General features: G+C 39.3%; 4 protein-coding genes across 4 annotated transcripts in view; 3 read left to right on the top strand and 1 right to left on the bottom strand.

Annotated features, from left to right (window-relative positions):
* The window catches only part of LOC141794243 (uncharacterized), a 6,136-nt gene extending 3,161 nt beyond the window's left edge, over window positions 1–2,975 (top strand). The window contains exons 3-6 of the mRNA XM_074674963.1: window positions 92–1,071; window positions 1,260–1,421; window positions 1,510–1,599; window positions 2,058–2,975. Coding sequence (XP_074531064.1) covers window positions 112–1,071; window positions 1,260–1,421; window positions 1,510–1,527 — 1,140 coding nt within the window. The 5' untranslated portion in view covers window positions 92–111 and the 3' untranslated portion in view covers window positions 1,528–1,599; window positions 2,058–2,975. The remainder of the gene's footprint in view (window positions 1–91; window positions 1,072–1,259; window positions 1,422–1,509; window positions 1,600–2,057) is intronic.
* Window positions 2,976–23,938: 20,963 nt separating this feature from the next.
* mitfa (melanocyte inducing transcription factor a) lies at window positions 23,939–28,917 on the top strand. Its single transcript, XM_074671021.1, has 9 exons — window positions 23,939–23,971; window positions 24,837–25,049; window positions 25,151–25,246; window positions 25,329–25,437; window positions 25,823–25,915; window positions 26,232–26,288; window positions 26,723–26,798; window positions 27,008–27,155; window positions 28,522–28,917. The coding sequence occupies exons 1-9, from the start codon at window positions 23,939–23,941 to the stop codon at window positions 28,915–28,917; spliced, it is 1,221 nt and encodes a 406-aa protein (XP_074527122.1).
* Window positions 28,918–31,409: 2,492 nt separating this feature from the next.
* Window positions 31,410–36,114, bottom strand: eevs (2-epi-5-epi-valiolone synthase). Its single transcript, XM_074668681.1, has 5 exons — window positions 35,972–36,114; window positions 33,157–33,790; window positions 32,742–32,981; window positions 32,161–32,413; window positions 31,410–31,504 (listed from the first exon to the last, which is right to left on the bottom strand). The coding sequence occupies exons 1-5, from the start codon at window positions 36,112–36,114 to the stop codon at window positions 31,410–31,412; spliced, it is 1,365 nt and encodes a 454-aa protein (XP_074524782.1).
* A 7,896-nt stretch (window positions 36,115–44,010) lies between these two features.
* On the top strand, window positions 44,011–60,835 carry LOC141798457 (uncharacterized). The gene is made up of 11 exons (XM_074680456.1): window positions 44,011–44,133; window positions 44,997–45,186; window positions 45,278–45,369; window positions 45,459–45,691; window positions 45,953–46,189; window positions 46,272–46,346; window positions 46,480–46,696; window positions 52,141–52,349; window positions 53,316–53,388; window positions 55,592–55,709; window positions 57,193–60,835. Exons 1-11 carry the CDS (start codon window positions 44,118–44,120, stop codon window positions 57,386–57,388), a joined length of 1,656 nt encoding a protein of 551 aa, XP_074536557.1. The 5' UTR covers window positions 44,011–44,117; the 3' UTR covers window positions 57,389–60,835.
* Window positions 60,836–72,089: the final 11,254 nt, after the last annotated feature.

The following is a 72,089-nucleotide window of genomic DNA, read 5'->3' as shown; positions in this document are numbered from 1 at the left end:
CTACTGTTACAATTTTTGTCTCCAAATTCCTTTGGATTAAGTGTTTCTACTTTTTTTGAATTGTTTTTCTTGTTTGTGCTCTGTGTTGCAGTTACTGGTGACACATCAGCGATGCTTCTCCGAGTCATTGTGTCACCTCAGGAAATAAGGCGTGTTACCCTACAGGATGTCCCCTTATCTGTAGATGAGCTATGTTCAGTACTTCGCAACACTCTGGGCCTCCGAGGGAACTTCCTTTTGCAGTTTGAAGATCCAGACTTTGGGAATGAGCTCTGCAATTTAACAGACATCAAGGACCTACCAACCGAACGAGCTACACTGAAAGTTCTGTTCACATTCTCTGAACCACTCTCTGATTCGACATTAGATACTGCAAGCCTTAGTTCCCAGAGTCCACGCAGCAGTACTACTGCTAATCCCAGTCCAGGCAGTAGTGGTGATTCAACAGATTGGCCAGATCCATTTGTTATTCCAGGATTCTCCCATGATGTTGAGTTTCAGCTGAGAGCAGCAAATGATGCCTATGCCAATGATGGCACTGTTATGGTTATCTCAAAGAGTGTGAAGAGTGAAATACTAGACAGACTGGCTGATTGCATAACCAAAATCACTCCCTATCCAACTAAAGTCAACCTGGAAAGTGTAGCCAAAGCTCTTGTTGTCAAGCACCCTTGCCTCCGGGAGCCAGGGTCGGGTCAAGGATGGTATTCCTGGAAATTCAGCTTGGTATTCAAGATGGGCAATTATCGCCAGAGGATGATGGCAGCTGGATTTCCTGAAGTTCTTGTAAATAAAAGAAAAAGAGGGCAAGGAAATGCCAAGCCAGTCAAGAAGTCAAAAAAGGGAGAGATCCATTACTTACCACAGCCACCTGAGGGACAAACTGCAGTTAAAACAGAGAAGGATTGCGAGACCATGCTTCTAGAGGTGCAGAAGAGAGATCCAGATCTACAGGTCTTGGATGAATTAATGACTGCAACATTCTCAAAGAGAAGACAAGAGATAATTGGGGATGAACCGCTCATCTCTGCTGTCATGGACAGATGGCCTGCCTTGTTTACTGAGCGACAGGTAACTCTTCACTGAGTACAGCATAGTATTCCTATATTTTATTTGAGAACTGATGAAGTGATAAAGCATGTACTCTTTGTACAAATATTTATTTCTTTGTGTTTCTGTTCATAATGCACTATAGTGCTCTTATTTTTCCCTAACTCGTGCCCTCTTCTCTGTATACTTTTGTTTTCCATTTGCTTCAGGTAATTGCAGAGTTTCGCAGAATAGTGGCCAAAGACCTGCTGGAGTCCTTTCTGGGTGGCCTTGATGCCTTTGTGCCCAGTCTTTTACAACTGTACAGATCAGCTGCTGCATCGGGGAGGAAGCTGGCCCTGAGCAGCATTCTGGATAGCCTTCAAAAAGAGGTAGGTACTGTAAAGATAAATATTTTCAAAGAATACTATGACTAGGATTCTTATGTATTGCATTCATCTTCTTATCCTGGTTTTGTAGGACACAAACCAAAACTAACGAAAAGCTGCCCTACTTGGCCTCCCGTACTACATTTCAGATGATCCCTCCGATGTCATCAGAATGTGTGATGTAAGAGACTGCATTTACATAATACACTCTTGAGATATAGTTTGAATTGCGAGTAAGGCAACATTCTTCATGGTCATGAGAAGAAAAAAACTGACAAAAACAAACATTATCAAATTCTTAAAACATGAACAACACTGTCAGGCAGTATTATGCTTTTGGAAATTTATTGTTGGATCATACAGGTATTGTCAGGACATTTTATCACATTATTGGGTTTATTATTTTTTACTCACTCTTACTACATGTCTCTTACTACAATCTCTTTTATTACATGTTTCATTACATTTGGGGGATTTTTTATAAGGCTCTGGTATCATTGATTGATACCACAACCTTCAGTCCCATTATTTGCTCACTCTGTTCAAAGACATTTATAGTTTTTATCAGAATGACAGTAATGTTTTGAACTGGTTAACTTGACACGTCAGTTAACATGTGCATGTCTTTATATGTCTTAGGTTCATGGGGAAACCCTCGATGTGTTAATGGCAGGGATGGAAGTTGGATTGCTGATCGGACATGAAGGCCCCCTGCAGGATGCATTTCCTTTGGAAGTCTTTAATGTGGCTGTGGTAGTAGAAGAGAAGATCATCCTACACAACATCAGAGATGTGCCCACTGGCTTTGCAATGCTACTGGGCATCATCTACTGCCTTAATCTTGAGTACGCGCGAAATATGAAGTACACCTTTGAGTTCCTTCAGAGGGTCATCATGAGCATTCAACCAGAGCAATGCTCAGCAAAAGTCCATGGACTAAGAAATAAACTGCTTAGGTATCGCAAGTAAAGAAAAAACAGATCTGAAAGTGTTCACTTAACTCAAACTTTTTTTTTTTTGGTGTTCACACTGTAGACTTTTCTCAGTATTGAGGTTTTGATGAGCCTGTTATCCTAGAGTCAGTTTGTATAATGAAGCTCTTTCTCTCTGCATTTTGCCCAACCCATTGTGTGTGCAGTTAACAGTGTTTTTGGGTACACAATATTTAGCATTTTTCTTCATATTCAGGTTTTGATGAACCAGTTATCTGAGTGTCATTGTATAACATCCTCTCTCTCTCTCTCACACTCACTCTCTCTCTCTCACACTCTCTCACTCTCTGCATACTGACCCGTTGTGTGTTCAGTTAACACACGTTATTTTTGGTGTTCATACGTTTGATGAGCCTGTTACCTTCAGTCAGTGTAGAAGATGAAGCTCTTTCTCTCTGCATTTTGCGCCACCCACTGTGTGTGCAGTTAACAGTGTTTTTGGATAGACAATATTTAGCTCTCTCTTATATTTGTTATATTTGTGTTATTGTTTGAGACCCCCCCTTTCTCCTTAACAGCTAGTTGTGCTGCATGTTAATGTACAAGAACCCAATGTTTGAGCTCCAGACACTTATTCAAGTAAATGTGGATTTTGGACAAGTGAGAATTCTGTGTTTTATTTCACTTACTATTAGTCAAGGCAGATTTTAAATCTAAGTCCTTTTAACTTGAAATAGTAAGGTGTCTTAACTCAAAACAGTGAGTTACAATAATGCTGAAATATGTGTTCTTTCAACTAGTTAAGAAAAGTAGTTGTACTGGTGATATTTAATATTTATTTGTTTTAACTTGCCTTTTTAAGTTGAAACAACAAGTAATTAACCGTTTTCTTATATTGATAATGTGTAAAGACTTTTTGATTGAACTCAAAGTTTTAAGTTGAAACAGCAAGCCACAAAAAGTTAAATCAACTTTGCCAACTTCAAAACCACAGTTGGGTCAACTATAACAATGTAGTACAATCAACCTTTCAAACTTTAATTTCTGAGTTTAAACAAAGACAAAACTCTTGTTGGGTTAAATTGCATTTTTAAGGCAGCAGGTGAACTTTCATTTGCAAGTTTAAGTGACTTGAAATGTTTTAGAGTGTGGGGCATAGCTGGGGTGCTTGTTCCACACAGCAGCTTTCATATTGCTTATTTTTATTTCTGAGGTCCCCTGCTGTGCACTCAGAAACACCACATATTCACCCTGTTCAAGATATTTAGCCATCATGATTGACTTGCTGATAACAGTTGTTTGTTCCTTCTATATTCTTACCATAAAATGTCCATTTCTCCCGCTAAATCTTTTTTTCTTGATCTTCTCTCGATCTTTGTTTATGACTAGAAGGCATATGCAATGAAAATCTGTTAGATAGGGATTTCTAAATTATGATGTCCTGCTCGTGCCTTGCTTTCATGGTGCAATAAGTTAATTGCCTGATTATTTGTGCAGCTCACACCACAGCCAAATGGGCCGTTCTATAATGGTCCTATCCCATTTGACTGGACTGTACATACAGGCCCATAACAGCAGACACTGAACTGAGTGTTTTAAACACTTTTTTTCTGACATCTATTCAGTGCACTATTTTTCAGTTTTAATTGCATATATATTTTTTATTTTACTCTGTAAAAAGTTCTTGATTTAAATTTGTAATTATTATTATTTTTCCTCCTAAATGAGCTCAACTTTTTTTTTTTTTTTTTAATATTTAGTGTTTCTCTTAGTGTCTTTCTATTCACAACAATTGTACCGAGAGAGTGCAGTTTAAACTAGAGTCAAACTCCTTGTTTTCTTGAAAATACTTGGCGAATAAGGTGATACTAACTCTGATTCTGATACTGAAGTCAATCCATTGAATGTGTTTCCTTCAAATCAAAAATTTCCAATACGGTCTGTCCAGGTTTACACAGCCAGTAATCTGGAGTCTAACAGTAGCATTACTTATGCTGAACTCAATCTTGGCAATACCCATAACATTCATATTTAATATTTCAAAATATTTTAATATTTTATATTCTTAAAGTTAGATACTTAAAGTCCCACTGGGTGAGTTTCTTGTATCCTGCCTCCAGAGGGTTAGTCTGAATATTCCTTCTGTAGCATTTATTACCCCAGGCTCACACTGAATCTGGTGCGGGTCCAGTGCGGCTTCCGTATGTAATCCGTATCATTAAAATCACTGTTGTAGGCTCACATTAGCCCCACACGGTGCGAGTCTGGTTGCGGGAGCTGTACGGCACTACGGAAAGAATCCGCAAGAAGTCTTTCTTTTCTGGACGCCGGAGAGGGTCTGATTCAAGCTGAATGAAATATGATGAGCTATACATGAAATGGATTGCCGGGTGGCGTGAAGATCCGTTGTTTTTTTATAAATAAAATCATTGTACAAACAAATGTAACTTCACTCTTCTTTGACAGCACAGTCGGGCTAGTAGTAAATGTAAACATTACATCACACCCGGCGACACGAAGTCGCATTTTGAGAACAAGGGACGACGAGAGACTCATCCTTGAAGTGGAAAGTCATCCCATTTTATATGACACATCCCATACTATTATAAGAATAATTAAAGAAAAGAAAAAAGAAACGTTATTAAAAATAATAAACATTAGAGGAATAAAGCTCTCGCAAAAGTCCAGACAAGAACGTGAACCCACGTGAGCTCCTCGTCTCGCGAGTGCCCTTTCAGTACCTGGCACCGGAGCCAGCCGCAACCTCTATCTGGAGCTGATGTGAGTGGCAGCTTGCGGAAAATCCGCACGGTATCTTGACTGTAACCGTACCGGAGCCAATGTGAGCAAGGCGTTAGTAGACTTTGATCAAATCATCTAAGTGAGCCATATTCTTTGAGTTACCTGTTTTTGATACAGTTTCCCCATTGAAACACAATCAGTATAAGTGATCATGTTATAAAGTGATAATTCAGTACACTCCCATAGAATTGCCATTAGGAAAACAGAATAGGTTTTTGTTTAAAAAATGTGATTTTCTGCACCCTTTTATTTTCAATTTACTGTGGGAATAAGAGAAAAAAAGCATTCATGATTTGTGTGTCAACTACCGCGAAAACATTTCTAGAGATGACTTCAAAACAGTAAATCTCACTCTGTATTGAAATTATTGGCCTTAGGCATTATAAGAGCACATAAAACAGCTGTATCACACTTTTTCCCACAGTCTTTGTGTTTATACAGAATTTAGTGAAGATGTCTTTTAACAGAAGAGCAAGGATAACTGAGTTTCCCAGCAATACTATTTATGAAGTTAGAGCTGAAGACTGGAGCAAAATTAGATGTGCACGTCTAATGAGTATGATTAGACGTGCACGTCTAATTTTGCTGAGAGAATTTGAAATGGTTTCATCAAAAGGATCATTTGTTCAGGGAACGCTTCATCCTGACAGCAAATGCACCACCAGATCCATTCGGGTTTGGGATGTGCATGCACTGTCTACTCAGCTACTACTGATGTGAAAGAATCAGTTTATGGATGAGAGAAGTGTAGTGGAAGCACCACCCTGAGCCTTTCTTCTTTGGCTCATTGTGCATGAGAAAAGCCATGAAATGTTTGCTGGGCTGTTGTGTTTTGCAATAGGCACGGTCAGTGCTTCAAGTCTGAGATGAGGCCAGTTGTAGGCACACCCAACATCATACCATGAGCTGGCAGAGACAGTGGATCAAATTAAGGCTCTTACAACCTAATACAATTGATCTGGCAGCAGCTGTTGGGCAAGTTAAGAGATGACTGTTAATATAGTGTCTGAATTCAACTTGGGCTTTGTCTTTTGTTCCTTAAAGAGAATCAGTTTTTTTGAACCATAGAGCTGCTGTAATCGATATCTTTTGTCATTAACTGTGGTTGGGCTTTGATATGCATGTGTGAGTTGACACAGTGATGTCAATTGATCTATGTGGTGAAGTAAGGAGGTTAATATCGTAAACATTTAGATTTTCTGAACTGGATTACACATCCTGCGTGTCTTGGAATCACAAACTCAACATGATCAAGGACTTAGGCTGTAGAAATTCCTACATCTTCGTCAGCTGCTGAGACTCAGTGCAAATCCTGATGGAGGATTATCTCTTGACAGATTTCCATTTCCTGGGAATTTGGCACATAACAAGTTTTACCATATTTGCTTTAGGATATGGGCACATTTTCATACATTTCATAACTGGTTAGATCAAACTGACCCCAAAAAATCGAAAATAGACTTCCGCCTTTTTTTTCTAATGAGAAGGTATGCTGCATTTTTCCAGAAGTAACTAGCTTCACAATATTTGAATATTAATCTGCATAAAGTAAAGGCAGTTTCTAAGAGACCCATTTATTTTAGCCGTTTTTTTGTTCTTGGAAATACCACCCTAAGTGGAAGTGTCCCCAGGGTGTTCTGTTCATAGTGCTTCTTTACTTTGTCTGATCCAGCTACTTTCAGAGTAAACAGTCCAGACGAACTTCCCCAATTCTTTCCAGAAAGCCTTTTTAAGTTTGGAAGCCTTTTCGTCAAGCCCCCATTAGGGTCTAACAGGCCTGAAAAATTAGCTACAAAACACAAGACAGCCCTGCAGAACATACATGTGAAGATATAGAGCATATGAGGTAATCAGAAAATCTGAAGGAAGGCCGTTCTTTAGTCAGGGTACCTCCAAACCACTCAGAAACAAGTTCAAGGAGAAATCCAAATACCGTCAGTGTTTCTTTAAACGTCTGCTTCAACTTAGCAATAATGCTCATCTGAGGTAGACTTTGAGCTCATAAAATTATAATAACAACAGCTTTTTAAAAGAGCTAAAAGAGTAAATGGTCAACTTGAAAATTCCCTGCAGACCATCAACCTCAGTTCAGTTTGGTTTTTCTCTGTATGGCATGCATTTTGTAGTGTTTCAACTGACTAATCCTGGGACAGAATTCACAAATAACTGCGACCTAATGTCCCACTTTCTGGGACCCCTCTGTTGGGGTGCCAGACTAAACTCATCCAATCCCACAAGGTGGAGCTACAACACTGCTGACTGTTGATTGGTTGAAAGAATTGTCACTTACCGTGCCCTGTATTTCTCCTGGTGGCACACAGTTTTCTCTGGAAGAAAAAAAAAAAAAGCTTGATTGTGCTTTGTAACAAAGAGCCACATGAAAAAACAAAAAAAACAAAACATAAATTGCTGGATTTCTTCCATTGTTGCTCTTTTTTTTACGGTGTCGCATTTTTCGTCTTCGTCAGATTTATTAGCAGGGTAGATGGCGCCACACTATATAACTGTCACAGCTATTAGTGCCTTCCATATATATCCAAACTGGGAAGTGGGGAGTGGGAGTGGGATTGACAATGATGTCATCTCTGAGTTAAAAGTGTTTCAGTTGCCAAGTTGGAAAAACGTGCCATAACAGCAATATTTCTGTTAACATTGAACAATACTACCTATACGGTGATTATACGAGTGAGACAAATACTGATCAGAAATTATCAAATAAACAGAATATTACAGAGAGAAATATTACAGGAGCTTAAATATTACAGGAGCTTAATTACTTGCCATCTTTGAATGTAAACTCTGTGGTGGTGTGGGTCTACTGACTTATCTGTATGAAATTCAAACCTCGGGGCAGCTCCAGTTGAAATTTCCCACTTGGAACTCATAAATCCTGACTTCTGAGTACAAGTAGAATGCACCATATCTGCATCCAGCTTACACACAACCTACCAAGGAGGGGCATGGTGGGCTGTGGAAACGCCAACAGAATCAGGCTTTACTGGTCCGACCCGTACCAAACCGTACTGATCTAAACCAGACTTCTTGGTTGAAATGGGGCTTCATAGTTACGGCCAAGGCTGACGACCATCCCCAACATCAGAAACTCCCCCAAGGCAAACTATGTGCCTCAGGATCATTTACAGGTTGATCATGCTGATACTCAGGGGCTGTTTACATGACAACGGTTTTAAGGTGAAATGCAAAAGTTTTGTTGCATTTCAGCCTCCCATTTACATGGAAATGGCGTTTCAGCCGACCCAAAATGAAAACTTTTGAAAACAGCCTCCAGAATGGAATTTTTCTGAAACGCTGCCGACACCGTTACAATGTAAGTGGGTACGGCATTTTCAGTGGAAACGCTGACTTCATGCTGTGCTTCGCGTGAGCACATACAACAGTACAACAGTACCACTGTTAGGATTGTCCTGGACTAGCATGTTGTACTTGTGCTGTTGTGTCTGCTGAATGTCTACATATAAAATGTGCATCTGTTGCTCCACTTCTGCACTTAACATTCCCCAATACACCAGATGATCTGCTTAACTCTACTTCTGTGGAAATCTACCAAAAGCGGCTTCTGGACAAGATAGTTATAGCACCACTTACATGCCTTGCATGCTTACTACAGTGTTTTCAGTCCCTCAGCGTTCCTGTAAAAACAGATTTTGTGCACTGTTTTTTCACTGCAGTTTAGCGTTTTCAGATGAAACGTTGTGTAAACGTAGCCTTGGACTAAGAGGACGTTGCTCCTTTTAAGAAGCTTAATAATTGATGTGTTTGGTGTTTTTTGTACACCAAAGCATCATTTTAAATGCCGTCTATGAAAAAATATGTACTGGTGGGCTCATATAGCTTCATTAGCCTCTATCTGCCACAGCAGATTGAGATTTGTTGCTTTTGGAACTAGATCAAACTGGGCCTGCATCAGCATCAAACAGGCCCTGAAATATTTGTACTGGACAAAACAAAGTGAGAGCACAATAATCAAAGCCTGTTGTGCAAAGGGAAAGTATTTCTTACCTGCAGGTGGCGCCTGAGGAAAAAGAAAATGCAATATTTGTTTGTAAATTTCTAACGAAGGGAACATAAACAAACATGACCAGTTTGGGCCCCTTAAGTTTGAATCACACCAAACTCACTATGAAAGAGATTTCAAAGTCATAGACAGATCAACTAAAGTTTGAACACACTTATGAGAGTTTTGCTAATGCTTGGGCATGCTTCCTCCAATGCTTGAAATGGTTTGGAGTGTTTAATAGGCATCAAACTCCTTCAGGGTGATAAAATCAAACATATAAAATGAGTCATAAAAGTTTGAATATTTATGGTGAGACACTGCTGACAAAAACAAAATTTGCCACACCCCACGGTCCTTACTAGAAAAAAAACTCACAGGACCTGATTTTTTCTACACCTAGCTCATCTCAGACTTATGGGCTGCATTAGGCCTGAGGTCGAGTCAATCATCAACATTAGTCGTCCACACAGTAGACTCTGATGGCTTACAGTTAAATAGTTCATTTATAATACCAAGTCAGCTCTGTGAGACCATCCCTCTGCTGTGTTTTTTATCCCCAAATACTAAAGTTAGAGGCAAGTTGCTTCACCATGTGTAAAATATACATTATTCTAAAGATGGTGGTCATCTACAATGTGTGCACTCAGCTGTGCTCTAGCTGGAAAACACTGAGTCTGACAAACACATTTGAGCTGTAACTTTGAGAAGAACCTTGATTGTGAGACTAACGTGTTATTTCCCAAGCTGGTCTGTGTCTGGCTGGCAGTAAGGGTGAATTTATAGATATTAAGATGGAGGTCGCGCTGCTCCTGGAAAATCTAAAGACCTTAGGCTTCACTTAGTTTTTCACACTTTAAATTTTCCTCACAGGGCTTAAGATTTCGGGGAACATAAATATATAATTGTTATACAGTATGACAGCTCCAGAGAGTGTGAAAGTCTCTCTGCACTGACTCTCTATCAGTCTGTTTGTTTTTCAAAAATGTTTAAAGTTTCATTAAAAAGTTAAAACAATCTTCAACACAGTCTTCTCAAACATTCCAGTTTTATTTTCTTCCATTTAATTTACTCTGCCCTGAGAAAAATACTTACATATTTCACAAAAAAACAAAACTACCGGGGTCAAAATCAGTAGCCCCCTGAAGAATCAATCTTTTTATTGAGCCAAAGCTCAAACATCACTGTGTTCTAATCATATGTCTTAAATTTGTAACACTTACAGCTTGTATTCATCAATCAATCAATCAATCAATCAATCAATCAATCAATCAATCAATCAATCAATCAATCAATCAATCAATCAATCAATCAATCAATCAATCAATCAATCAATGCAGTTCTCACTGAGGCTTGTCCTACACTTCACACACCGTATAAAAACCTAATCTCAGGCTTTTTGAGCTGTCAGTTGAAAAAAATTGTGCCAAAATGGAAAAAAATCAGTTTAGACTCCAGAAAAAGAATTGTTGATGCTCACAAAGCAGGAGAAGGCTATAAAATGTCATTGCAGTGTGTCCAAGTGTCAAAAAGTGGAGCAAGACATCATCATCATCAAGAAAGTCGAAGAGCAAGAGCAGAACAAGTCTGGCAAAGAGAGGAAGTCAAAGGTTTTAAACTGGACTCTGGAAAGATAACCAGTGAGAGATGTTGAGCCTCGAACGACTACCATGCTACATGAGGTAATGACTCAGCCCAGTCAGGAACAGTCAAATTGTCACCAGAGCCTTGATGTCATAGAAATGGACCGCTGTGGAGGATGCAAGCCAAGAAAAACTCCTCTACTATAGAAGGGAGAACGAGACACCTTCAAGCTGGACTGAAGTATGCTAAGATGGATTCTGCAAGACTGGAAGCAGCATGTCCTTTGGTCAGATGAGACCAAACTAGAGCTCTTAAGAGAATCATGTCACGTTTTCACCAAGCAGTCCAGTTCGGTTTGTCTCGGTACGGCACACACTTTGTGGCGTTTCTACCGTAGACTGTATAGAACATGGACGTAGTCTCCCAACGTCACCCATCTGTTTCTGAAATTGAAAATGAAGCACATCAGCTCTAGCGGCCATATTGGTAGTGGCAAGGGCTTCGCGTACAGCTATAGAGTGTCTGTCGTACATGTGAACCTGAGCTGTGCCTCTGATTGGGTGAGCTGGCGATCTTAATTTCCTCAGAACGGCCTAGTTAGGAAACACCCCCCCCAGAGTGTGTGAATAGTAAAAATTAGCAACTCAGACAGGAGACATTTTTGGAACCAGGCTGTAAATTGGTTAATTTCTGCTTTGAAAACTGCTTTTTTTGGCTTGGTGTGTATGTGACTTCCAGTTCTTCCAGAGCCAGCCTCAAGCAAACACTTGAGAAACAGAAGATTTTGGCACATCTGCACTGCCACGTATTCTTAGACCGGAGGTGGCCGCTTGGTTTCCACTGACTTATCCTGGGACAGATCCCCAAATAACTGAGACGAGCCGTCCCACTTTTTGGGACCCTTTCATATGAGTGCAAGACTGAACTGATTTGCTCTCAGAAGGTGGAGCTACAACACTGCAGACCGTTGGTTGGCAGGTACAATTGCCACTTACCGTGCGACAGCGGCTGCCTTTTTCCTGGAGGCACATAGTCTCCTCTGAAACAAAGTGTTTCTTCTTCGTTGGATTTATTGGTGGGGTACACTGTGTCACGTTGCTATGGTGTCACACTACATGCGGCTGTTGGCATCTAGCTTATACGCAACTTACCACAAGGGGGGCATGGTTGGTTGTGGAAACACAAGCGAGACCAAGCTTAACCGTGCCAACCCATTCCAAACCATACTGATCTGAACTGGACTACTTGGTGAAAACGGGGCTAAAGAGACAATGCTCATGTTTTGAGAAGAGAGCGTCGTATAACCCAAAGAACGCCATTCCCACAATGAAACAAAGTGGTGGGTCCAGTCTTGAACTTTGTCTCTGATTTTTTTTCAAGGATGAAGCAAAAATGAGGAAAAAGGGATATGTGTAAAATATGAAAGAAAACCTCAAGCAGTCAGCAGAAAAACTGCATATGAGTCATCGTTTTGTCTTCCAACATGACAATGAGTGAAACCATACATGGCTCCTGTTGAAAAACAAGCTCCTGAAAACAAAAGTGAACGCTATTTAATAAAGAGGAAGTGAGGAAAGCACAGTGGGGCCAGCAGGAATGATATCCAGTACAATCTTCCCATCTCTGGAGACCTGAGTGGAGGCATGATGCTGTCAAACAGGGCCCCAACCCTGGCCTCCCAAGGTGGAGACAAAATGTTGAATGACCCCTAACACTTCTTTGCCCTAACCATTGTCAGAGCCCTGGTCAAACATGTAGCTTTTCCATCTAAACAAATGTATTTCAAGCATGCTTGCTTTGTGCTACACATGGCACATTGTTGCATTTCTTTTAGACTCATGCATAATGTCTTTGAGTTTGAGTAGCTGCAGCCCTCCTTTCCTTAAGACGAATCCTCTTCCAATGCAGCCTGCTCATTTTGACCCTAGTAAATCCATTAGTTATGCAGGAAAGTACATGTCCAGTGAAATCAGTGGTTGAGGCCCCGTTTACATGACGCCAAAAACAGTCGATACCGCAAACATTTCGTTGCGTTTTGGCCTTCTGTTTAGACGAGACCACGTTGCGTTTTCAGTGAAAACGCAAACTTTTGAAAACGCTCCCCAGAGTGGAAAGATCTGAATCCGCTCCTCCATCCAGCTTCGTGTAAACACAGAGCGGAGCGTCTCAGGGTGAAACGCTGACGTCACCGCATGTGCACTCGCAGTTTCAGGTGAAGGCTCCGCGCTCAGCCACATTTCCAGTTGAGCCAGTAGGTGGCGGTAATGCGCGTTATGGTTGGATTACCGACCGTCTCACACAACAAAACAGCAGAAAAAGAAAGAACAGAAGAAGTGACTTGTCCTTCTGGAGTCATATGAACGCGGGTCGTTTTCACGCCGTCCTCATGTAAACGCGGGTGGCTTTTGAAAACGCAAAGGAAGAATCGTTGCGGGAGTCTCCGTGTAAACGGGGCCTTAGTGTTGAATAACTGTGAGGAAGTCTCCCCGTCACCAGCTGAGCACTCCTAAAAAAAATCTATTCCCTAAATCAGCCACGGTATAAAATAAAATCAGTCTTAAATGAAGCTTTGAATTATTTAAACAATAGGATCAAAGACATACTTCTGTGAAAGTTCACAAGCGCTTTGACTTTTAAAAATCATCGGATTCATCTCCACGTGCAGACATTTGTGGTTAGCTCTGACCTTTTCTTCCAACTGCAGGCGCATTAAGCTGAATAATGCTACATCTTTGTGCTCGCTGATTTTCAGGGCATACTCTGAGGTCTCAAAGTCAGTGGAGGCCAAGCTAAGAGGGCCTTTTGTTCACTGAACACATAAGAGTACACCTAGAGGTCTGTTCTCTTTTCTTGTTGTGAGTAGATTTTTCTGGATAACAATTTTAAAGGACAAGTTTGTACTAGTACCAGACTACATCAAGACTTGTTGGCATCCGGTTATTTTTTCTTTCTTAGTTTTTGATTTGAGTTAGAGTGTGACTACTTTTGAACTAATGGCATAAAACTCTACCACCACTCTGCAGTAGCTTGCCAAAACTCCACACTAACAATGCAAACTGGTTTTGTGTGTCACAGCTAAATTAAGATTCTTGTTTGTCAGTTCAGAAAATGCTTTTTTCTCTCTTCCTGCAGAAACTTGACAGGGTGTCTTATTCTTGGAAGAGGATGGTAAATTCTTGCTAATATTACCCTCTATAGCCAATGGGTACAGCAAAGAAAAGACATCCCTTTGTCCCATGTTCCTCCTCTTGAAGAAACGGCCTGTCTCTGTTGTTACTGCTATTTGTAATACAGAGCTGTTACTTGGAGCTTGGGGCAAGGAAAATTTACTTCCTGGATAGTCATCAAACATCCGATATAATCACATACCCTTTGGCACGTGTGGGCAACCGTCTCATGGATCAGCCTCCTAACTCCTCATCCCTTTAATTCTCCACCCTTCATCTGTTTTGGGGTTCATAAACATAATTAAAGTTCTGATGAACACAAACTGACACAAGAGTCAATTTAGCACTTATTTAGATAGTTTTGCATTTTCTTGGTTTCCTTATTTATAACCCAGATTCAGTGAGTGTTTGAACAACTGGACAGTGGATTCTTCAACTGTGATTTAAAGGAAATATTGGATATTCATTTCTCAATTCTATGAAAGTAAAAGTAAAAAAAAAAAATCAGCGAAATTTTAATTCAACAAAACACACCTTCTTTATTCTGATTGAATGTTACCGGCCCTTTGAGTGTAGCTTCATAGCTAAAATCATCAGGATTCTTTACAAAAATTCCAAGAACTAAAAAAAAAATCCCCCAAGGATATTTCAGGTCTGACCTCTTCCTGTTATGTTGGATGGTGAAACAGTGAAACATGTGAAACCTGAAAGAGAAGTCTGCCTCTTTATGTGAAAGATCATTTTACAGTTTTTTGGCATGTTCTCTGAAAGGTAATTACAGGACAGAAAAAAATCAACAATAAGCATGTCTCCTATTCAAGTTAACAGCAGAGGTATTTCTCATTATCCTTCAAGTTTAAGCCTATGCACAGTATAGACTACAATAAAGCATCTCTGTACACTATCAACAGTGGGATACACTCAATATTCAGTTGAAATCAAGGGCGTAGGTTTGCATAGGGACGGTAGGGACATAACACTACCAACTTTTCAGGAGGCACAAATTGTCCCCACCAATTTTTAAGCAACTTTTTGCATAATATAATGAGTTCAGTTGTATAGGGAATTTAGATTATCTTCCCATATGTTGTAAGGATAGAATTGACCCTACCGTTATTAAGTGAACTATTTTCATAATGTTCAGACTTAAATTTACCCCTTTTCACTCGCTGAATGAGCTGGTCCATTTTTTTTTCCTCAAACGCACGTTAGATTGGCTAATGACTCCCCCCATCGACACACACACACGCACACACACACTCACTCAGCCCCGACAGAAATACGTGTCGACAACATGCCGCCTCCTTCGCAGAGGAGGGATATTAAAAGTTTTTTTCGGCCAGCAGCAGCCACTGTAAGTAATGTAAAAAGACGTCAATGTTGTGGAGGTGGGGAACACACCACTAAATTTGATACTGAAAGTCCGACCTGCATCAGTTAGCAAACTGCGCATGCGCAGTACTCTCTAGAGAGCTGATTGCTTTCTTTGCGGGGCAAGCATAAACAAAGTCTTCGTCAGTTCAGAGGTCATTACAGCCACACAGCGCTGTCTGGAGTGACACAGACTTCAGCAGATCATCGATATCTAACCCGGAGCGGACTATGATGGAATGTTGGTGAAAAACACGAGTTTTTGAACGAGTAATGCAGTTCTAGGAGCGGTGCTGTCTATGAGTTTGGCTGTGCTTGTGGACAAAAGCAGTAGTGTTTTACCTGAAGGAAGGCTCCATTTTTATCTATTTTTGTTATTCTCTAAGACGTTTTTTCAGTTATATTTAATTTATTTATAGGACAGACAATGTTGAGTGGTCTTAAGACAAATGTTATTTTTTGCATTCAGTTAAGAGATTATTAACAAGTTTGTACTGTGTATGTTAATATAATTTAACATTGTGTTCAAATATTGCAATTTAGATTCAATTAATTAGGTACATATTTGTGAGAAATGTAGCCCTGACCCCCGTTCACCCAATCTGTTTGGTCTTATTGATGTCCCTTCCCCAGCAAAAAGTGTACATGCAGGTTATGCTGTTATATTGTCCCTACCAATGTTGAGACCAAACCTACGCCCTTGGTTGAGATACTATTCCTAGACCTCCATCAAACTAAGTAGGTTTAATAAAATCCAATTCATCCCAGTAAGATTGTCCTGATACAATGTGATTCTCCAATGTGAAGAAATGATGCTACCTGTTATGAAGTCTTGTTTAAGTTTTCACTGTTTGTCTCAAATTTACCAGGGGATGGATTATCAACCCTGAAAGTCAGAGATATGACAGAATCTCAGGTGGGGGATAGATCTGTAAAGCAAATTAATCCCTCCAAAAATACCTCCCTCCCTGATTTGAGAATAAATTGAAATAGGATTGTCAGGAATCCACAGGAAAAACAAGGAGGAAGAGGACCCAGTTGCAGAAAACAAAATATTAGTAAACCAAAAATCCAAAAACTCAAAAAACTCTACAAAAGATAAAACTGAAAAAGTCACCGAAAACCAAGAATCTTGAGGAAGCACAAGGACACGAGGGGGGACAGCAAAAACAGACAATGAACCGACAAAGGAACTCAAGAAACAGAGAGACACTAGCTGTGTCCTGATTCAGGGTCTGCAGCCCACAAAGGCTGCAGTCTTCGGAGGACCTGGCCTTTGCAGCCTGTGTAGACCACAAGGGTTGGACTGAAGGGACTGAATTGAGCCGGTCTTCCTGTTTGTCACTCTCATCATCATGCAGCGCCACCCTCACCTGTCGGGCTTCAAACAGTAATGTCACATCATCTTGATATGGCAAACTTTTCAAAAAAGTAAAATTACATTTAAGAAAGGATGGGTTATTACTATTACTTTTATTTTTACTGTTTTACTTTGTAAAATAATGTTTTTTGATGTTTTTGAAAGAGTACAGAACCACAATCATGTCATAAAACAGAGTAAAGCAAAACCGTACATTTTTAAAATTTAAACAAGAGTCATGGGCTTTGTTAGATCAATTACAAAAAACTATATAAGAGCCAGCTGTTTTAGTTTAACATCTTCTATTTTTTCAAAGTACTGAATTTATTAAATGTATTGTTTGAATTCCCTCTTCAAAAAATAAAAATAAAATATTTAAAAAAAAAATATCTATCAATCAAACGAGTTTTATTTCCAGAGAATTTATATTTATGAACAGAATTTTGCCATAATAGGAAAATTTGTAAAGAAAGTGTTTCTCCTTTGTAAATTACTTAAAAGGAACCCAAACAACACATTTTTTCCACAGTAAAATAAGATCTTTGTCAATGCTTTCAGAAATAAAATCATAGTTGTTGCCAGAAATCCTTTACAACTGGATGTCTACAGATTCAGCCTTCATAGGCTGCAGCCCCTGGATTGGGACACAGCTCATATAGGCCTTGTCCACACATAGCCGGGTATTTTCAAAAATGAATACCCCTCCCTTGTTCATTTTTTAAAAATACTTTCATCCACACGCAATGAGCAAATCCACCAAACCCATAATGGGCAAACCCCTGCCATTCAATCAAAATGAGCCCCCATCATTCAGCTGTAACGTTTGAGAGCCAAAAACTCAGTTTACCGGTGTATACACAAAATCATGAAACTGGAGTTTTCCAAAATCTTCACTTTAGTCAGAGTTTTAAAAAAAACATTGTTTTAGGTAACGTAAAGCTGTGGTTTTGTGTGGATGACAGGCCTAAACGTATCAAATATAAACGGTTTCCCAAATACCCGGCTATGTGTGGACATGGCCATAAAGCAGTGTTACCCAATCCTGGTCCTGGGGACCCCCTGCCCTGCATGTTTTTTATGTTCCTGACTCCAACACACCTGATTCAAATGATCATTTCGTTATCAAGCTCTGCTCGAGCCTGATAACGAGCCATTCATTTGAATCAGGTGTGCTGGAGTGGGGTAACATCTAAAACATGCAGGGCAGGGAGTCCCCATGACCAGGATTGGGAAACACTGCCATAGAGGGAGGGGTAATCAAACACAGGTGTGATATGAGTCACAGGTGAAACACATGAGGGGCAATCAGACAGGAGGGAAACACAAGAAGAACTAAACCAAACACAAGGAGCAACAAAGGGACTAGAAAACTCAAGGAATAACTAAGATCTGTGCAGGAAACACAGAAAAACCAGATAAGAATCACTAAGAATAAACATAAAGGAACTTAAGATACACATGAACACAGATGAGAAAAGAAACCCCAAAATACACAAACACACACCAAAAACACAAACCATGACAAGGATCTATTTTAAAACACTGCTTTTCTTTGTTCAAGACAACTTTTTTGGGATACAATGCAACAAGGTATTTTATTTATTAACAGTGCTGTTGTTTGAAAGTGACAACAAGCAAACTTTAGTAGTATATCTTTATATAGTTTATAAATTCTTCATTTTATTGATAGACTCTCAAGTCTGAACGAACCACTGCAGAATAACTGCTGACTGTGGGTTGGAATAAACTTTGTCACAAATAGCTTAGTCCTTGTTTTAGCCTTTAGCTTGTGTTTCCTCTCAATTATTCTCCTGTTTGGCTTCCTCCTGCTCTTCTGTCTTTTCTTTTTGCCCATTCAGCTCCACTAACCACCATTAATACAAAATCAAACCAAAACCTTTTTATTTTTTTTGCAGAAAAAAAGCTCTCTCTTCTTGCTACTGACCTTTGTCAGCCGACGTGGTGTTGTCATAGAGACTTTGACGTGCCCTAAATCAATCCTGTCCTGGGCCCTGTTCTACGAAGCAGGATTACTGCCTAGCGAGGTAGCTTTGAGGATAGGTTTCAGATTCCCTGTTCTATGACACGGGATCACTCCTCAGCGAGGCGAGTCTCCATGGCAACGTACGCTGAACTGCTAACCTGCTCCGGGGCAGGTTAAGTTCTAGATTGAACCCGCGGACTATTAAAACCCCACCCACTGACCAATGAGCTGTCACGAAAAAATGGCTTGTGCGTTCTTAGAGGATCCCGTGGATATCGGAGCTCGACCCACTCTCTTTTTCGGATGACCACCTTTATAAAAGGTACAGGTTTTCCAGGGAGGGGTTGGTAGTATATGACACTTTCTACGGGTAGTTAAAGGGAATGAAGAACTCTCATTGCCATAATAAGATCTTCAATGCCAACACTTCTGTTCCATGACAATATTTTATTGCCCGTATTAAATTTGTGACAGGAATTCATGTAGGGCTCATGTGGGCTACATGTCTCACAAAAAATGTAAACACGATAGGAATGAACAAATGAATAAATTCATCTAAGAAGTATGTTGCATGTTACAGTAAAAGTGCATGGTAACAGTAACAGTGCTATTTCAGGATGACAATGGCACAAAAAACTTTTTTTTTGCACTACACCACTACACTTGCGCATTTGTCAGCAATTTTCTGCCAGCACTCCTTCCGTGCTTTAGCAGCGGCGACTGTGTTGCTTTTATCATTAATTACATGTTTCACCTCTTCATGCTTCCTCATGATCACCTCCTGCTCCTCCTGTGTGAAGTATGCGGTCCTTCTCTCTCCAGCCTGCTCTAACGCTCCAGACTGCTCCATGTTCGTGATTGGTCAGATGCAGCGGGCTCCGCCTTACATTTGTGCACGCGCTCATTGCCTAGCTGGATCCACTTATGAGGTTGATAACCAGGGTCGTAAAACCGTGTAGCGAGACCGCCAGCTACCGCACTCAGTTCAGCGAGGTAGCTCCAAGACTGAACTCGCTTCGTAGAACAGGGCCCTGTCAGACCCAGTAGGGAATTTAGGAAATAGCATTTAGATTTATCCTATTTAGGTGATGATAACCTCATATTAAATTGTGGGTTATGATCAGGCTTATACATATAGAGAAGTGAGACTTTTTCAAGGTTCCTTAGAGAGCCCACATAGTCCCTTTAGATATTAACATTAAGTTGAAGTTCCTGCTAATAGTTCTGTTTTTATTTATGTGGTTGTTGTTTCAACTGTTGCTGTTTGCCTCTCTCCTGTTAATTTAAGGAGACATCTGTCCAACATGAGTCAAGCTCTGCCTCTGGTTTTTGTCTGCTGAAAGGAAGTTATTTATCGTCACTGTAACTTGGTTAATGTTCCAAAGTCTTTTGTTCACGGTGAATTAAGATGAGATAAGAATGAGTCTTGCCTGTAGTATGAGACTGGATCTTATCTTGTCTTGATGTTGGGTTTTTTTTTTATAATATAATATACAGAATGTGCTACTTATCCTACATCCATCCACTGAACTGCTATTGACGTGATTCCCGGGCTCAACCTTCTTCCTGAATTCTAGTGCACATTAGGTCTTCAGCCTCTTCGTTTGACAAAATGCCTCCAACTGTGGCTGACTGCCAATGATGCACAACACAGAAAAGAACTGGTTGAGACATGAATGGATCTGTTTCATTTCAAGGGTCAAGGAGTGACGAGTTTCTCTCTAAATGTTACTGGTCCTGAAGGCATATGTACAACATAGACCCATGTGCTCCCCTTGAGAAGGTAATAAACCTCTGTCTCCCAAAGTGTCTCTAAATGAACTGGTTGGCTAGCAGTGCGGATAAATGAAAAACATCCTTTGTTAAAAGTTCCTTCTCCCAACCCAGCCCAACCCAAAAGTTTGGTTTAAGGAAAAAGGGCATACTGCGGAGGGGAGACAAATGAATGCTCCACTATAAACCTACAAAGAATGCTTTCTCTTATTTATTGTACAGGAGCCTGTCCAGCCAGGGGGCCTTCCCCTGTGTTTGTGTTCTCCTCTCCAGCTCTTGGAAAGTTGTTCTTACTCTGTGTTCAAGCAGCATTACAGCCATGACTGTAGTAGGTATTGAGTAAAGACACTGCACCAGTTGCAGGGTCCCTCTTGACAATAATCTACTTTTAATATAATGACAAAAAAAAGCTTTCAATGCAGTGAACCCTGGTTGTGCTGTTTGCCTTTATAAAAAGAGAAAAGTTTGTGGTTCTTGATTTTTACTGAATTGACAGAAAAGTTAGGCTGTAAAATATACAAAGTACTGCCTGGGTATAGAGGGTTGGGAAGACCTTTTTCACACCTGACAGCTTTTGTGTGATATCTACCGTGGTTGATGGGTGTCTGCCAATTTGCAAAAGCAACAACACAAATGCAAATGCAACAACTCGAATGCAAACACCTCAACATGAATGCAAAAGTGACAACTCAATGAAAGTACAGTCACAACAGAAGTCACGAGGACAGTTTTCCCAACGGACACAGAAAACTTCTGAAGGTAAGTTAATGATTGTTTTTTTTATAACATAAATATAGCTTTAATTCTAATGTAAATAAAATAATATATTTAGTATGAAGGATATCACAGGGTGACACCCCCTATGAAGCTTTATTTATCATAGCTGAAGTTAATCATTTAATTACTTTTGCATCCATGTTTTTGCACTTGGATTCGTGTTGGCAACCAGCCACTGTAGATATCAAAGTCATGTCAAACGAAACAAACTTTATCATCATTAGCTGTACAAACAATGGCAGTACAATCACGTGTTAAATGGACTGACAGTATGTAAGGTAGTGGAGTGCAAGGTTGTAATAGTTAACTAAAACGAAACTAAAAACGAAACTAAAATTTAAAACAATATTAACAGCCTTTAGGATTTAAATTAATCCGACACATTTTCCCGACCAATTTTAGACAGTTTTCGGCAGTTGTTAGTGCCACACGGCACCATCAAAGCGGCGTATAGGGACGAGCTTGTTTACTGCACTGACTGGCTGTGTGCTGTGCTGAGACGAAACGTAGTGGAGCAATGAATCAGAGCATCTGTAATAGTTTAATTGTTACAGAGTCCAAGTTTTTATTGTATTTGAGTCTGCCTTTATTGTTACAGAGTCCAAGTTTTTATTTATTGAAGCTCATATTATATATATATTTTTTTTAAATTTATGTTAATAATATTTTTATGTAATTTATGTCAACATTATTTCATATAATTGATGCTTATATTTTTATATACTAAGTTTTTATTATTTTCATGTGTTTAAGGCAGCAGCCAACATTTCAGTATCAGCATTGACTGAGCAGTGAGCACTATGTTGGACTGGAAAATAAACAGTATGACAAAAATATTTACTCTTACCTTTTTGAATCCTGCACCTGGTTAATAAGGTATGAAAAACTAAACTAAAACTAAGCCTTGTTGCAAAAATCCAAACTAAATAAAAACTACAATGCCTGCTCTAAAACTAAATAAAACTAAACTGTAATGGAAAATAAAATGTCAAAACTAACTAAAACTAAACTATAATGACAAATCCAAAACTATTAGAACCTTGGTGGAGTGTATCTCATACTTTTGCATGTTTCCTGCAATAACAGGGACATTTGGAGGATCTAATGCATACATAGAGATGGGGTCCGGAGCTTGGACATCCGGGAGAGGCTTGGAGTAGAGCCACTGCTCCTCCACATTGAGAGGAACCAGATGAGGTGGTTTGGGCATTTGGTGAGGATGACTCCTGTGGAGGGTATATCTCTTGACTGACCTGAGAACTCCTTGATATCTCCTCAGAGGAGCTGGTGGAAATGGCCGGGGACAGGGGCCACTGGTCTTAGGCCCCGTTTACATGACGCCGAAAACGGTCGATTCCGCAAACATTTCGTTGCGTTTTGGCCTTCCGTTTAGTCGAGACCACGTTGCATTTTCAGTGAAAACGCAATCTTTTGAAAACGCTCCACAGAGTGGAAAGATCTGCTCCTCCATCCAGCTTCCTGTAAACACAGAGCAAAGCGTCTCAGGGTGAAACGCTGACGTTACCGCATGCGCACTCGCAGTTTCAGGTGAAGGCTCCGCGCTCAGCCACATTTCCAGTTGAGCCAGTAGGTGGCGGTAATGTGCGTTATGGTTGGATTGCCAACTGTCTCACACAACAAAACGGCAGAAAAAGAAAGAACAGAAGAAGTGACTTCTCCTCCTGGAGTCGGATGAACGCGGATCGTTTTCACGCCGTCCTCATATAAACGCGGGTGGCTTTTGAAAACGCAAAGGAAGAATCGTTGCGGGAGTCTCCGTGTAAACGGGGCCTTAGCTGATGGCACTGCTGCCCCTGCCAACCAGGACCTGGACCTGGATAAGCGGTGGAAGATGACATGACATGGCATAATGCATACAGCATTTAACTGAATTTTTGAACAAACAGCCTGTGTTACCCTGACATTTTTTTAAACACACATTCCAATGAGTTGTTTACATCTTGAAGGACTGGTGTCTGCTGAGGTTAGGGCCACAACAACTGGTTTACAAAAAAATCCTTCCAAGAGAAACTTTTACCGCTTCTATCAATAACATAATTATTTAATGACTTTCTTGCCTTGCCACAAATAGAGCAGATCAAGGGTGGACAAAAGGCTTTCCTAATAGTCCTTTAAGGGTCCCTGCAACCCTGAAACTCTATTTTTCTGGATAATTATCAATCAGGTTACCCTCTTTGCCCTCTAAATTTTAATGCACAAAAATTGACATTTAGATGTAATTAACCTCTAAATACCCCACCCCCACCCTGAAAAGAAAAAAAAAAATCTTTGAGTTGATAAGTTGATAAACACCATATATTCAGGTTTTCTTATGGCTAGTTTTTAACAAAACAGTGGTTTATTGTGTTCCCTGAGCTCAGAACAAATAATGTTTTATGCTAGATGAGCAGAACTAAAGATTAAACGATGGTTGGCCTTAAGCAAGCTTCAGTTCGCAGACTTTTGGTCAACAAATAAAAAGACTTCTTTGTGAGCCAGAGGTGGTGACGTCAATGGGGATCCATAAAGAAATAAATTCATAGTTGAGCTGGTACAAGACAACAGTAGAAGGATGAGTCTCAGAGTCCTCCTCCATTTCTTAACTTGCATAACTAATGAGCTTTGAGCCCCAGATACATTTTGTGAGACTAGTAACTTCCCTTTAGATGTACTCACTGGCTGCAGCAAACGCTATCGAGATAAAGGGATTATGAACAGTTTGTAGGTACTTCTAAAAAGTAATTACTTACATAACATGTTGGAGATGCTTGAATACAGCCACTACCAGGTAAGATGGATTTTTATGTCTTTAATCAAATAAGACAGACACAGAGTTGAAATGGAGTAGGATAAGGTCGATATGTTATTAACTTCTAATTGAAATATGTTTTTTTTTTAAAACACTATAAGCCTATTGCATGTCAGAACTATGTCAATGCATTTAATGGTTTATAATGATTTAACTCAAAGCTGCAGATGTAGAATCTGAGTTAAATACTATATAGAAGCTAAAAGGAAACAATTTTATCTGCTATGGTGTTGATTTTGGTGTTGGATGAAACAGACTGAACCAAACTTCTTGGTTGTTTCTGTGGAGGTCTTATGTCTCAAGTTAACAGAACGGGCCTATGAAAGTTTCCATTGTGCTGGAAAATAGTCCACTCTGAGCAACTGCGATCATGTTTGCCTTCCCATTTTTCTCCTCTTCTAATATCAATAAATGATAGTTTTGATCAAATGGAAAAGTTTTGTACTAAATGAAATTGAACAACTTGCATAATGACGGAGGGGTTGCAATGCAAGATCAGCTGCTCAGCTTCTCGAGCTACACTTTTTACTTAAACTATTATAACACATCGTCTACTTTTATTTATTTTTGCAAAGTTTCTCGCTTGAATTAAAAACAGGAGCAAAAAAGATGCTATTTTTTCTCAAATATTTTTAGATCTAAATGTTTATTTTAGGATTTTGTTCTCATTAGAACACACAAAGCCTTCCTTTGATTTAAAACTAGCTGTTTTTCTCTAGGCCTTTCTAGTACCATTAACTGGGTTTTGTGGTCAGTGGTGCTTTTCTACTGTACACAAAATACAAACTAGACTTGGACGAAGAATGGATCTTTGTAATATTTAGAAAGATTTGTACTCACATAGGTGCAGTCCCACCTAGATAATCCCACAAAGTACCACATCCAGCAGGCTCAGAGGCAGCAGATGAGGCACTATCTGACCACCACGCTGGGTGGGAAAGCTGGCAGCCAGTGCCCCAGCCAGCCCCCTGAGCACGGCATGCCACCGGGGCCTGACAGCAGCGCCCCAAACAGCCCCATGGCCCTGCTCACTCTCAGCTCCAACTGTGAGAAAGAGGTTTGTCTGATCATTACCACTTCCCTTTTTTAAACTTTCATTGCATTCAAAAACACAAATAAACAGTCATTTTTTAACCAACATGTCATGCTGTTGCACAGATGGATGATGTAATTGATGATATTATCAGCTTGGAGTCAAGTTATAATGAAGATGTTCTTGGACTTATGGACCCAGGAATTCAGATGAACAACCCGGTAATCCAATAAAGCTGTAGAGCACAATTTGTTAATATAACAAAGAAAAGTGGTTCTTATTTTCATGATATTTATTCCTCAGATCCCTGTGCCTGGTCACCTCCTTGATGTGTACAGCAACCAAGGACTCCCACTCCAGGGCCTCGGCATTAGTAACTCCTGCCCACCCAACATCAAGAGAGAATACACAGGTAAACGTCCAGTAACATCTTCCCAAACTTATCTTAGGCTAAAGCTGATTTATTCTGTGCATTTCTTGTCTATTTTGATGCTCTTGTGTATATGATTTGTTACGGGAGCCGTGGACATTTCTGAACAAAATGAATATGAAATGAGGGTGATGCCATTTCACTGTTGAATCTGTTAACTTTTCTGTGACTGTGATGCTTTTCTTGGCTCTTGATAATGATGGTATGACTGGAATAAAGTTAGTCAGGTACATTTACTTCAGATCAGTGATTATTGTGATAGAATCCCATCTTATTATGGTTGAAATGGGAAAACCATGCAAATGTCAATATTGTGTGCAATTTGGGAATGCACAAGATACTATTAAGCCAAATATTTGCCAAACAATTACTCCAGCTCCAGGCATGAAGCAAGTACTGGACAAGACTGGATCCTGTGGCCAATATGAAAACTTTCACAGGCCAGAGGGCATTCCAGTAGGTAAGCAAAAACAAACAATGATGTTTTTGAAGTTATTTTCAGTTTGAGCTCACCAGAAATTATAAATGACACATTTTGTGTATTACTAAATTTGCACACAATGAATCATTCATTACCGCAGAAACTGAGAATGACATATTTTAATGTTCACCCGTGTCCACAAACCAACCCATGAAATATTTGCTTTATTTGCTGTGTGAATTAAACATTAAAGGTCAAATTGAAAGATTCCCCATGTACTATGAAAAACAGAGAGTAGATGTATTTATCACTTTTTAAAGCTAAAAAATATTCTGGCGTGTTTTTTGCTTTGCAGAAGCTGAGGTACGTGCTCTTGCCAAAGAGAGACAGAAGAAAGACAACCACAACTTAAGTGAGTGAAATGTTTTCAAGTATTCCACAAAATCTTGTGCAATTTACACATAGTTTTACCTGTTTTTTGAATGTGTTACTCCTCATGTAGTTCAGTGTCACCTCACATTTTAGCAGACTTAAGAGGTTTTACAAGAAATACAAAAACAACCTAAATTTTATATCAATTAAAAAAAATGTTACAAGTCAATTTTAAGATCACTTTCTCGATATTTTTAGCTTTCACATTGTCATTGTACTGTTACATGAATAAGGTAGCACAGGTCACTTAAAGATTAAATTTGAATTGTTTAAGTGTTTCTTTTTTTCTGGTTTATTGAAGTAATAAATGTCTGTAAATAAATAAATAAATAAATAAATGTCTTGATATTCATAATTTAGGCTCTGCAAATGCTGATTATCACTCTAAATATATATATATATTTCTTAATTTAGTTGAAAGAAGACGGAGATTCAACATCAATGACCGCATCAAAGAACTAGGAACCCTGATACCCAAGTCAAATGATCCGTAAGGTTTCTTTTATTTGTTTGGTAAAAAACTTTGGTTCCTCATCTACACTTTTTTGACTCTAATTCTAACATCTTCCTCATTTTTTGGCCTTTCATTGTCCTTAAAATGAAATGGTATACTGGTTTAGTGGGGTTGTAAAGACTGTGTTTTCCTGGTCAGCTGGTCAGCTGACTCTGACTGCACCCTTTGTCTACTGTATACCCCAGAGACATGCGCTGGAATAAGGGCACCATTCTAAAGGCCTCGGTGGACTATATCAGGAGGCTTCAGCGGGACCAGCAGAGGGCCAAGGAGCTGGAGTGCCGGCAGCGGAAGCTGGAGCATGCTAACCGCCATCTCATGCTTCGTATACAGGTAGGTTATTGTCTCTGTTTCTTTTTTTTTTTTTTTTTTTACTTTTTTTCCCAAGTCAAATGTCAGGGCTGTTGAATGGAAAGCTTTTCAACACAATGCAACATAACATTCTCCTGCCTCCATCAACCCAGAACAGCCTACACAATTCTTAAACCCACAAGAAAACTAAATTACATGTGGAAAGCAAAAAAAGAAAAAACATACAACACAGATTTACTTGACTATAATATAAATAAAATCCTAGGTTAAGAAATCCTTTCTTTGTTTTCAAAATCAGAGAGCAAATCCTGGCTCCTGATGACCACTCTGACAAGGCTGAGATGTCTGCAAAAACCATCTACTTATTGACGGACTATTTCAAAATGCTATCAATCATCCGGGTAAATCAACCTGACTAGTCTTTTGCTGCTCTGCTAAGTGATACAGAAGGTCAGAGGTGCCGGTCATCGTATTGTGCACAGTGTGTGTACACATTTAAACTATACAAATGTCATTAAAAACACAGAACAATTCACTGTTTATTGTTACCTCGGTCAATGAGGTTATGTTTTTGGGAGAGTTTGTCTGTGAACAACATAACTTAAAAAGTAACAACCGGATCTTGATGAAATTTTCAGGAAATGTTCAAAATGGGATAAGAAAGAAGTGATTAAATTTTGGAGGTGATCCGAATCACCTCCTGGATCCAGGACTTATTTAAAAGATTCTCTATCATTGTGAGATAGGGCTGTTTTCACCATTTGTGTATATAACTCCACGATAAATGGTCGGATTGCTTTGCAAAACAATACAAGACAAGGTCACCATAACTTCTGACAGATGTAAAAGTACGATCCAGATCCTGGCAATATTCTGGATACTAAGATCCTGATTATGAAATATGCACTGGGTCGTCATAATGTCCAACACTGTCAGGTAACAAATTATTGCACAAACCTGCAACTAACACCAAACTGTAGCAGACAGTCTGCTGAAAGGGAGTATAACATTAAAGTAGGACTAAAGTGTTGAATGACAATTACAAAATGCCTGGTGGAGGTCTGTGATCTCCTAGTACTTTTCTAGTTGTATTTTTGTTTCGCTTGCTCATTTGTTACTTTTCCTTTTAATTTGAAAATCTGGACCCCTGAGCGCATTAATGTCCCTGACTTACATCTACCACCCAAATCGTCAGCGGCATTATGACTTTTTATTGCTATCAAGTATAAGACTTTTTTATACTTATGATACCAATTAGGTGATATGTTTTTGGGGCATGTGGATTGGCTCAGTATGGCTGACTTGAGTATCAACTGTATACATTACATTTCATTTCCTTGTCTCTTGTTACCAATCTTTATCTCTTCTTTTCTGTATACTCATTAAGGAGTTAGAAATCCAGGCCCGAGCCCATGGACTCACAGTGGTGTCTTCCCAGTCTGTTTGCACATCAGATTTAATGGCCAGAGCCATTAAACAGGAGCCTCTCCTTGGTGACTGCCCCTCAGATCTCTACCAGCACAACACCGCCCCTGACATGTCTCCACCGACAACACTTGACCTGAACAATGGAACAATCACATTCGACCAGATTCCCACGGATACTGGGGACCCTGGCTCTTATGGAAATTCTAGGACCTGCAAAATGAAGGAACTGGTACGGGAAAACACCCTGTCACCAATTTCTCCAAGTGATCCTCTGCTGTCTGCGATGTCCCCTGGTGGCAACAGCAGTCAGCATAGTTCCAGCTCTGGTGTGGATGAGCGGGAGCAATGCTGTTAGCATCTTTTAAAGGGATAGTCTGGTATTTTTGAAGTGGGGTAGTGTGAGTTTGTTGTCAATAATATAAGCTCTGCCCCCTTATTATTGAGAAACTGGCCAGAATACCGACAATGAAGGTAGGTGAACAGCTGCTTCAGGGGTCAGCTGTACCATGGAGCCATGCCAATGTCACAAAGTCCAACCCACCACTGTATCAATGTGAGTGTGAGGTGGGAGTCTCAAAAAGAAAAAAAGTCAAACACGAGTGGCAAATACAAATCATTAATTACTCAAATTACTATCAAAACACACTTAAGTCGATGTTCTCTGATTCAGTCCTGAAATACTAATGTTAGCATGTCCCTTGCAAACAATATTAGCTGTGTGAGTTTATGGACAGCACTGGGTTCCTGGTGAGGTTACGTGAATCACATTCTTCTGTGCCCTGCCTTATGAGGGGTCTATAAATAAGACACAAAAAGCAATTTAAATTTTTTTAAACATATATAAAAAACAGTGTTTGACACTGACTTCTTTAATGAAAAAGAAAACATTCAAAGTTGGTGGTACAGTTGACATATTGGTTTACAGACCTGTCTCTCAATAAAGGGGATAATGTACCCACATTTTCCAGACATGGTAACTTTGGGTACTGGGTAATTCTTTTAATCTTATTTGTATTCCACATTTTGTTTCTAACTATATCCCTTTTTTGTAAAGAAAAATGTTGATGTGCCGTTTATTTCTTCTCCTTTGTTATTTCAAGGTGTGTACATTGTTCAATTTAGAATTTCATATCTGATATACATGAGTATGTAAGGTTAATTTTATATCGAGACATGAGTTGAATAAGCAGCGTACATTTTCTCCATGGGCCAGGAAGGATTCCAGCAAGAGACTCAGACCAGGGAGCTGAGTCTGACTCAAGTCATTATTTTGAGGACTTGTGAATTGACTGAAGCACTGATGACACTGGCTTGTGCACTGAATCCACCTATATACAAGCTATCGGATCAAACCAACACACTTTAAAAATGGGTGCAGAATAGATTAATATTAATACATTAATAGCACCTATATGAAACTTTAAAAACTTGCACCAACATTTTTTTTAATACTAGAAATTTGTTTTCAACACGTCCATGAGGTCCCACATGGTCATTTCACTCAGTTAGTAGTTTTTAGTTACATCTGCCCTCATTGTAATCAAACAAGAACTATGGGAACTGAACCTGGAGTCAGATTCAGAGCACAGGGACTCAAATTGGATTCTCCAATGGACTATCAAGAGACTGGGCTTGGCCTGCAACATTGGCTCGATGTAGGGTAACTGAAATTGACAGTTTCTTTCATCAATTATATAATTATCATGATGATAGCAAAAAAAACTTAGAAAATATTAAAATTGCCTCCAAAAGTTCAAGAAGACATCCTCAGATGTCTCTTCTTGTAGTAATAACAATCTGAATCCTTAAAATCTCATAAAAAAACTTTAATAAATGACAAAGGAAAGCAACAAATCATTTCAATTAGTTACAACCACTGAACATCTGAAGTTTTCCTGAGAAATTGTTTTTGGCTAGACTGAAAGATTGATCAACTCATCTTTGTTGTGGTTCTATGTGCCCCTTTTTCACTTTAACCACCTGCATAGGCCTGTGCTCCAGTGAGGATTGATGGACAGGCAGTGGGAACTTAGCAAGAGTACAAGCACTTTGGCACCAACAACGTAAAAAAAAAGAAGAAAAAAAGATTTTCACAGTGTGCCAACTGCTGATAGCCTTTAACCAGCCGTGATTTTTATTCATGATGTTTGTGTTGCCCGTTCAATGTGGTGTGTTGTTATCCTTTTCTATTGACTGTGAGATGGTTGTACTTCTGCTTCTGAAACAAATGTATATAGCAATATTTATGAATAAACATGAGACAAAAGGTGATTTAGAACAAGTGAAAGTGTAAGCTGCACTAACAACATATTGCTCAAATCCCTGCAACAGGATGTGACAGTGATTTCTATCAAATGATGCTCCAAGCTTGGGATTGAAAATAGAAAATCTTTATTGTCCACAAAGGGCAATTTACAACAGAAGTCCCTCCAAGAATCTCGTACAACACACAATAAACATCACAACAGATTCAATTAAACACACAATACAAACACAGAGCTCCCATCAATCATTTTTGTGCAGTCAATTTAAAGAGTTTATCTAAAAAATTTAACAGCTGATGGAAGAAATGATCCCAAATATTTGAGCCAATTTTCACATGCAGCGTCGGCGGTTAACACTACTGATGAAGAAGAGATTGCAAGAATATATGCTGGGCTGAAGCTTGCAGAAACTTGCTATGGCTTTGCCAACAACAGTCTACATCAGCATAAAGCAACAATACAGTATGTGAATGCATTCAACTTTAATTCTAAAAATTATACAATGAAGATTTGTGGTACAATTCATTTATTTTCTTTCTTTCACCTTTGAAAAATAGGTAGCTGTAGCATTAGTATTAGCATGTCAATCGTCTTGGTTGTCAGATGAGACCCCCAAGTCATGGCACCATTTTTCATAAGCCCTGTGCAGGACCTCACTTGTTGTGTTGTTGAAAATCTCTGCATTGAAAAACAAAAGCAAAGACACCATGCTTTAGTTATGCGGCACATTTGTTAAATAATTGTTAAATACATGTAGATATTTTCATGTAAATGCTCTCACACCGTCCTTGATTGCAAAAACTGAAATCCAAGCAAGTTTTTCTTGTGATTTTAGAAAAAAATGTACATTACACTTAGTATAAGCCTCATTTGCCTGACGAGTCAAAAATTATGTCTTCTTTGAAGGTGTTACAAAACAAAAATGATGTCTAATTAGCTTCTGAAGAATAAAAACATCTGTCAACGGGGTCTGGAAAAGTTTCTCAAAATACTTTTTTTTAAATTCTCATTTGCGGATCTTTTTACCTCAACCAATTCAGGCATCACTTTTGTCTTTTAATGTTCTTGAAATAAGACATTTCTCTGGACTTGGTGAATGTAAATCATATCAAGACGAGTAAGACTTTTTTTTGCAAAGAACATGCTGGAAACACTTGCTTAGATTTTATTTTGCTGTTTCCTCATCCAAAAAGCTATTAAATATTATATATATGTATAAATATTGAAACAAAGTAGCAGTATTATTATGTATTTAGATATATATTTATACTTTTTAAAATTTGTCTGGGTTTTTTTTTTTTTTGTGATGAAAGTTTTACTGTAATGATTCTTACCGGCTTTTCCGAGACCAACAGGCAATGGCATTCTGACCAGACCTCCAGAGTGTTTCAGCCTGTCCTGCAGGGACTTCTGTATGAGCTCCATGGTACAGGCCTCGTGCCAGACGGGCAGCTCCAGGTCCACCATGCATCTAATGATCCTCTGCTTTTCTTCTTCTGACAGTAGACCACTCTCTTTGGACACATAAACCATGTACGACATATCAATGTTCACTGCCTCTCCATGCAGCAGAGATGGGAGAACTTTCTGTACGAAAAAAAAGAAAAAAAAAAGAAACATTTTTAAACTTAGGGAAGTGAGATAAAAAAATTACAATCTACGCAAAATCCTTAATTTTGAAAAGATATTGACAAAAACAGAAAAAAATCAACAACATTATGATATTGCCTGCTAGTTGAGAAAAGTTAACCAGGTACAGCCAGTGCTAAAAACACAATCAATCTCTTTTTAAAGATCTCATTCCAAATATACAACTCAAGAACCATTTGATGTTATTTGCAGAAAGTTTCATTAAAAAAAATATTATATTTGATCCACTTTAACCACTTAACCCATGTGATCAGGGAGCAATTACCATCTCTAATGCAGGGCTGATTAAATGACCAAAGTCCACCAGTCTGTTGAGATCATCCTCCCAAAGGTTTGGAGCAAGTTCCTCCAACATGACGGTGATGGCTATATATGTTGCTTGCGATGCAGCCTGTAAGCCGTTGTGTCCACATACACTGCTATCAGCTTGGAATTTAGTATCCAACAGCATACGGCCTTGTTTCTCCAGGAGCTCAAAGAGGCCTCTGTGTTTCATCAAGGCCATCTAAAAAGAAACACATGGGAAAAACTCTGATGAGTAAGTTTCTTTTGATATAATCTGACTTTTGAACTTTTATTTCTGTAATGCTTAAAGTCATGCCGGTGAAGCTTAAGATCATGAGGCTTTTATTATCATATAACAGCCTCAACTAGATATTCCCAAACCTGACCTAAAGTACCTTCAGCATCTCTGCCAGACCATTAGAGATGTGTCGTCGAGGGTTCGTTTGTATGAAGGTCAGGTCGAGAAAGGCAGCAACAGGTGGAATGTAGGCACCCAGCTTGTTCTTGCACTGTGCAAAATTAACCCCAGTCTTCGCCCCCAGACTTGCATCGATGTAGGACAGCAGAGTGGTGGGGACCCTGATGTAAGGGGTACGTCTCCTGTAAAGTGAGGCAGCCAGGCCAACTATGTCCAGGCATACCCCTCCACCAATAGCAATGATTGGCTCTGTGCGACGGTCAAGAGAGAAGTCGTTTACCTCTTCAAGTATTTTCAAAACCATTTCCATGGATTTGTTTTCCTCAGTGGTGGGCAGTGCTAACAGCTTGTACTGGACATTGTTGGCTTTTAGGTATTCAGTCAGCTTGGGACCGTAGATTTGGTAGACGTCTTGGTCAACAACCACAAAGCGTTTAATTGGTTTGAGGGATTTTTTAAATTCCTCTAAATGCTGCGGGTCAGTGATGTGGCCAAGTAGGAGTGTGTCGTTGCTCGGGTCCAACAGGCTTTGACTTTCAGTTACTGTGTATGTAAACACAATGGGGCTCTGGACTGTCCAAGTTGTCCCATTTGCGGTGTTTCTCTCAAATCTGCCAAAAACAACAACAAAAGAAAACAAAATAAAAAGAATAAAGAGTTGTTGTAATGAAATGAGAAGCAATCATTTTAAAAACATGTTTCAGGCTGTAAAAGAAACAAGAACTGTGTCAACATTATGTCACGTATAACTTGTTAAAACTGAGTCATTAACCATGTATGCATGGACCCAAATGTTCCACTTCCATTCTGTTTAATTGCTCAAACAGAAAGAATTTAACCTTTGTATACACCTCATTCCAAAAAAAAAGTGCCAATCCTAATAGATATTTAATCGGTTTCACAGGGGTGGAATATTCCTTTCCCCAAAGCGATTGAGGTATCGTGAATGCACTCAAATGGAAAGTTCTCAGGGTGCATTCTTTCAGGGCATGCTCAGATATGAATTAGATGCAACTAGAGACATACCTTAGTTTGTTTACGTTTGTTTCCGCATGCCCAATTAACTATTCTGTTTAAATACAGCGGCGCATGTAGACCAAAGATTGGAATATTCCTTTCCATGTATACTACTGTTTTCAGAAAAGTCATTCAGAAAGATTCTATTGGGAAGACGAAAAACGGTGGCTACTGAGATGAATCAGGGGCGTAGATTCTTCTGAACTGGCTGAGCAGTGACACGTGTGCTAGTCTTCGAGTTTTTTTTTTGTCTGTTGTTATCATGTGCTTCATGCTGAGGTGTTTTTTTTTCCTGATCTCAAACTACGGCCCCTCTGGGACATAGTCTGGAATTGACTTTTTTTTTTTTTTTCCCTCTTAGCTCCCAATGTTGTCATTTCTTATCTGTTGCAATGGGGTGCTGGGTACCTGGCAGCTCGTAGGTACATCTCATTTCTGTATTTTACCCACGTTTGTTTTCTTATATGTCTTGAAAGGGATGTAACTGAAATGAAATTTCCCCCTCAGGATTCAATAAAGGTATTCTGATTCTGATTCTGAACAAGTGGATCTTATTTGTTTTAAAATTTGATCATTCAGATTCAATTTGAGAACAATTCACGAAAGAACTTTTGACTTGATTTTTGCTTCAATATAGAATTATCACCAATATAGAATTTTTCATAATATATTTTTTTCATACATATATATATATATATATATATATATATATATATATATATATATATATATATATATATATATATATATATACATATATATATATATATACATATATATATATATATATATATATATATATATATATATATATATATATATATATATATATATATATACACACACATATATATATATATATATATATATATATATATATATATATATATAAAGTTCATCCTCTGTGACTGAGCATCATGTAGTATACAAATCATCAGGCATTAGTGGGATACAAATTAATTTCAGCTGCATCAAGACCTGATGGGGTTTGTCACATATTTGCAGCAACAGGCATCAGTGGGTTGAATAGTAGACTGGAACAAACAATATAAGACAAAGCTACTTTTTTTATACATTAGGTTAGCAATGCTTTTGTTGGTATTAAAATGATAAAAACAGCTCAGTTTAGTCTTGAGCAGATGCACCTACTGTACTATACTGTACAGTATGCCCTAGAAAGCGCACAGGCAGGCATGCTTTTGCTGAATCCCCTGAGGAAACCCTACTTCTCACTTAAGCATTTTTTTCCTCCCTGAGATTGGCACATGATTCATACACGTGACAACTTTCCTTAAGTGCTGCTACTTGCGGTTTGATTTATCGTCCTTTTGAGTGTCTCTTTGTTACATGTGTGTGTCTTTACTTTATTTGTAAGTTTATCTCTGATTGTACTCAATTATATCATTAAGGTTGAAAAAACTGTCAAAAATTATTTTCTGTCTATGTAAGCAATGAAATAATTTATTTTAGCTAAAACATTGTTATGTAAACACTCATTACATCCTTTCTGATTCCTTCCGTCATGAATTTCTTTAATCAAAAAATTTTTCATACTGTGTTTGAACAGGAATAATTGTCACATCTAATGTCCATGGGTTGAGGTGCTGTAAGATACAGGTCCTTGACAAATTAGTCAATCTTTTTTTTTTCTTTTTCCAGCCCAAAGTATTAAAAGAAATCATTCATCTATTTTTTTTTAACATGCACCATCCTTTTTAAAAATACAACTTAATACAGAACTTAAATCTCTTTAACCAAATAACATTTTTACTTACATTTTTGCAGGAGAGACACAGTCAACTGCATCCCTTTTGATCTTTGTCCCTTGTTTGCACTTCCATGTATCTTTTACACGCACCAAACTAAACTCTCTTTTCTTTTTTTTTAAATCTTTGTCCTGCAGATGAACCTTTCCCATTCTTGCAGCGATAAGGTTAAGAAAGGGAAGTCAAAGCAGCTTACCCAAGTCAGACTATAGAAACCTCCCTCCAGTAGTGTTTATATAGTAATTGCCTTCAAGGCGAGGAGGAGCATCTCTTTCCAGTATTCTTTTCATGTAGAGACATGCCAAGCTCTCTCGTGATATAAGTTTTTGTGTAACTTGTGAGGTAACACAAGATTTGACAGCTTTGTCAGTTTGATTACTCACATAGTTTCAGGGCTCTGATATGACAGGCTGACAGCTTGTTACACCAAAGATTTATCTATAAGCTTGACACACATGTACAAAAGTGATTTCAACTGATGGGTTTATTTCATTTCAAACATGAAAACTAAGATGTAATAAAAAAAATGGCAATGAGAAATGTATAAATATATGTTGTTTAACAATAATGTGATCCTGTCAGCGGGGTCTGGGGCCGCTGCCAAGTTGTCAATGGGTACACCCTATGCCAGCCTATTGCAGGGCTGACATGTGGAGACAGAAAATTCATCCACACCCACACTCAGGCACACAAGCAATCTAATGTCATCAAACAACCTGAAGAGCATCCTTTTTTTTTTGACCAGATGGCTTTTTAGCCAGGGATTTGAGCCAACCAGGAACCTCCTGGCAGCCAGGCAACAGCTCTAACCCCTGTACCTCCTTGCAGCCTTGAAGAGGCTGACATCAATTTCATAATCATTATATTATTTTTAGCTTTATATTCTTTAGGTGCACATACACTCACCTGCCACTTTATTAGGTACACCTGTCCAACTTGCAAATTTCTAATCGACCAATCACATGGCAGCAACTCAATGCATTTAGGCATGTAGGCATAGTCAAGTAGATCTGTTGCAGTTCAAAGCGAGCATCAGAATGGGAAAGAAAGGTGATTTAAGAGACTTTGAACGTGGCATGGTTGTTGGTGCCAGACGGGCTGGTCTGAGTATTTCACAAACTGCTGATCTACTGGGATTTTAACCAACAACCATCTCTAGGGTTTACAGAGAATGGTCCCAAAAAGAGAAAATATCCAGTGAGCAGCAGTTCTGTGGGTGAAAATGCCTTGTTGATGCCAGAGGTCAGAGGAGAATGGACAGACTGGTTGGAGCTGGTAGAAAGGCAACAGTAACTCAAATGACCACTGGTTACAACCGAGGTCTGCAGAAGAGCATCTCTGAACGCACAACACGTCCAACCTTGAGGCAGATGGGCTACAGCAGCAGAAGACCACCAGAATTTTGCGTCAACATCATGAAAGCATGGATCCATCCTGCCTTGTATCAACGGTTCAGGCTGCTGCTGGTGGTGTAATGGTGTGGGGGATATTTTCTTGGCTCACTTTGGACCCCTTAGTACCAACTGAGTATGGTTTAAAGTCCACAGCCTACCTGAGTATTGTTGCTGACCATGTCCATCCCTTTATGAGCACAGTGTACCCATCTTCTGATGGCTACTTCCAGCAGGATAACGCTCCATGTCATAAAGCTGGATTCATCTCAGACTGGTTTCTTGAACATGACAATAAGTTCACTGTACTCAAATGTCCTCCACAGTCCCCAGATCTCAATCCAATAGAGCAGTGTTCTCAACCCTGGTCCTGGGGACCCCCTGCCCTGCATGTTTCTTATGTTCCCGACTCCAACACATCTGATTCAAATGATCAGCTCGTCATCAAGCTCTGCTCAAACCTGATAACGAGCCATTCATTTGAATCAGGTGTGCTGGAGTGGGGTAACATCTAAAACATGCAGGGCAGGGGGTCCCCAAGACCAGGACTGAGAAACACTGCAATAGAGCACCTTTGGGATGTGGTGGAACAGGAGATTCTCATCATGGATGTTCAGCCGACAAATCTGCAGCAACTGTGTGATGCTACCATGTCAATATGGACCAAACTCTCTGAGGAATGTTTCCAGTACCTTGTTGAATCTATGCCACGAAGGATTGAGGCAGTTCTGAAGGCAAAAGGGGGTCTACCTAATAAAGTGGCCGGTGAGTGTAGTCAGGACAACTGTGTGACCTCAGTTAGCCTTGACTTACGAATAAAGTAAACATTAAATGTCACAGTTTTCATATTTTTATGTGGATGTTTTTGTCCAAAGCAATATATGGAGGGTAAAAAAGCCAGGAGACAGCTGATTCTTTTTCTTTTTTCTTATCTCTTTGTCATCATCAACATGAGCATCAACACTTCCACAATCATGGATTTCATTTTCAAAAAAGGCAATTCATTCACTTATGTATTTATTTTACATTTATGGTAACTGAAGAAAAAGTCTGTCTTTGCTTTGAGAGTATGTCTTAGTTTACATTCAGTTGTCCTCAGGTGCTCTGCTGTGAAAGACACTCCCTCAAGAGTACAGTTCATTTGAGGTGTTGTGTTTATGTAGCACCTTCATGGTGTTATAAGTCGTTATTAAAACTGTTACAAAGGTCAACTAAAACAGATCCAAGGAAAGCATTTAAAAACTCATGTTAATAACACAACAAGGTTCAAGAAAGAAACAAAGTAGCATGAACGGAAGATTAAAATACAGTTAGACGGACTTAAAAATAGAATCATAACAGTGAGTTGTATGAGGAAAAGAACACAACTTGCAAATAAAAGTGGAAAAAAATTGCATTAAAACATTCAAATGAATACAGCTATAAAAGAGGAGAGCTCAACCTGGATCAACAAGATCTGAGAGCTTCAGCTGGCCTGATATTTTCAGGGAGTTTGCACCAGATATTTGGAGCATAAAAACTGAATACTGTGACTCCATGTTGGTTCTGATTCTGGGACAGAAAGTAGACTAGTCCTAGAAGACATGAGCGTTCTGGATGGTTTTTTGCATCTCTCTTTGTTCATTTCATGATAAATGTGGATTTTTTTTTTTTAAATCTACCTGTGTTCAGCTTTTTTACACTCTCTTTGTTTCCTTTACGATTTCATTGTTGCGATCTTTTCATACCAAAGCAAACCATCATCATGCTAGAGAGAGCAATGGAATTCAACACTTGAGAACTTAAACCAAAAATTATCCACTAAATCAGTAACTGTGCCCCAGGACCAGCGGGGGGTTGAAGGGAAACCTGGTTAAAGATTTCACTGATGTTTTCACTAATGACCCTTTTTGTATAATTTCTGTTTAAATATTTGTGTGTACTGACATTAAACTGGCAGACAACACACAGGAATAATCAGGCAAAGTAAAACACAAAATCATAACATCGTCAAAAGTAATACAGGTCATAGACAACAGTTTGTGTAGGCTACCAATACTTTGGTGGTCCATAAATATTCAAAAAGATGACTTGAGGAGAGGGCTTCAGCAGAAGTGTCTCAACATGCGTAATCTTAAAACTTGAAGCTGAAGGAGTTAAATCGACAACAGCTGCACTTGTATTTCCATCCAAACAACCACTTTCAGTTAAAAACAAAAAAATCAAGTTTGTGCCCATTAATAAATTTATTGATTAAAAATGTTTTGCTTGGCAAAGACTTGATGTTTAATAAATTAAGCTTTAGTGACTTTGGATCCTCTTTGGAATATTTGAGACAGGCTGTGACTCACAAGGAACTGACACCAAATTTCATAAATCATGAATTTATTTATGTTCTTCCTGTTTCACAGCGTATTCCTAATTCTTCTTTCCCAAAACCTCTCAGGACAAACATTTTGGATACTACTGACACACCAGGTCTGTCTCAGCCTGGAAAAAGTCACGCGTGACGTTGTCCTTGCAGCCAGAACTTGCCATATCAGTTTGAGTTTGGTACAGTTTGAACATGAGCAGCCTTTTCCTTATCAGATTGTAGATGTATTTATGTTCTTCCTGTTTCACAGCAGACGCCTCATTCTTATTTTTAAAACCTCTCAGGTCAGGATTTTTGGATCCTACTGACACAACAAGCCACATCTTATCCTGGAAAAAGTCATGAGTGCCGTTGCCCTTGCAGCCATAACTTGCCATATCAGTTTGAGCTTGGTACAGTTTGCACATGAGCAGCCTTTTCCTTATCAGACTAAGGAGACATAGCCTGATGAAACTGAGGGGGACAGGTGGGGCTGGGGGTATTGGCTCAGACGTCTGTGTCTGGCCTGGTGGAGAAGGATGCCAGAGAAAATGGAATGGAAGAAGAAGAAGAAGAAGAAAGCTGTGTTCCAATTCAGGGGCTGCAGCCTATGACGGCTGAATTTGAAGACGAGATACGTCACAGCGGTGCATCAAAGGCTGTCCCATTTCAAAGGCTTTTCCAAGGCTTTTTGGGATCAGACCGAATTTCAGCTCAATTGTGTGTCGTGCTTCGTGTAGTATACGTGGGGTAACGACAAGAGATTGATGTCTCACGACGTTTACCCGATCACAACTCGGTGATCGCAAGAAAATCAAACTTGTTTGAAATCCTGGTCACTCCTCGTGAAGGTATCGCACAGCAGAAGCAGTGCTACTTGCCGACTTGCCTCAACCTCTCAAACAGAGCATGCGCAATGCACATTTGAAGGAGGAAGTAGTGTAAAAAGTTATGTGTAGGTAGTATTGGTCTAAAGTGCTATGTAGCTGTCGCTGCTTACCTCCAGTTCCTGCTGAAGAATTGACAGACTGTACTGCCCACATCTGCCCAGCCAGTTTTTTATCCATATATGTTTTCTTCTCTTTTTTTTTTTGTGGTCGTCTCTGCGCACAGAATGGCAAAAATTGCCCAGGCAAAGTGTTTTTGTTGTTGTTGCGCATCTTCCATATGCGTCTCCCACTTCCGGGTGCATCTTCATCTTCTCCTGCCTAAGTTTGACGGTGGGGTCAAAACACCATAGAAGAAGAATGATACAGAGTACGACGTGTGGTATGTGGATGTATTGTATGAGCTGTGAAATCGCATCAGAGCATCTGGTTGCGTAGTGTGAGAACATGATTCATGGGCTGCAAACTTTTGAACTTTGCAATCTAGTCGTGCAGTTAGAGATGGAGCTGTGTCAAACGATTTAAAATATCGCACGGTGTATGCCCGGCTTTACTAGGGTGCCACGAAGGACAGCTTAGATGAATCCTTCGTAGCCTCACGTATCCCAAGGTCCATTGCATTTGAATGCTAAAGATGATGGACACAGCTGAACTCCATAAGAAGTCCTGATTTATCTAAATGTGAAGGATGTCTGGCAACAACTATGTGATTGTATTTCTAAAACATCAAAGAATATTTTTTTACTGTTTAAAATGTGTTGTTTGGGCTCTTTTCAAGTAATGAACTAAGGAAAAACAGTTCCTAATACATTTTCTCATTATTATATAAAAATATGTTCATAAATGTAAATTCTCTGGGAAAAAAGACTTACTTGGCATTTTTTTTTCTATTCATTATTTTTTTACAGGGAATTTAAAAAAGACATTAAATCATTTCAGCAGCTCCTATTTTATACTTTTTAAAATCTATTATCCCCCCAGCACTTGTTCAAATGTTGAAAATGTGCATTGTTGCCTTACTCTAATGTAAATGGTGGTTCTTTACTCTATAAATAAAGAAAATAATGAAAATAATCAAATCATAATCATAATAATAATGATGCAAAGTTAAAAAAAAAAAAAAAATAGGGCGGCACTGCGTGACGTCGAGGGTGACAAATAGAAAATGCTTTGTAGACCAGACCTTTTCAATTCAGTTCAGCCTTTGCAGTCTACGCAGGTTACGAAGGCTGGGTCCTCCAAAGGCTAAAGCCTACGGAGGCTGTAGCCCCTGAATTGAGACACAGCCATAGACGAAGAAGAAGAAGTAGAAGAAGAAGAAGAAGAAGAAGCACCATAGTAGCAGCAGTGCTAAGTGCCTCTTAGAGACTTTGTTGCTATATTTAGTGACTTTTCTGCCCCTCTTGCAACATTTCCAAAAAAGAGACAATTGACAAATTCATTGACTTTTCTGGAGTTTGGAGATTCTGACATGATGTATCGATCGGCAGCAACCTCTGTTTCTCATCGAGCAGCGGGTGCTGGGCCCTCCTCCATCCCAAACACACACAGATGGACAAGCCCTTCTCACCCACAGCTGCTGCCAGAGCAGACAACTGCATGCAATCACGCTTATGCTTGTCTTTTAATGCCTGTCTTTTATGCTTGTCCCAAGCCAAGGAGCAACATCTGGTTTCAAAAATGGCGCCTGTGCAGAAGTGCTTAAAGTTGCTGTTCATCAAGAATATGCTGGAGGCTGGCTGCAGAAAGACCGAGGACCACGTACACAACAAGTCCAAAAAATGGACATCACAGCATTAAAAAGCATATTTACAGCCTGGTTCAAAAATGACTTGGGTCTGGAACTCTAATTTCATTATCAGCACACACTGTACAGTGGATGATTTTTTTTTTAACTTAGCTGTTTAGAAGATATCAGGGTCGTTTGACTGTACAATCAGAGACACTGCTCAGCTCAGGCGCCCTATAGCTGTTAGAAGGGAAGTTCAAGCCGAGTCGTATCCAATGCGGCTGTGGCTGTAGGTTGGCTTCATCTCACTGTATCAGGAACGGATGGGTGATGTTGCAGGGACTACGTCCATATTTTATACAGTCTATGTCCCAACATAATGGAGGAGGGTGGATATTTTGCCATTAAAAACAAGAATCGACAGTAGAAAGTTCATTTATAGTTATCTACATGTTTGCAGTGTTTTTTGCACACTTTATGAATGTCCCACAATGTTATTCCTAGGGATGGGTACCGAATTAGGCACTTTTATAGGAACCGACCGAATTCTGTCAAAAGTACCAGGTATGGATTCATGTAAAACCAAAAGGTACCATGTTTAGGTACCTAAATACATCCTTGTGACTGTGAGGGAGTGGAAGAGTAGGTGATTTTCCATGCTGGACATGAACATAGCATTGCAAAGTTATATATTGAAGAATACATTTGTTAAATTGCATTTTTTTTATATTTCATTATTAAACAAATTGATGTTTTTTACCACATAAACACAAAAAGTACCGAAACTTGGTACCGTTGAGTACCGGTACTGATTGCCAGGTATCGGGCACCGGTACCGTATCGTTTCAAATGTGAAAGGTACCCATCCCTAGTTATTCCCCTTCCCTACAGCATTCATGACAGTTGCCTTAATATGCAAATAAGGAAATGTTTGCTACATTTTTATCCATACTCGATTCGCGTTGCTTGGTCAAATGTAATTAAAAAAAGACTAATATGATATTTGAATAACAATGATAATAATAACATGTTGGGTTTTTGCATGCTCATTGTTTTGGGCCTAGACAAAGTCCAGGGCTGTTTTTAATCCCAGTCTGTCCCTGGGAGTGCACACTGTACTTCTTCATGATACCCATCATGTGATGCTATGTCTCTTCTCCGTGTGGATATCTATTGTCTCCTGACAAGTAATGTTAAATAGGTTGGAGGTGAACAATATTACAACAGACTTTGAAAAAAAAAAAGTTTATCTGCATTTAAAAGATGTCTATAGTCTATGAACTGCACTTAACAGGCATATCCCTGCTGCTTTTTAAACCGGTGGTTTTAAACATGTCTGCATCCAGAGAGCTTACAGTCTGTAACAGACCTGTTGCAATGCCTCAGATTGTTGTTTAGCAATATGATTGATAGTATTTACAGTCAGCTCTTCAGCAGATGTGCATGATTCTGTCAGCGAAGTCAAAGATCTTATGAGGACAGCGCTGTGGTGGTTTTAACTCACAGTCTTTGCACATCTGTTACAGCAATGCCGCCCGCACTCAGAGAGTGAGGCGTTCCGTGTAGACTCTATTACCATATTTGATTTACATAATTATATGTGTGGTTCCGTAAGGTGTTGTTCTGTCCTACTTTACTTTCTCACCTGTTTTCAAGGATACACGAACCCGGTGCCACTGGGAAAGCACGTGTTGATTCGCCTGTTGTGCAAGCTCCCAGTCACGCCCCTCCCTCAGGTTTAACAGACGTTTCACCACAGCGTCGCAAAACAGCGTCTCTTTGCCACAGCCGACCATCAAACCGGGAAAACAAAAAAATGCAGGCAGAAAAGGGTAAGAAAACCGTAACCAGTAACTGTTTTATATGTCTGTCATGAGGTCTCAACGCATTGCCAAACTTTGAGAGATCTGTGTTGGAGTCTATGTTGTTTGCATTGTACGTTAGGTTGCACACAGCCTGCAGAGTGGAGGATGTGTGAGGGTGAAGAGAGTCAAAGAACAGATTCATCTCAGAAGTTTGAAGCGTTAATGTCGTGTGCACAAGCTGACATGACAGAAGTATTGTTTACAAAATTGACAGAAAATGTGCTTTTTTAAAAGCAAACTTGTTGCATGCGTTCTCACTGTGCATGTGTCTGCTGAATTGTAGTATATCCCTTTGATTTTAAAATGGAATCCTGCTAAATAATACCTGTTTTATCAAATATACTGGTAATCTGATTACATATTTTTTTCTCTACTGTTTTTTCTCTACTACTCTCTACTGTTTTGTATCCTGATTTTGTAACGATATTACATGTAATCTGCCCCCCCAAGCCTGGTGTCAAACATGAATGCCACTATCAAAGGTGAATGTTATGATGGTTATTTGTCATAAATTTTGATAAAAGTAATTTAAAGTAATTAAAGAAAAACAAGAGCCTCATCTGCCTCTGTTGTAGTTAATGCTTGATGTCAAGGGGCTGTTTGGATGTAGTTGTGTAGGACAAATCAAGAATAAAGCTATCATATTCTGCCTGTGAGCAGCTTTAAACACATTCTTCAGTATTTTATATCAGATAATTATTTCATCAAACACCCAAATGATACAATAAGAAAAACATTCAGGGCAGCTTTTCATCCCATGTAAAGGTGCTGAACAAAGTGAAATGAGATGTTAATCACTTTACTGACTTTCTGTATGTCATATATTGTAGCTCCTGACACCCCCGTGGAAATTCTTGTGGATCTTCTATCAAAAGCAAACGAGATAGCTACCAAAGATGATAATGTGCCAGAAAAATTGACGCATTACCTGCAGAAAGCTTTGGACATAGCTTCTGGGCTGGATGTGTACCTAGAAAAGATGTCTACACCTGAGAGCGAACCTCTGGCAGAACTCTATAAGTATGGCTTGGCTTCCTTCCCACAATGTGAAGTAAACAGTTTAACCCCGTAAGGCAAACGTGTCCTTAAATTTATGATTACTCAATTTCAGAAAAACAATGTGTCATGACTGGGAACGAGTGCACGAGGAAGGCAAGACCATGTTTAAACTTCCCAAGGAGTGCATCACTGGACAAGTTGAAGGTTTGACATTTTCATTGACCGTTATCTGCAACTAACCTCACTTATCGAACATGGTGCTATTTTGTCTTTGATTTTCTTTACTTTGGCAGGGCAGACCCTGAAGATGCTGGTTCACATTACTCAAGCAAAGAGAGTTCTTGAGATTGGAATGTTTACTGGCTACGGTGCCCTCTCGATGGCGGAGGGGCTTCCTGAAGATGGTCGCTTGGTTGCTTGTGAGTTGGAGCCATACCTTAAAGACTTTGCTCAGCCCATCTTTGACAAGTCTCCACATGGAAAGAAAATACATGTTTGTACTGGCTCTGCCATGGACACCCTAAAGGTGAGAGAATAGCGTCAGTTTTAAGAAGTGTTAAATAAGCCAGTGGGTTCTGTGATTGAATAAATGTAGCATGAGGAGATTCACCCTCATACCTCAATGGTTTAAAGGTTTTGTAGACCACGTGCTGAAGTGTCTTTGGGCAAAAGACTCAGTGCTGATGGGCCTGTATTAACAGCCCCTGCCACCAGTGTGAGAATTGTGGTAGAGATGGTAAATGTGACCTGAAAGCTTGTGTTTTATTGATTTTTTTATGCTTTTCAGGAGTTGGCTGCTGCAGGTGAACAGTTTGACATGGTCTTCATCGATGCTGACAAGATTAACTACATCAACTATTATAACTTTATTCTGGACAACAACCTGCTTAGATTGCAAGGTGTCATATGTGTCGATAACTCTCTGTACAAATCCAAAGTTTATCTGAAAGACACCACGGACAGTAATGGACTGGCTCTCAGAGAGTTTAACCAGTTTGTCTCCAACGATCCCCGTGTGGAACAGGTAATCTTAAAACCTCTACAAGAAACTGAATGTTTGACAGGAGTGTCGTCTTTATGCTAATGATGTCTCTCTTGTCTTGAAGGTCATACTCCCCCTTAGAGATGGGATCAGTGTAATACGCCGATCATCTGCAGCTTTTGAGGGCCCACTGACCCAGGTAGTGTTTGGAGCTCTCAAGGAGCGAGTGCTCGCATGGAATTGAACAGCTGTCATAGTACATTTATTTGAGAGTTTTCTCTATTTATATTGTCATTATCACTGACATGAAGCCTGTTTTTTATTCATTAAAGACTGAGATAAAAGATGATGAAGTTTTCCGTGGGGTCAAAGGTCGCCCCATCCTTGATCGCATGCGTCTTGATGGAAAGGTGGCCTACGTGACAGGTGCTGGTCAAGGTATAGGTCGAGCATTTGCTCATGCCCTCGGTGAGGCTGGTGCAAAGGTGGCCATCGTGGACCTTGACAAAGAGAAAGCTGATACAGTGACTAAAGAGCTCTTTCTTAAGGGTAAGGACTGCTGTTAAAAACTGCTCTTTCTCTACTTTTTTTACCACTCAAAGCACTTTTTTTTTTCAAATGCAAGCCACATTCACCTTCATGGCAGACGCTACTGAACAAAATGCCATTAGTATCAACTGATCCCATTCTCGCACTGACCACACAGCACCAGGGGCACTTCAGGGTTTAGGGGCTATTAACATGACAACGGCTTTCGGTTGAAATGCAAAAGTGTTGTTGTGCTTCGGCCCCCCATTTACGCGAAAACTGAGTTTTAGCGAACCTAAAAAGCAAACTTTTGAAAAAAACCTCCAGAGTGGATTTTTCTCTGAGACACTGCTGACCATAGATATATATAAAGGCTAGATAGCTTACACACGCTGTGAGCCAATGAGGGCTGACGTCGCTACGCGGCGGCCATCTTACCTAGGGGCTGCTGGCTCACTGATAACATTAATGCCTATGGAGCATGTACTATTGAATTAACTATAACTTGCTCAATTTTCATCCGATTTTTAAACGGTTTGATTTGTTTTAAACGTCAGAGATGTAGTTATGCTACTGCATATTTACGGATGTTTATAACCATGAACTCTCATATTAAATTAAAAAAGTAGATAGTAGAGCATTACCTGCCATAGCTGTACACATACACACAGTGAAATTAAACGTCAGTGTTTATGTTAAACATTAAATAATTTGATATTTCATATTTCTAATTAATACATTTATTAAATATAAAGGGGTAAGTTGACCCACATGATATTTTAAACTTAAACTGAAGAAATAATGTATGGACATTATATGTGATTCATATTGGTTCAATTTACCCCAAGGATTTTGGTTCATCTTGCCCCATGACCATCATTTTGATAAAACCTAATTCATTTAATGATTCAGAATGATCTTTCGCTAAATGATTCACATAGTTCTATACGTTGAATATCAGTAACATGCTTAATGTATAACTTTAGACCTGGGTCTATTTGCTTTAGCCTCAAAATAATCATACCACAAAAGTCAAAGAATTCTACAGCCAGTTGGAAATAATGTTTATGTTCTTATTCTAGGGTCTCGTGACAACTCGTGACAACTCATGTGTAAAGTTTTAAAGATCAAGAGGATGGTTCATTCATCTTACCTGTTCTCCCCTACATATATTTTATTATACATTTTAAATAAACACATTCAGTAACATGACATCAAGGTTTCTTTAATTAACAGGTGTGCACAATTACAAAACAATTCAACTGTTTTTCTTTGCCCTCCTCTCCCTCGCCAAGGCATTGCTCTTCTCCCGCTGCAGTTTCCGCACTATTGCCAAGGCTGCATCGAGTTTGGTCTTTATAGCCTTGGGGCAGGAAGGCAATGCATACAGGTGGTCAGGGGCCTTCCTCTTCAGGCTCTTTCTCCTCTCTCCAGTGGCTGTCTGAGGTTTTGGAAAAATATAATAATAATAATGAGGACAGTAATAACAGTAACTTTTTAACAATTTATGTTCACCTGTCAGTGCTGTGTTCAATACTAAGTTATGTTCTTTAAATCTACAAAATAAAACCCAAATCAGTGTTCTTTTAATACATTGATTTAAATAGATTGTCTTGGCTAAAGGCGAAGTTAATTTTTGGGTCTCTCGACAAAAATGTCAGATTTGATTGTACAGGTTCCCTACACCTTGTTGTAGTTTGCACATGCTTATTCATAAAAGTGTATGAGTGACATGAGCAAGTGACAGCCTGTGGTTCTCAATCCTTTTACACATATTACCACCTTCTAGAGGCAGCAGTGCTTCTTGTTGCTACCGGCTAAAATATACAGTTACATATTAAAATGTCCTTAATGCACAACACTTAATGTATTCCTAAACTTGCAAAAATCATGACAACACGTATAGCACATATTCTTGTTGGCAATTGATACACATACCCTTTGGAGATGAGCAGGGAAGTTGAAAATGGCTGGCACAACAACAGCCTTAAGCCAGACAGTCTGCCCTGTCCTGTCAAAATCCTCACTCCTGAAATGTTTGCTGCACAGTTTGCAGTTTTTTCATGCAACAAAACCGTTTCTCTTAGAGCAAGTTCCCATTGTCTCCTCTTCTCTGCGTTTTGGGGAAACCTTAAAAACATGAGAAGATACCAAGATATATAAATTATTGACAACATTTTACACCCTTCTAACCTTTAACATTAATGGTAAGAACAAAAATACAGAGCTAAATTATGAAATTGTTGGGGTAATTCGTGTAGCCTATGCTTGAATGCCATTATGAAACCTTAAATAACAGTAACATGTTAAAAGAAATGTGAAAAAGAAATATTCAATGATAATTATGTAAACAAATGGTAGAAACATTTCTAAAACGTCAGGGTCAAAATAACTTGTATTTTACAAGTACAAATCCACTAAGTTAGCAACAATTATCCTAAATATGTCCCTTAAGTCATTTCTTGTGAAAGGTGATTCCACGGGCTCTGGTTTTGGAGGAACATTCGTTTGAGCATCCCTATGCTGCACAAAAGTGTGCCATCTTGTACTGTAGGGGGGTATTTTTGCAAACAGAAAGCCAGCCAGTTACTGTATCACAATGAATCTAAATCTAGGATATATTTCACTAATGAAACAGCTTGTCATGTTAAAATAACATAATTAACATTAACATAACCATGTTAAAACGAATGAGTAATGCCTTTCCCATGTGTATAGAATTAAGTCAGGTTACTTTGTGATAGTCCAAGTGGCTCACACGTCTCATTTACAACCTCGTTTCTTTGCTAGCTAATACCCAACTGCATCCACACAAATTGTCATTAAGACAAAATGTGTTGTTGTCAATAAATTATTATTGGTCTCACAGAAACCCGTATAATAATTGAAACTCACAGATTGCAGCCCTGCTAATAGCTGTAACAAACACACAACTGTGCAGCGATTTTCGAAAAGAAAACGGCAATTTCAACAGGTCTGCACGGCTTGAATTATAGCCACGCTAAAAAGGTTTTTAATAAACCAAACCGTTTGCAAATCTGTCAAGAATTCAGCAAGTTAAGTGTATTTTGTTTGTGTAAGTCGCTCACCTTCCATCCACTACTGTAGAGCGCTCCGGAGAGGTCCCCCTAGGTAAGATGGCCGAGCAGTGACGACGCCGGAGGAAGTCCCATGAGCCATCTAGCCTTTATATATATCTATGCTGCTGACACCGCTGACTCCGCTGCCGTGTTAATAGCAAGCTGGCATTTTCAGTGGAAACGCTGATGTCACGCTCTGCTTGCATACAACAGTACAGCAATACTGTTTTTACAAACATCCCTTGATCTGCTGACTGTCTTTCAACAAAATGTGCATCTGTTGCTCCACTTCTGCACTTAGCCAATACTCAAGATGTTCGACCAACTCTACTTCGATGGAGATCTACCAAAAGTGGTTTCTGGACAAGACGGTTATAGCGCCACCTACAGGCCTGGCATGATTACTACAGCGTTTTCAGTCTCTCAGCGATTCCTTGTAAATGCAGATTTTTATTCACTTTTAGCGCTGTCAGATGAAAAGTTGTCGTGAAAACAGGGCCTTAATGTGTTGTCTAAGAACACTTTGGTCAGCAGGATCTGGGACTGAACACCTGACCACATGATTGTGAAACAACCAATTGTATCACTTAACCACAGCCACACCAATAAAGCCCTTGTTTTGCTGCAAAGCCTCATCACATCTCTGAACTGACTCCTGAAGTTCCAGGGTGATGGGAATCACAGCAAAGTGGTTTTCAAAATATATAGTCCTTTGATTAGGATACAACTGGTTTTGACTTGGTATTGCTGCTCTTTTCCCCCCTTGTCTTGTTTATCAAATAAAAAACAACAACAACATAAACATGCATAAACTAGAAAAGCACTCAGAGAGCACAGGCCTCCACCAAGCAATTTGTGATCATGACGCAACACTTTAGTCCTACTTTAATGTTATACTCTCTTTCAGCAGACTGTCTGCTCCAATTGGTGTTAGTTGCAGGTTTGTACCATAGTTTGTTACCTGACAGTGTTGAAAATTATGATGACCCAGTACATATTTCATATTCCAGATCTTAGTATCCAGAATATTGGCAGGATCTGGATCATACTTTAACATCTGACAGAAATTATGGTGACCTTGTCTTGTGTTGTTTTGCAAAGTAATCCGACCATTTATCGTGGAGTTATATAAACATATGGTGAAAACAGCCCTATCTCACAGTGATAAAGAATCCTTTAAAAGAAAACCTTGATCCAGACGGTGACCTGGATCAGCTCCAAAATTTAATCACTTCTTCCCTATTCCATTTTGAACATTTCCTGAAAATTTCATTAAGATCTTTTTGAGTTACGTTGTTCACAGACAAACTCTCCCAAAACATAACCTCCTTTGCGAAGGTGTAAATCTCAAAGATCAGCCAACATCAATCTGAAACCAGATGGTATTCATTTTCTATTTTTTGTCAGCAGCATAAAGCTGAAAATTCCCACAATTCATGTTTGAACTGTATGATTTTCTGCTTTTTATTGTACACAAACTCAAAACTGGATAGGTGTGGCACAGTGGTGGAGTCTCAGGCAATAGGAAGTTTGGCAGGTTCAATCTCATGTCATCCTGCCCTCATGTGGAAGTTTCCATTGGCAAAACACCTTACTCAAGAAACTCCCCCAGTGGTTGTGCCAGCAGTGTGTGAATAGAAATACGTAGAGCTTCACATAGTGTCTGTCTGCCATCAGTGTAAGTGGATTATCAAGACATATAATCAAAGCAGTGTTGTGTTAGACAACAAGAGAATGCAAGATATACAATGTATAATTGAGAATTTTTATTTGTTTCTATCCAATGAAAAGTTGATACTTGTGTGTGTGTCAAAATTTAAGTCTTACAATCCATTTTTCAATGTATAAAGTCAGCTTAGTCAGACTCGAACGCTGAGCACTAAGTTTCCTGACAACTAGTTTTTTAAATGGATTTTCACACACAGCACTGTTGTCAAAGAAACAAATGAAAGCTATCAGCTGAAGAGAAGAGATGAGAACGTGTCATATTTTAGGTCACTTCACCAGTGACAAAATGAGATGACTTCAATGAGGCATGCTTTAACAGATGGTGTTTTTGTTTATTGTTAGTACTGGACACTTTCTTATTTCAACCAGCAGATGGCAGCAGGCTAAAAGATAAGATACACTGTGTCAGGACACATGGTCCTCAGATCTCAAGACTACGCTTTTGTCTTTCTCAGAGCGCTGAAATATCTACATATTTACCAAAGTGTAGCAGATTTCTTTCTTAAGTTAAAGTTTTCCAATTTTATTTTCTTTTGTGCTCCAACAATATTCAACACAGCAGTTGCCTAAACTGTGTTAGAGTATGGGGGGTTTTAATGCATGGTGTTACCTAATCCACAAAGTGTTTTAACAGAAAACCGTTTTCTCTCGGCACAGGTATTAATGCCATTTCCATCACCGCTGACATAAGCAAACCAGTCGATGTCCAGAGAATGATTCAAGAAGTTGTGTCCAAATGGGGGACGGTGCATATTGCCTGTAACAATGCAGGTATCAACTTAAACTCAGCAAGTGAGGACACCAGTCTAGAGGAGTGGGACCAAACCTTTAGTGTTAACCTGAGAGGGACTTTCATGTGCTGTCAGGTTAGTTTCACCTGTGTGTGTGTGTGTGTGTGTGTGTGTGTGTGTGTGTGTGTGTGTGTGTGTGTGTGTGTGTGTGTGTGTGTGTGTCTTCATTCATATGTGCAAATGTGCTTAGGAGCCACCTCAAAACTGTCAAACCAAATTAATCTTTTAATTTATGAAATATTATTAAAATTAGAATCAACATCAAATATTCTCTAAATAAAACTTAGAAGTCACACTATGTGCAACGACAAAGTGATTTGATCAAATCAACTGTTAATTGAGTGATATATTTTGTCCAGAGTTTTGCCCCAGTAATGGAAAATTAAACTTTTATTTGTTTGTCATTTAACTAAAGTTGAGGAAAGAGTTTGTACATATTTGCTTATTAATTCAGCTATGATATTTGTTTTAAATCAGAAATCAGATTTTGTTTACAGGCTATGACAGATTTCCATCTATCTTGCAGCACCACTTTTTTATTTTATTTGAATAACTTAAAGCAAACATTTTTATAATTTTTTGGTTTGTTGTATTTAGAAAAAAAAAACATTGTAGTATGGGCACATTCAAGGAACAATGCAACAATAACAACATTTTCTGGGATGTGAATAGAATTAAATCAAACATTAAAAAATTAACATTTTTGAATACTTTTGGTATTTTGTCTTTAACTTTCAATTGAAGCTAATAATTTCATGACAAAATGGGGTTTGAATTATCATTCACAGATTCATCTTTGTAAAAGCAGGGGAGAATAACTGGTAATTAATTTGGCTTCAGCCTTAAATTAGTACTAAATAATTCAAATATCTCTACCAACCCTTATGAGTCTTTTAATTTGTTAAGATTTCTCAAATTATGTCAAACCTCCTTTTCTATCTAATGAATCACTTTATTTTTGGATTATTTGTGTTGAAGTGTAGGATGTGTAAAAACAGTTATGTGTAATAATGATTGATTCCCCTGTATTCTTACCTGAAGGAGGCTGGTCGAGTGATGTTGAAGCAAGGTTATGGTAAGATCATCAACACAGCTTCCATGGCCAGCCTGATAGGTAAGTGATGACCCCGACACCCCCCACCATAGATTCTCTATTGAGCTTATTGAGCCATACATGGCTTTTTAATCTCAGCATTTTGTGTGGATGTCTCTGTTATTCAGCTATATACAATACAGAGACTTAAGTCTTATTTAAGGGAGGACAATTTCGCTGGTGAAGTTAAACGACTTGTTTTCCTGTTTGTGAGGAACTTAAGATAAACTTGTTCATTCAAAGCCGGATTATGCTGCTTTTGTACTTTGCAGCTGTTATCCCACTTAAACTGTCCTGTGGAGACTCATCCACCCCAGCAAACAGTAAGCTTTGCTGTGTTGTCGTTGCATCTTTCTGAAGCTCTTTTGCATCATAACAAACATCCCCTCTCTGCGGAGCTGTCTGGAGGATGTAAAGGCAACTCAAGGCACAACATGGGAAAGGGGGGGTTCCTGTGCCACGGCAAAACCCAAGCCTGTGCCAACAGCGTTGTCTGAACAACGGAAGACACTTTGAGACTTTAGTGAGTGTGCAGTAAAAGGCTTGTAATTCGCGGCACTGGTGTATTGTTCCTCCTACAACAGGTTCCTCCAGGGGAACAGCAGTACTTAATCAGCAGTATAGTCAAACAGCCAGTAAACCACTGTGCCATATGGGCCACAGTCCTGTCTGCAGGGGCAATCTGTAAAACAGGAGCATGCTGGTATATAGAGGCCAGAATTTAAAAAATGATCAATTACTCACATTACATGCAGTCCTTCAGGAATTTACTTTATTGGTCTGGACATCTGTTATAATATTGTCATAATGTGTAATCAGATGGGACCTGTTATAGCCAAGTGGAAGGCAAAAAAGCAGCAGTAAATGCCCAATTAAAATGCCCAATGACAGCTTTTTGTCCATCTGCTAAATGGTGTGTGTGTGTGTGTGACCACCAACACCCCCTTCCACACACACACACACACACACACACTCACACATACTTAACACTGTCCTGACCATCAGCCACAGTTTTTTCCCTGTGTAACAGCAGATTGAAGACTCCCAGACAGGAAATATTCGACTTAATAAAGCCACATTCAGCTTTTTGGCAGAAGACTTTAAAACAGGCTATGTGGCTCTCACACTTACACTTTTAGACATCTGCTGCATAGCAATTCAGCACAGCCATTCTGGGAGGAGTGCATCATGAACTCAGAAGAATCCTAAATGTATAGGTATGCCTGATCATAGGCATGTTCCCCTCCACTGAAATGGACAACAAGTAACAAGGTGAATGCTAAAGATGGCTTTGAAGAACGCTCTCCTGCTAACTCCCTTCTCCCTCCTCTGAGGATTAGTGCTCTTTAAGACGGCGAAAACATCAATGCTGGTTTGCTTAAAGGATGAAGGCATTTTCTGAATGGTATTTCGGGGCCGTATCATCAGGTCTTGAGCAAGGATTAGTGCTGTTAGGCATTTTGAGCTGTGTTTCCTGTCCTGATAAGTCGGATTTCACCTTCAATCTGCGTGTAAGCCCTGAGCTCTGCTCCTCCTCGCCTGCTCCTCTGAGGTCATAGCCTATCTTTATCCAGCCCAGCCCAAACCGAACATTACCTTCATCTGTTATCTCTACACAATCCCACTCAACCACACTCTCAACTACACTTCTGCTGTCTTTACATCTTATTTCTCGCCCACTTTTCAGCATTTACCCCTGTCCCATTAATATATCTCCTTTATCTGAGCTATGTATGCTGAATGCTCCAGCCCTGTCTCCCAAGGACCAGTCTTTGCCTCTCTGCAGCTGGCTAGTATTCATCATCCCTGTCTCACACTGAAGCTGTTTGGCATTCAGATCGACGGGTGCTGGGGTTAACTACAAAAGTTGTATGTAACTTGGAGCTTTTCTTGTGATGATTAATCAACCAGCAGAAAATGAGCCCCCGTCCCGGCATCCCATGCAGTGTGCAGCATCTGGGATGGTCAGGGCAAACAAATGACTACCTGTCTCTGTTGCTGAGGACATAGCATAACTGGACATTATAAGCAATTAATTTTGCATGGCTTCATCCGCTGGGGCCCCAGTAGCTGATGAAGCGCTCTGATGTAGCATCCAGAAAGAAACTGCGTGAGCCACTATATGAAATGTACAACAGAAAAGTAATACACTGCCTAGGTATAAAATTAACTTAAAACAATTGCGCATTGAGTCTTCTGAGTTTTTCCATCCTTGTCTTTGCAGTCCCACACCCTCAGAAACAGCTCTCCTACAACACATCAAAGGCTGGAGTGGTCAAACTGACACAGACCCTGGGCGCTGAATGGATCGAAAGAGGAGTGTGTGTCAACTGCATCTCACCGTGAGTGCTGTCTGCCCTCAGCCTTCTTATCCCTCTGTGTTTGCCAAAACATTTGAAGGGATTGAGCTGCCAAAGGAAGTGGTGATTAGTGTGTTTGCTTTCATATGAAGAGCCTCATTTAGGAATGATGCAGTAATTTAAGTCCTCAAACAATACATCAGTGCTTAATTAGATGGCGTCTTGAGGGATGAATCAACCAAACACTTGCTCTAATTGTTCTTTTCAATTAGGGAATCAAATTTGCCACCTCACTCCAAGTGTCGGAACAACAATAGCGCCTTGTTTGTACCTATTTGTCTGTGAAGCTGAGCAGGGGAAAGAAAAAAGAACAGTGGGTTAGTGTGGAGGAGGAGGAGAAGGAGGAGGAGGAGGAGGAGGTGTTTAGTGAAGCATCCCTTAGCCCCAGCCATCCCTGAGCAAATCCGTCCGGTAGCAACGCAGCCAGGCCCAGTCATAGCCTCAGAACAAAGCCCTCACACACGCTTGTCGCTCAGCTTCATTTATCGGCAGCTTGTTTGCTAATTTTAATTTGCAGAGAAGCATTAGTCTCTCCCCTTGCTTACCAGGTCCCTCAATGGGCTGTTGATTTCTTTGAAGTGACAGCCAGTAAATATGCATCAAAAGGGACACAATTAGTGCTCACAAGGTTGACTGGAGCCTGATTCCATTGGCAACTTTAGCCGTGGCTGTGATAAGCTGCATTATCTAGAAAATTGGCTAAGGGGAAACAGTGCCTCTGATTGCCAGCAAAGGTTCCAGATAACAGAGCAGCTGAAGAGAAATATAATTAAGGTGGAATATGTTAACCATGGTGTCTCATAGTCCTTGGAAGTGCTAATTTATCCAGTGCTGAAATTCCATATTAAGGCAACAGAATACAGACATGGAACAATGATTTAGACCACGAGGCTTTCAGGTACTATCCTGTCGATTGTGTAGAATGACAAACATCATTTGTACAAGAAGCGGGTGGCTATTTTGACATATTTATTTAAATGTAAGCGCTGTAATGTTTTCCATTAACTCCAGAAAGTGGAGGTACATAGCTGCTTTTGTTATGACTGATAGTGTTGCTGCGCTATCAGATACCAGAGAAATAACAAAACCCTCAACTACAGTTTCTATTAAGTTGAACTGGAATTGACAATTTCAAATAGGTTTGGATAAAATGTATGAAAGAGCTCTATAGCATGAGTATTTAACCAAAGCCCATGAGTAAATGTAACCAGATGCCCCTTTACACCAAGGGCTCTCCATGAGATGTAAACTTTGGTGCCACCAGTAAAATCATTAATTTGACATGCCCTTTCCACGTGGAGTAATTGGGTTTATTTTTGTCACCAAAGTGGTGGCTCTTAAACAATGCTGTCACTCCTGGCTTTGAACTGTGATGCCTTCTGATTTCTGGTTCCATTTTGCACGCTCCCCCCTCCCTCCACCTTTTTTTTTTTCCTCCCCTCACTTTCTTTGTCTCTCTTTCCAGGGGGATTGTTGACACCCCTCTCATCCATTCGGAGAGTTTGAGGCCTCTTGTGCAGCGCTGGCTGTCAGACATCCCTGCTGGTAGACTGGCTCAAGTGACAGACCTGCAAGCTGCAGTGGTCTTTTTGGCATCTGATGCCTCTGACTACATGACAGGGCATAACTTAGTCATAGAGGGTGGGCAAAGTCTGTGGTAGAAGGGGTTGATGAAGAGATGAAAACTTTGTCCCATCCATCTCCCTGGTTCAAGTTTCTGAAACAAATGTTTTATTTAGTATAAAATCTATTTTTCCAACATTCTATAACACTTTTAATTTAACTCTAAGGGAATATTAACTTAGTCAGGTAACATTTGTTTGATGACATAACTTGAAGCTTTTGTCCTCTGTGTCCTGTAGTTTGCTGTGCTCTGAGTGTAGCACTATTATTTTCAGCAATTAAATTTTTTAATTTTTCATGTTAAAATCTAAACAGAGTAACTTAATTTCCAATCTTTGTTTGTAACAGCAGAAATTCGCTATGTCTCGATACGACGATATCCTTTTCTCCTGATTTGATTCTTTAACGATTTTTGGGGAGCTGATTTGATTCTTTAATAGTTCCCAATTTTGCAATTTTTAGTTTGATTATATCACACCAGCCCAAGAGAAATTATTGAATGATGATGATGATGATGATGATGATGATGATGATGATGATGATGTCTATAAACTACATCAGGAGCTGTATTTTCACAAAAAAAGGCACATGACATGTGAATCAGTTTTTTAAATTTATTCAGGGAATCTGACACCTCAACCTTTTTCTAATCCAGTTTATAAACAAAGACTAAAATGAAGTACTTCAGTTTGAAAAAAAAATCGATTTTTGAATTTTTTTTTTTTTTAACAAAATTACAATTTAAAATTGTTTAAAAAATTCGGATACTACAATACACCATTTTTTCTCCCACCCCTATCATTATACTACTGTAGAACAAAACAATTTTGAAACACAAAGCTGAGTTTAATTATTGTCTGATATGGCAGTTTAACATTGTCTGTCCCTATCCTGGACATTGTGTCACTCTCTTAGCCCACTATCCCCCAAAGTAAATATCTTGTTAAAAGGGTTGAATCATTTTAATTGAGTAGAGAAAATGTTGAAATATGTTCATAGTAGATCCCAATGTCCACGTTCAAACCACAGAAATATACCACTGACCTGTGTACGCTGCCTGCACCTTGACTTATCACCATCTCTGGTTCAAGACTCTTGTGTACCATATGCAGGAGTACAGCATCCCAGTCTGCCTCTCTCCAGCACTTTCTTGCCAAATGGCCCTCAGAAGTGGTGCTCGCCAGGGCCTTCTTAATTGCTCCATTAACTGTTTGTATGCTGAAAAACAATACTTAAAGGAGAGGTTAGCTGAGGACATGACCCTGGTTGCTGCAATTATATGAAAAGTAGTGTCCAATTAGCACTCTCTGTAATGTGACACTGTTAGTGTTTATGTGAGCAACTTCAAGTTCTCACTGTTAGTGACTGTTCCCTGATTTACATAATTGGGGTGTTGGTCATTAATAGGAATGGCATGTTAGAGGATCCCATTAAGATATGGAGTGAGATCTGATCTTCTCCATCCCTCTCTGCTATTTATCTCCAGCTGCAATGGCACATTAGAAGTTATTGGGATTCTTATCCTTGTATTTTATGGTAAAATATGAAAGTTTTCCACAGCGTGTGAACACAAGGTCTTGGAGAATTTGTTCACGCGGAGGCCACTTTTTCTCTTTTCAGCCATTTCCTGTCTTGCCACTAAAGGGCAGTATGGAGACAGGCATTTGCAGCTATTATGCCTGGAAAGTTGCAAGAACAGTTTGTCACATCATTTGGTAATAACAATGAGCCCTGGATTCTGTCTGTGAGATAAAATTAAAACAACTCCTCCAATTTAGGTCTGCACACAGCTTGACATGTTTTACAATTAAAGACATGTAGAATAAATACATTTGATTTAAATATGGTTTGTTTAGTAGACAGTTAAAATTCAAATGCATTGAAATGATGCTCTATTTGTTTAGTTTGATTTCAAACTACCTCCATCTGAGTGTAATATCCACTTTGCATTCAAAGAGTAAATGTTTTCTGAAGAAATCACTAATAATCAGTAAATGTTGTAGCTCCAGGTCTACAAAATAAAAATAAAAAATGTCACTGATGATCAAAGCTCTTTGAACTCCACCTTTTTTTTTTTCTAGCTACTCACCGTCACACCACAAAAGCAGCATCTAAACCACTGTTTTGTTTTGCACTGTATTAAACTCTTAAAAACCCTCTCTGAAAGGTCTTGTTTTCCTTTCAAACTGCAGTCAATGGAGCCAAAACTATAATTTGAGCAGCAAAATGGATATCCTTTGAATGCCTTAGCCTGTTCATGCCGTGTAAGTGATCTTGAATCCATTATTTCTGACCTTCTTTTGCTACCATTACACTGAAGAGTGGGTCCCCATTGTACATAGCGCTGTTTTGCTAAACAGTTTTTCAGCAGAAAAAGGCACTTGCGTGCCCTCACACTAAAAGTCTACTTTGATTAATACTCAGCTCTGTCATGGCAGCAACATTTTATAGCAGCAGCCTTTCAGAGGGAGACACTGGTGAATGGCGAACAATACAATGAGGCAATGTGTGTTGCTGGGCAGGTTGTGTCCTGGTGACGAGGGGACCCAAGGGTTTATGTATGACATATTAACATTTGACAGTATCAAGACACCTTTATTGATAGATTACAGCGTCCTGTTACATACCCACTCAGTGAGGTGTTTGAGGATGACATGTAACCTATTATAAATTGAGTCGAACCCCTGATGCTATCATTAGATGTAGGACTGTGTAACGGCAAAAGGAAAATGCCAACATTTATCTTCAAATAAAAAAGACCTGCGAGTGCAATGTGAGCTGCATACTCAAGGACCAAGACCATTTCATTCATAGCTGGAGTAAAATCTGATCCGTGTTATCGCCAAATATTGTCATTTTAATTCAATGTGTGTCATACGTTGCTCTAAATGTTAATAAAAACAGGGAAAAATGCTAAAAAAAAAGTATGATGAAATTGTGCTTTTTTTTTTCTTTTTTTTTTGAGAAACACTCTATAAATGAGAAGTTAACGACTTCTCATTTGATGCATGAAGAGCCTGCCATCTTTCACATTTTGTTTTTAGTAATTATAACCCCAAATTAGTCTTTTTGAACTGAAAGACATGATTTAGACACTTACCCAATGGTGGAGCAGCTTCACGTCTAAACCAAACACACGAGTATTGTTCCACTCGTGTATTTCTTGCAAGAAAAGAGGAGCAGAGCTTGGTGGACAAAAAAAACATGCTTTTGAAGTGTTTTTCCTTATAGTGATGTTTTATTACTGCATGAAGCACTAACTACTGAGCGCCACTCTATTTTGATGATCACACTTCACATTAACTTTTACATGACTTTGGTGTTGTCGGGTCATTCTGCATGTTTGTGTGTTGGGAGGAAAAAAGAGAAGGAGATCTTGCATGTGTTTCACTTGGCTTTGTGAAGGCATTGGATCATTGTCTACCAGTGTTGGTCATCTCATGTGTTATTCATTGAAAAGCTGTTTTTTTGTTTGCTCTCCTCGTGCGCTTTGCTGACTCTCCGTGGTGTGACTTGATCAGGTTTTGTGACTGATTAGATGACCTGTCAATACAGTGTAAGGACTCTTTGTAAAGCTGAAATATTCAAAGTTTTTTTGTTTGAATTCTTACACAGTGAATCTTTGTTTGTTTTTTAACAAAAATTTGTTTACATGCATTATTCTCGCTCTTATTTTCTTTCTCCTAAGTCAGCAGGATTTCAATTTTTTACAGTTTATTTTTCACTTTCTCACAAAAAAATCATTTTTTCCCTGTATTTCACAATTTTGCATGACTGCGATAATGCAGTCGTGTTTTTGTTTTTCCTTCTGTCACTGTATGCTTTCTTTACGTAATGTGCTCCCATTTTTTGTATTTGTTTGTTTTTCTAATCCAATAAGTACATCATTCTTAGCAAATGATCCAGAGAGAGGTGTTCTGAAATGTTTTCTTCTGTCTCTTTTCTGTATCTCCGCTGTAAATCTAAAGGGCTTTTACTGAACATTAATACTGGGCTTGGGAAACATTGAACTTGCAGTTCTCTAATTACAATGCAGCTAATGTGTTATTTCCTTCCCAAGTGGGATTACTTTCATCTTTCCTATTAAGATGCACATTTTGTTAGGATACTCAAATTACAAACCCAATATTAAATTTGACTGTGCAAAAGGCATTGATCATAGCCCTGATAGCTGCACTCCAACTTTGATTTAATTTGCACTTCCATTAATATCTATGAGACGTCCGATTGTCGTCTTGGGCATATTGATGGTATTGTAAGCCCTGCCTTCATATAATGTTCCCCAGCGGCAAAGAAGAAATGTTACAGAGAATTAGGCCGAGAAGTAGGCTCAGTGGAACTGGCACTGCAGTCAGAAATTCATTACCCTAATAAATAGGGGGTGGGGGGGGTCTTAAGAGAAATTTCTCTCTCCTTCCCCTCTCACTCTCACAACAAAAAAAAAATACAAAAAGCCCTCACTTTGGCCTTTAGAGTGGATGACTAACTTAGACATATCTTATTATTGCTGCCAGTATACCCAAGGGTCTTCTTAAGACTCAAGAAGTCTTTTCAATGTGCCTGATGATTCAATACAAAGCAGTCACTTACTGCCTGTCCATCATGAAGCTTTATGTCTACATACTGAGCTATTTGGTTATATGTGACCTCAGCTCCAGTTTATTTCACCTAATTCAGCCTTCTTAACAAAACTGGAGAAAAACACAGTGTAGTGGATTCAATGTGAAGCAGTAAAGTGTCAAAGCATGCTGATTTTTTATGTTGATTAATGAAGTGCCAAGTGAGAATATGTACTCTTGCCTTCCTTTGTTGCAGCCTTGACATCATGTTTCCTATAGGGAAAACACTACTGGAGCCAAGAGACACGCGTTGTGCTGTAATTAATCCCATCATAGTGATGAAAATAGCTGTTGTTGTACATAAAAATTACATAAACCGAGATGGAGGGAAATCCATTGTTAGGTGACTGTGTTCAAACACTGCTGTCCTCTCAGTCATAGCAGCAGTGTGTCTTTCAATAAGGTTTCTGCATGCTCATCACACTATACAAGCTTTTTGGGAGGATGGCAACATTTCGTCTTTTGTTTTCAAAAAAGGGGGTGGGCTGTGGTTATGATCCTCGCCATCCTGCAATGATTCATTTGCTGGTCATTAAAAAACTCGTCTTTTGAAAGCATTGGCCTGCTCAGGTGGCAGAGCCACTGCAAAAGAGAAATGTCGTAAATAAAGGGAGCTACATTTCAAGTGCAATAAATAGGGGACACATAAGGACCTTGCATGATTGCAGACATCTAATCATTTAATTTATGTGTCGAAAGAAGCCTTCATTAACATTCAAGTAGCACTCATCTGTCTAGCAGGATCATTCTGAAGGCTGCATCACTCTCAGATGGAAGATATCTATTTAAACAGCACAGCATGGCTGCGTACTGTACAGGCACCTTCTTGCTTTCCTCATCAATGTCACATAGACACAGTGTGTAACTCTCATAAGGTAAAAAGAGTGATTTGTGATCCAGTTATTGTGTTACTGGTAATCTGCAGAACCTTTGACAGAGTTAAAGTCACATTCTCCGGGTCACAGCGGGATACAGCGTTAAACTAGCGCTCCTGACTGTGTCGCAGCAATTCATTTAACCTTCTATCAAAGCAGTCTGGGATAAGGTGCCTCTTGGACTGTAGCCCTTTTGAAGATGATCACCAGCAGGCTTTTGATGAGGACAAGCCGGGCCTGTGATGTTTATTTTTCAAAAATTGTCTAGTCTAGTCTTTGTTGGCACTGTAGTCCTGTAACACACCTCGTTGTCTGAACAGCAGATAAATGCGTGACAGAAACTCAATAATAATTGGCGTGGATTGCTTTTGACACGTGCTGGTTGCTGACAGCCTCTTTGTTCTTCAGTCAGATGTCATATTTAACACATCAAAGGGCTGGGATACTTCGCACGCTGCTAAGGACTGATGGCAAGCCTGACACTTAACTGTAAGGAGGAGAGAGCGCTGGGTATCTCTGGAAGAGAATAAAGTCAAGTTATATTAAGTGTTCATCTTTTTCAAGTCCGTACATGATAGATGGAGTAATACGTCGATTATCTACAGAGAAAACCTGGAGGTATTGTTAGCAGAGAACTCATATAGTCTTTTTATTATTATCATTAATTCAAAAAGAGGCATTTTATGTGTGTGCCTTGCATGGGTAGTTTGGATGTAAATACCAAAACTAAAAAAAAAAAAAAAACATTAAAAAATTCACTGGAGGTGGTATTGTTTTGGTATCTGAAAAATAAACAAGTAGAGGATTCTTGAAGAACTGCACATGAAAATGCACTTTTGCATTAGGGCTCCAGTGTGTAGCAATCATATTCAAATAGCCATGTGAGAGGAGCCCTATAACAACAATGGCAGACTACTGAGCTGTATTTGCGTTGCTGACTGCACTAAGTCTGTTCGCTAAAGTTAGAGGTTTTCACGTATTCATTTAGGTTAATAAGTCATGATAAGTTTAAGAAAAACACCTGGTCTGACATCCAGGGTTTTGAGTAACTTTTCTGTTTTCACGTGATACCATTTTTTTTTTCCTATTTTTTATTTTTAAATACAAGTGTAACACTTATGTGTCATTGAGCTTTAGGTTTCATTAGAAACAAAGCCTTAGGATTCTTAATAATGCTGTTGTGCTATATTTCTGCAGCAATAATAACTGGAAATGAAAGAGTTTAGGGTGTAATGTCTTTTTTTTTTTATCTTTATCCAAAATGGCTTTAGGTAAGCAGGTTGTTCAACTTAAGAGCTGTAAAGACCTTTCAAGTCGTTAGGTTGAAATTTCATAAATTTAATCTCAATTTAGAAAAATTACAGTGAAACTGGGACACCACAGCCAAAAGCGTTCACGAATAAATGGTGAAACGTGTTTTCGTCAAGAGGCAACATCTGGTTTAGTAAAAGGAAGCCTATGTGGAAGATTTTATAATATTAAAAAACCTACTTACAGCCTGGTTCAGAAAATGTCTTGGGTCTGAAAAGTTAATAGCGCTATCGGTACACACTGTACAGAGATTAACTTTTTTCAAACTCGACGGTTTAGAAGATATTAGGATTGTTGGATTGTCCAATCAATAACACAGCTCAGCTTACTTGACTGATGGACGCCCTATAGCTTCATATCTAATGTGGCTGCGTCTGCAGCTTGGCTTCCTTTCACATCCTGGAGACTACATACATGTTTTATACAGTCTATGGTTTTCGTAGTAATTTATTATACAATAACAACTACACTGCAATCATATTATTACAAACATTATGGGATATGTAGCTTATGCTCTCAGTGTTTAAGCACCAGTATAAAAAATCAAATACTTGCAATGAAAATAAAAGTGTCAGCGGATGAAGTCGATGAAGATTGACTGTGAAAGCACGCAGTCAGTTAAAACTCGCATATTTTCAGTTCTGCTTTTGTGACCAGGCTGGAGCTGTGTCACTGCAGCACCTGTTATGTTAAAATATGAACCCAGGGTGCCGGAAGGAAAGTGGGAAACCAGCGTTATGAGAAGTCTCCATACTCGCCAGAAGACCTGCAATGCTTCTACTTAACAAGGTAAATTAACCCAGGGTTTGAGTCTTTAAATAGCTCTTTCTTTAAAAAAAAGAAAAACACATTTTAACTATTACACCTGGAGTGAGAGAAGCATGCTCCTCTCTGTAGTGGGTATCAGCAGCATTTTGATGTCTCTAACAAGAACACAATAAATTGTTCCTCATTATTCAGTAATTAACTCCAATGCACTAGGTCCCCATCCCCCTGCGCCACGGTCTAATCACCACCCTCCTCCCCTTTTCTCCTCTTGCTACACAGCTCTTTAATTTCCTCTATGCTGTGGGGGGTGGGGGCAAGAGTGGGTGGAAGGGGGGCAAGCACACAGCTTGATGCACTTCATCATCCCCTTGCCACCCTCTTGCTACCCCTTCACCCTATCCAAGCCACACCTTTCCTGCCTTTCCTTCCTTTCCTCACGTTCCCTTGCCAGCTCCTCATCCAGTGTGTACACTAACCCTGCAGGGCGCCACCAGATTAAAGGAGGTAGAGGTCACCTCACCTGTGACTACAGGCTCCAGTCACATTTGACATGAAAGCTTTGCACTACTAATGCAACTAAACCTGCTTCCAGGTCCTATTCAGTCTGTCTTAGCTGGGCTTTCCCCTTCCTCCTCTTCTCTTAATTGCTCAAATGAGGTCATTAATTGGAGACTGAGTCAAATCACCTGTTATTTCAGCTGGGAGTTATCCGCTGATTGAAAGGTATTATAAAAACCTGCTCAGGGCCTGTTTTTTTTCCTGTGCCTGCTGGGAGATCCCTGTGTGCCTTTACAATCTTTGCCCATGGGCACACAACTCTCTTTACTTTCTCTTGTGGAGATTAGACGGGTAGTTTTGGGTGACACACATCCACACATGTGGCCCAAATATAGATTCAAGAGAGTCAGTAGTGTCAGGCGCAATTCCTGGAGGATGTTGTGGGGAGTGTTCATGTTCCTCTGTACTGTTAATGCCCCTGACCTAATTAAGGATAATACTCACACACACCACTTCCCTGTATGGAAGTGAGGTCAGGTTCATTTTAGGGTGTAATTGTAATTGTGAGTTTAAATGGCATGTAAACTAGGACAATAGAACAAATGACAAAAAATGAGGACAGTTGACAAATTCCTTGATGAGGTTTTAATAAATTTAGACACACACTCTGCCGCCTTTACAGCTGAAGTGGACAAGCAAAAGAACTGACATGAAGCAGTTTGTCTCTCCAACTGCTAATTTTTCCAAAGATGATGCTCTGACAGCACACACAGTCACATCATGTAACTATAATTGATGCTTTAAAGAAATACCTGCATACAGTTTTGCAGAAAAAAAAAACACAAATGCACCCAAACATTTTTCACTCGGTGACAGTTAGATTTTATTACTTTACAAGTTCAGAGCAGCTTTTCTTTCAGACCTGCTTTGTTCATTTCAGAAAATATCAAAGTTAAGGCTGAAAATTTAAGCAGAAACACCATTTCAGAAACCAGCCTGATTTATTCTGAGGGCATGAAGCTTCAGAAGTCCATTTTCCTCATGGACTTAGTCTTGGGGAACATAAGATGCTGACAAACTGTTTGAAATAAAAACCCTCTAAACACATAGCATTAATATTTAATGGTGTTGCTTCCTCAGGAGGCCATTCTGGGCTGGGGCGCTGTGTCTGAAGGGAGATAGTATTAGTGCTGTGTACTCTGGAGGAAGAGCAGACTCACACTAATGAAGCAATCAGGGCCTGAACTCTGAAGAAACCTCATATCCGATTTGTGTGCAGAGATGCATGTGCACATGGCAAAGCCGCACGCAAATAAATTGCCTTGTTAATGTTATTCTTGTTCCACTTAACAGCAGTGGAGTGGCGTGCAGCATTATAAGTGTTTTGATGGAACACATTTCACATGTAAAAATTTTAATGTTAGACTGTTTTCTTGACCTTTCACAAGTGTTTTGAAATAAGCCACAAACTAGAGGAGAAGTAGCAATGCTAACGGGCTAGCACTATCCTCTGAGCGACCATTAACAGGCATGGGTTGTGCAGCAATGAAAACACCTGACCTTGTTCACATATGCTTGGCTGCTATGCAGCAACATTTTGACTTGGCCAGTAAAGGACAGACCATTTGGATGTTATTAAAAAACACTGGAGTTCCTGAAGGCCATGCTACTCCCAAAGCCATCAGGTAATTTGACTGAGATCCAGTGAGTTTAGGATGTGCAGATGTTTTTGCTTTAAAACTGGCATCTGTTTATGCAGACGCATTTTATGTTTAAAAACCACAAAGGACCTCCAATAGGTTTTATGGAGTACTTTCTGCCAGAGCACTCAGCTTTGTAATTGGGCTGCACCAGGTAATGAGAAAATTGGTCACAAGCAGTGTTCCCAGTAGATGTAACCTGCAACATGCAATTTTGCTCAGCATGTGCAGTATCTACATTTTTATCTGGCCTGTGTGGTCCAGGCTGCTGCTTTAAGGACGTGTACGTGGTCACAGACAGAGACATATCCTAACACTGTCAAAGGATTTAGTTCCATCAAAAAGTTAATACACTATAATAAACGGTGTTCATTTAGATTCCAACAACACCAATAAAACTGAACTTGCAGTTTGAAGAAAGTTCACTTCCTCTTATAGTATTAATGGTAAAATGAAATGAATAATGCTCAAAGGACCTGCATCAGTTTTGCAACTAGAATTATGCGTGTTTTTTTTTTCAACCTTTATACTAGATTTAGCTTTGTTGGAGGAAATACTAACAATCTAAATAAATGAAATGAAAACTGGTTTTGGTCATATACACGACTAGCATGAATACAGAGTGTAATGATTAAAATCAGTATGGCTATTTTTGATCAAAAACTTAAGTGTAGAAAAAAGAGGTGTCAGAAGAAACTACTCACATTCAGTAAAATAGTTCATTTTATTAACAGTTTCAAACAGCTAACAGCATTTTCATGTTACAGACACAGTTCCAAGTATGTTCCAGATTTCCACCGATAAAGTTTGATAAAACATAAAGAAATGGTCTTTTTTTCTGTGTGAAACATGCTTTTTATTTGAACAGGACACGATGTGAATAAATGCCTTTATGTTACTTCAGCAAAGGGTGGCATAGTAAGCCTTTCGTGCTTCTATAACTATTCCTGAGGCATAAAGAGATATTTCAGTTTAATTAAATTAAACTGAATTTAATGAGTTAAAATACATTACTTATAAACACCAGGGACATTAAAATAATGAGGAATTATTCCAAGTGCTGTGCCTACTCCTCTGCTGCAGTGGATCACAATCCTTATTTTTTTGAGTGACATTTCATTTTACGTTAAGTCATTCAGAGGAAAATATAAAACAGGGGGGACACAAAGACAGAAAGCCCCCTATCCAATCCAAACCATTTAAAGAATGGACTGTGGGAGAAAGCGTACCCGGAACCCACCCGTGCACAGAAGAACATGCAAACTCCAGAAAGGTTTCTGCACAGCTGGGGGCTCAAGCCAGGACCCTTCTTGCTGTGGGGCTACAGAGCTAACCACTGTGCAGCTTTAGGGCCTTTCTAATACAGCATCACAGTGAAATAAACTACAGGAGAACTCCCTTATGAAGCTGCACTGTTCTGGTCTCTTGGTCTGTGGAGTGGGGTTACTCTGTTGGTCTTTAGTGAATAACTGGTAGGAAGAGGTTGTTTTGTAAACTGTACTTACACTGACACAGAAACCACATATCTGTGTTCATTTCCCGTTATGTGACAAGGGCATATTTAAGACTGAAGAGATTCAAACAGTCTGAACCACTTCACAGAACTGTCTTTGAGGTCAAGGGGATTGTCAAGCACCTTGATGTCACACACACCATATACACAGTTTATATATCCCCACAGAAACAGGCAGCATCATGAGTGGATACACTTTTTATTTTTTGTTAAACCTCGAAAAGACTGTCATGTTGAAGCTGAAGTGCTTCCAAGTGTGTCTGTGTATACCAATACAGCGGTGCTGGCATTTCCAGGCCCAAAGGAGAGTGTAATGTTTGTTGTGATAGTGCTCTAAAGGGATTTGGTAGAGTGGGTTTAAAACTCACACGTTGCACTAGTCAGGGGGATCTTGTTCATGTATTTCCCACAAATAGGTTTTTAATATCAGTGTTTTCCAAACAAAGTCAAATCAGATAAGGTAAGGAATCAATAAATGTCTATATTGTATGAATCAATTCACAAGCAGCAAAATCATGTTCAAACACAACAATGTCAGACATTCAAACATGACATCAGATTAATTCACTGAAGAATAACAGTTTTTTTTGTTTCAATAAAACCATTTGATCATGAACTATAATTTTATGATTATCATCATCATCATTATTATCATTATAATTTTGGGGCTGTGGTTGACATTAGACAACAATCTGCAATGTCCAGAATGAAGACAACAATCAGCGCCTCCCACAGGCCAGGAGCACTTACAATTGCATAGGTCAATTGGGATCACTATTTTCCTTAGCAGATGCTTTAAGATTTTTTCAGTTTCTTGAGTCGCTGCAGATTGTTTGCCCTTATCGGCCACTGTAGTTGATGCTTTGACCGTTGTAAATCCCCAGTGTCCAATGGGATCCTGCTTCCATTCTTGCTACTTTTTCTTATCTGCATTGATTTTTTTACAAAGGGGGACATGAGCAACACCAAAACCAAATACGTCCCTCTTGCATCCCTGTGACTTGCTGTAAATCTCTTTGAATCCTTGTCCTACCTCTACTAGCTCACAGTCTTCTGATTACCCATCCGTTTTTCATTCCATCAGGTAATTATTATGCTTCACCCTCTAGTGATAGCATAATTCTGAAATTTCCATAGCCAGTTCCAGGCAGTCACCTGCATCATGACAGGGACTGAGCAGGCCGCAGTCCACACAGGAGTCCTCGTTACTGCTGGAAGTGGTCTCTGATGTGGGGCTGACTTGTTTATAGCTGGGGCAGCAGTGATTAGCAGCTCTCTCGCAGGAAGACGGTAGCATCAGCATCATATCATAGAACCGGCAGAAGAGGCAATTCAGGACAAAGCCTGCACAGTCAACTGAGGAAGACACACAGAATTTAGAGGAGCATCCTGACTGTGGATTTACTGAATGTTACATAGAAGCATGCTGAATGAAATAACCTCTTTGAAATGCTGTAATTTATTCAGGCCAAGCCTTAAATCGTACTACCACCAAAGTTGCTTAAAATGTTTTGATGCCCCCTTTCCTTTTTCAGACATGCCTAATTTGTCTTGATAAAGACAGCTGTTGGAGATAAAGCCCATTAAACAATTTCCTTCCGTCAACCTTGTAAAGAGAAATTCTAAGTTGTGGTGTTTCAGGTAAAAAAAAAAAAAGCCACTTTTCTTCACCGTCGCCTTTGCTGAAGGGTTTCCCAATGGGTGCTACAAGACATGAATCATCAGATGACAGCAACAATAAACAGCCAGTTAATCACCTAAGACACTTTGAGAGAAGTCCCAAAGGAGACTCAAGTTAAGTTTTTTTTCCTTAGGTTTTAGATCTCCATAAGAATCAGTACCATAACAGCGCATCCAATAAGAATTGCTTAAATAAAGAGAACTTCTTTTATGAAATGGATCATGTCTTCATTGTCCTTAATCGGGGACCAATGAGTGAGATGACCAGATTATCAGATGCTTGTTGCTGCAGAGTCTAAAAGTTCCTGGCAGAGGCAGACTGGGACTGAAAAACAGCCTGGGACCTTGACTTGGCCCAGCCCACAACAACAGGACACGCATCGGCAGCAACCCCCCCACTCCCCGACAGTTACACCCACCCGCCAGCATCGGCCGTCGGCAGACTGGCGCCACCGGCCGTTCTGGTATTCTCCAGATTTAAAAAAAAAATAAAAAAAATAGAATGCTCCGACCACCAGACGGTTAGGGTCTGGAATAGACCGGCCGTTCAGGAAAAGTCCAAAATTTCCAGATGGCCAGCCTACCCCTGGTTCCAGGTTATTCTCTCAACTTTACTGTCATCATTAGTACACTGAAACAAAAGGGTAAAGTACTCTGAATTTTTCTGTAGGTTGACAGGAAAATGTTTTTATGTGGAAGAGTAAGTAATCAGAGCCATCTCTCAAGCAATGGTCTGTTCCCCCTAGAAAAAGTCAGTTAGATATAAAAAGTAGACTGTTGCCATGAATTATTGCTGTGTAATGATGACCAATCAGAATCATTAATACAACTGTGTCATTTGTTATTGTACTTAATTTGATTGGTTGGTTGGTTGGTTGGTTGGTTGGTTGGTTAACCATTTTAAAAACCTTTCTCTAAAAAAAAAAAAAAAAAAAAAAAAAAGCTTTCCCTGAAGGCATTTAACCTTTTTGTAATCTTGTTTTGTTTTTAACCTTGCTTTACTATCGCACTTTGAGATCACATTGATGAAAAGTGCTTTACAAATAAAATGTACTATTATTATTATCATTTATGGAAAAAATAAATAACTGAATAAAGTGTGTGTTCACACATACCAACCACGAATTCTTTATTAAAATTCAGTTATGAATGCCAGAATTAGTAATAAATGAAGAGCTGTTTGGACCGTCATGGCAAGCCAGCAACTAAATTTGGTGTGCAATGCCAGAGACATGTGATGTGTGGGTCAGAGCAACTTGTGGAGGCTTCTTGACTGAACTGCTGTTTGCATAATAACGTTTAACTCCCAGGTGGCAGCCAGAGCAGGAGCTGTGGATAAAGATGTTCTTCCTCAAGACATAAAGGATTCTTATTTTGTCTTTGACCAACAATGTATACAGTATATGAGACAACAGATTAGATTACTAACTTGAAGATGAACGCTTCCAGGGGAATTAAACAGTTTTAGGTCAGTACATTTCTTACATTACTTAATACTGATCTATGACCACTTCCTGACTCTAGCTGTATGTTAAAAGTAAAAAGGGATGATTCACAGCAAGCTATAAATCTGTGCTTGTGATAATACTCACATATTTATTTCATCAGCTGTTTGGAGCAGTTTTTTTAATGATTGAGATTTTCTAACAGTGATTCTGATGTGTGGATATCTTAAATGCCTGTACTGCTGTGTTTGGGCAGTTTGACCACTGACCTCCAATGTTGCTCTGCTGAGTCGGAGACAAAGAGTCCGAGGAGGAAGATGCTGCAGAGAA

Source organism: Halichoeres trimaculatus, unplaced genomic scaffold (genome assembly GCF_033239565.1).
Source record: "Halichoeres trimaculatus isolate MK-OKI-2021-1 unplaced genomic scaffold, fHalTri1.1 fHalTri1_scaffold_1, whole genome shotgun sequence".
NCBI classification, from domain to species: Eukaryota; Metazoa; Chordata; class Actinopteri; order Labriformes; family Labridae; genus Halichoeres; species Halichoeres trimaculatus.
This window is presented reverse-complemented; position numbering and strand designations above follow the sequence as displayed.

What these genes read in the sequence shown, in the direction of transcription:
- LOC141798457 (XM_074680456.1), top strand. An exon ending in TTGAGGGCCCACTGACCCAG is followed by an intron (nt 46,347 to 46,479) that starts GTAGTGTTTGGA and finishes TATTCATTAAAG; the next exon opens with ACTGAGATAAAAGATGATGA. An exon ending in TGTGTCAACTGCATCTCACC is followed by an intron (nt 55,710 to 57,192) that starts GTGAGTGCTGTC and finishes CTCTCTTTCCAG; the next exon opens with GGGGATTGTTGACACCCCTC.
- mitfa (XM_074671021.1), top strand. Translation starts at nt 23,939, where the DNA reads ATGTTGGAGATGCTTGAATACAGCCACTACCAG. An exon ending in GCTCCAACTGTGAGAAAGAG is followed by an intron (nt 25,050 to 25,150) that starts GTTTGTCTGATC and finishes GCTGTTGCACAG; the next exon opens with ATGGATGATGTAATTGATGA. An exon ending in CATCAAGAGAGAATACACAG is followed by an intron (nt 25,438 to 25,822) that starts GTAAACGTCCAG and finishes TTTGCCAAACAA; the next exon opens with TTACTCCAGCTCCAGGCATG.
- eevs (XM_074668681.1), bottom strand. Translation starts at nt 36,114, where the DNA reads ATGGGAAAGGTTCATCTGCAGGACAAAGATTTAAAAAAAAAGAAAAGA. An exon ending in TCAGCCCTGCATTAGAGATG is followed by an intron (nt 32,414 to 32,741) that starts GTAATTGCTCCC and finishes TTTTTCGTACAG; the next exon opens with AAAGTTCTCCCATCTCTGCT. An exon ending in TGTTGGTCTCGGAAAAGCCG is followed by an intron (nt 31,505 to 32,160) that starts GTAAGAATCATT and finishes TTTTCAATGCAG; the next exon opens with AGATTTTCAACAACACAACA.